Raw genomic sequence first — 72,089 nt, 5'->3', positions numbered from 1 at the left:
GGGAACCCTGTGGACGCTGGCTCAGGGCCCCCGCCGAGAGGCCTCTGGCCCTTTGCCCAGAGAAACAGAAAGGTAACACAGGGAGCCCCAGGCCGGGCCAGGCCACCTCTCCCATGCCACCCGGAAACACTCGGTCCTTTGCCTGTGTGTGTGGATGGGGGTTTCTTGGGGTGTGTCTGCCTCAAGCAAACCGAGGCGGATGTGGGGTCAGAAGTCTGTGGGCCGGTTGTATCCACATCCCAGGGGAAAGCAGGCTGGGTGGGATGAGGACAGGGCAGGCAACACCAGCCGCCCAGGCTGACCTCACACCCTCAGGTGGGTCTCCATTCTCCCGGGTAGGTATCTGAGCAGACACACGTCTCTGTTGGTTCTGGGAGCCAAAGTTTGAGTAGGCAGAAGCAACAGCCATACTGACCAGGCCCAGCTCAGAAAACTCCAAGCAGGGCTGGCTGATGGTCACTGTCATTGCAGAGCTTCCCACTGGATATGGCCGATGAGAGGGACACCCCATCCACCTCCCCGAGGGAGGGGTCGGAGCACCACCCCCCGCCCTTGAGGCCTAGTGCAGCCTCCAGGTGAGCGAGCCCACAGAGGGTTCAGCCCAACTGGGAATGAAGAGGAAGCAGGGAAGGCCTGCTGCCCCTTCACCACCCAAGACACACCCGGTGGCCCAGTCTCAGGCTGCCACGGAGCTCAGCACGCCCGGGTCCGACCCAGAGCCCTGAGAACCTCTGCCTCTGAGGCAGCAGGAGGACCAGGAGCCCAGCACGGTGAGCACAGAGGTGAGGAGGTGCTGGTGCATGTGAGTGTGTGGGGAAGGAGTCCTGAGCTACACAGGAGGAGTCCCCCAAAGCTGGTGCTGGACCTGGAGCAAAGGCTGGCCTCAGACCTTCTGCTTGGTGGACTGCAGGCAGGACGACATCCTATTGTGACTTCCTAAACTGAGAATTGTCTCCACAGCTCAGGGTAGAATTGTCTCCAGAGAGGCAAAGGGCAAAGGCAGGCCTGTGGGTAACCTTTTCTTCTCTCACAGCTCCAGCACCAGCCCCCAGGTTCAACCAGGCTCCACTTCCCAGCCCTGTCTCTACAGAGGTGGTTGCTACCTGTCCAGGACTCAGGGATCCACTGAGAGGAGATCGAGACCTGAGACATGCCTTCCCATAGACACCAGGCCAACTGGGTATTGGCCAGCACACTGGGAAGATCAGATCTCTGTGCAAGCAGGACCCTCAGGCCCAGGCACCAATGCTCCAATCCCCGGGGGAGAACCTCCACCTCCACCTACATGTTCGCTTCTGCCTGCCCGTGCTCGGATTTTGGCAGGAGAACCTGAGTCAGGGGATAAGAGAACACCTCTGAAGGGAGAGCCTGCCCTGGCTTCTGCCCAAGACCCAGATGCCCACGATGATTGACCCACCTCTGCAAGGAGAATGGACCCCTGCTCTGGACAGAGACCCAGAGCCCTTTCCAAATTTCCATTTCTGGAAACACCGTGTCCAGGGGAGGGTTTGCGTTTGCATCCTCCATCCCTCTCTGCCACCCGTGGATGCCATCAACTCACTTTCTACCCAGTGGAGATTGAATTCGCTTCCCCTGAGCTTCTTTTCATTCAGTTTTTCTGTATTTTATTTTCTTGATTTCTATTTTGTTTGTCACAGATTTGTGTATTTTTTCCTTAAATTTTTAATCAATAAAATTGATGTTAGGTGGTACGCTTCTGGAGCATTAAGGACCTTCACGATCCTCTGCAACCATCACCACTTTCTAGTTTGGGACTCTTTCATTCTCCACAACCAACCCTCCCTCACCCCCTGCAAATCCTGTATTCACCTCAAGCACTCCCTGTTCCTCCCTTGCCCCTGACAACCTTTAATTCTCTCATATCTCAGTGTCTTCCCATATTCTGGATGTCTCCAGTTAATGCCTATCAATGAAATCATAGAAAAGGTGGTTTCATTAGACAGCCCACATATTTTAAGACTAGACTTGGGACTTGTTTTTTATTTCCTTTAGGGCAGCCTTTGTGTATCAGAAACGGCAGTGCAGGTGATTTCAAGATGTCATCTGCAAAACGAGGCCCTTTTGGCAACTAATCTCCAGGTGGGCATTACTGTTGTGTGATGTCTCAGGCAGAAGAGAAATGCTGAGCTCTTCCTCAGGCACAAACAAAGTCACAAAAAGAAGCCAGGAAAGAGAATGGGAAAAACAGAGCACAGGAACAACCAGAAACAATGAGGTTGTCTCAACTTCATGAGATAAGGCTAGAGAAAGACCCAACATCCTTGTGGCCCAAACACACTCTTGAAAATCAATGTGCAGTAAAGAAGAGAAGAGAGCTGTGACGTTGCGAGGACAGGCAATGCACTTGGCCGGTGTAGCCTAGTTCTACAAGTTAGACCTGAGAGTTCTAGCCTAGGAGCCCTGGCCTAGAAGTTGCAAGGAGAGGCAGTACACATGGCCTGGCTGCTCAGATGAGGATACACACCAATGAAAACCCTTTGGAGAGAGCAGAGCCGGTCATCACCGTGGTCTGTGTCTGGACTGCTGAGAGCCTGCCCTGGGCAGCCCACGAGGAAACAGAGTTTCCAGCATGTCCACTAAAGAGCTCTCTGTGCAGGACCTTCAAGGGGCCTCAGGTGCATCTCTTTAGGAGCAGTGGCGGATGTCATATGGGTTCTCACTTCACTTGCAGTGCAATGGGTCCTGTCACTGTAAACTCCCACCCGGGGAGACCCAAAGGCAACCTCACAGAGGCTCCTGAGAGACTAACTCCTTTCAGCTGCGAACAGAGCTGGCTACTCACTGGGATGCCTGTGGCCTGGGGCTCCCAGAGGGGAGAGCAACACTCACCACACAGTGTGGTCAGTGCTGGGAGGGCAGGCTGCCCCTCACTCACCCTTTACCGTGTCCCTGCTGGCAGAACTGGGTGAATCTGTTAAAGAGCAGGAATTCAAACTGAAAGGCAACCAAACTTCCCACAACGTCTCCAAAGGAGTTCAGGAGCGATGAATTGAAAACCAGAGGGGATGACATGAATGAGGATGGAAACTTGACACCTTACACCAAATTCGTTTCGAATTTTTCTGAGACATATTTTCCATGCCAAACATCTCACAAATCCAGCAGAAAATCGAGCAGAGGCTAGACATGAGCTTGGAGTCTTCAGAAACAATACAGAAAGGCAATGCACAAAAAGGCAATACTGTGGACTGTGCAAAATCAAAGGTCTCCACTCTGGTAAAGACCTTACGAAAAAACGCAAAGGATACGTCACACACTGGCAGACAAACACTTGCAAACACACAGCTGATAAAGGATGTGTCTCCAAAGAGACAAAGAACACAAGCAAGGTTATTAAAACTAGGGAGAGGTCTGAAGGGACACCAGACCAAGGAAGGTTCATGGAGAGTATAGCGAATGATGCCCAGCACTGAGGGCCTGAGAAACACAGTCTAGCTGCACTCCCTGAGCCCCGTGTGACCCTGACTACGCCTGTTCTACCTGGTGGCTCAGAGAGATGGACAGAGGGGAAGGGGGGAAAATCCTTTGCATTTCCAATGCTCACCACAAACTCTTAGAATGAGAAGGTAAGTATCAACCCCATTGACAATGACATACACTAGGAGGAAATACCCAGGAGTCCATCTAACCCAGGAGGGAAGGACCTGGTCTCAGAAAACTGCAAGAGATGGATGAAAGAAGATGATATCCACATGATCCGATGGAAAATAAGCTGAGCTCATGGATTGGAAGGATTCCTATTGGTAAAATGATGTCACATCCCCGAAGGCAATCCAGAGGGTCCGTGCTATTCCTCTCAAGTTGCCAAGCAATGTTCTCAGGGCACTAAACCAAGGAACTCCAAAATGGGTATGAAAACACAAAGGAGCCTATATTGTCTGTACAGTCTAAGGAAAGAAGGCCTGATATGGGTCTACCAGGATGCCTGATAGCCAACTAGACTGCTACACTAGGATCATCTGGACAGTGTGGTGTTGGGCACACAAACATACACACGCATCCAGATCCGTACAACAGAGTTGAGAGTCCAAGAAATAAACCCAAGCTTCTATGGTCAATTCACCTACTACAAAGGAGGGGAGAATCTGCAAATGGGAACACAAAAGCCTCTTCAAGAAAGGGCCATGGCAAAACTGGATGGCTGCATCTGAAGAATCACATTGCCTTTTGTTCTCATAGCACCACAAAATCAGTGACACACGTCAACCCAAAGCTAGAAGTTCTGAGTGAAAGTGAAAGTCGCTCAGTTTTGTCTGACTTTTTGCAACCCCATGGACTATACAGGCCATTGGATTCTCCAGGCCAGAATACTGGAGCGGGTAGCTTTTCCCTTCTCCAGGGGATTTCCCAACCCGGGAATCGAACCCAGGTCTCCCGCCTTGCAGGTGGACTCTTTACCGGATGAGCCACAAGGGAGGTTTGAAACTCCTTGAAATAAGCACGTGCCTTAGGCTCCTTAACATTTGGTGTGGGAAGCAAAAATGGGTCTCTTCAAGTAAGGGAAACAGGAAACCAAAGAACACCAGGGGCTTCTATGCAATTGAACAGCTTTGCAACAAAAAAGGCTAAGCATTCACAAATTAAAAGGTAGCAACTGAATATGAGAGACTATTTGCAAGTGGTGTCTATGAGGAGGGGTTGATATGAAAAAGAGACTAAGAACTCACATCACTCAGTCAACCAGAAACAAGAGCATCACCCCTATCCCTTCCCCTCACAGCAACTCCAATCCCAATCCTTTATCTCACTGAAAACTAAAACCTAAAACTTAAACCTAGGCTAACAATAGACATGCATACATATATTCATAGGCATGCATACACAAGAGAGACAGAGAGAGAGGGAAAAATTAATAGACTGAATTTAGGAAGGATAAGAAACAGACACATCTAGAGAGAGAGACTGAAAAAGGAGAGAGGAAATGATAAGATTTCACAGAATTTGCATGAATCAATCTCCAGGTTTGAAACAATGAGAGGCCCATTCACACTGCAAGGGGGGAAATGACCCAAGGGGATGAGAGTAAAAGAGAGAAGCCTGGGAGGCATCATAGGGGAAGCCTTGATCTCCCCTAGAGACTGAGGTGGGACACTTGAGCCAGAATCTCAGTGGAACAGGAGGGTGACGAAGGTTGTTCTATATTGGAGGGGAGAGGTCTGAATCTTACCTCAAGATCTCCCACAGTGTGTGTGTGTGTTTCGGGGTGGGATCTTGAAATATCAGGAAGGCGAGACGACTGCCTTTTCCTAGGTCCAGAACCCATCCAGGCCATGTTCTGCCCCATTCGGTGGTATGTCAGCCCTATTTGAATTCTTCTTTTGGAAGTCTCAGTGCACAAGCTCCGAGACATATCAGCCCTAGGTTGAAAGGCACGGAGGTGATCATAGGCCGACAGACCTAGGAGGCAGATGAGAGAGTGATCCACACTCTGCAGATGGAGAGACTGGGGAAACCCTGAGGGGCATATGCTTGTCCAGGGCCACATCACTTATGAGAAAAAGGGGTCTGGTCTGAGAGCAGCGGGGTCCTCCGAGCTCAGGCCCTGGCTGCATCCAGGGCTCCCCAAGGATGCAGGGTGAGCTGTGTGGGCGTCTCTGTGCCTGCACATGGCCTCGGGGGGGGGGGGGGTTCAGCAGTCAGAAACCAAGAGATTTCTTGGGGAGCTTTGGGGAAGGGACCTCAGCACAAACCCCAGGAAATGATGTCACTTCCTGGCAACACAAAACAACAGAACCCGGAACACAGGTATCCAGGCCTCCAGGGTGGAGAGGAGCCCCAGCCAGATCACTTGCTGCCAAGATGTTCTGCTGTTTGCCCCTGCCCAGAGGCCGGGGCCTCAGGAGAGCTCACAGGCAGAGTGTGTGGGAACCCTGTGGACGCTGGCTCAGGGCCCCCGCCGAGAGGCCTCTGGCCCTTTGCCCAGAGAAAGAGAAAGGTAACACAGGGAGCCCCAGGCCGGGCCAGGCCACCTCTCCCATGCCACCCGGAAACACTCGGTCCTTTGCCTGTGTGTGTGGATGGGGGTTTCTTGGGGTGTGTCTGCCTCAAGCAAACCGAGGCGGATGTGGGGTCAGAAGTCTGTGGGCCGGTTGTATCCACATCCCAGGGGAAAGCAGGCTGGGTGGGATGAGGACAGGGCAGGCAACACCAGCCGCCCAGGCTGACCTCACACCCTCAGGTGGGTCTCCATTCTCCCGGGTAGGTATCTGAGCAGACACACGTCTCCGTTGGTTCTGGGAGCAAAAGTTTGAGTAGGCAGAAGCAACAGCCATACTGACCAGGCCCAGCTCAGAAAACTCCAAGCAGGGCTGGCTGATGGTCACTGTCATTGCAGAGCTTCCCACTGGATATGGCCGATGAGAGGGACACCCCATCCACCTCCCCGAGGGAGGGGTCGGAGCACCACCCCCCGCCCTTGAGGCCTAGTGCAGCCTCCAGGTGAGCGAGCCCACAGAGGGTTCAGCCCAACTGGGAATGAAGAGGAAGCAGGGAAGGCCTGCTGCCCCTTCACCACCCAAGACACACCCGGCGGCCCAGTCTCAGGCTGCCACGGAGCTCAGCACGCCCGGGTCCGACCCAGAGCCCTGAGAACCTCTGCCTCTGAGGCAGCAGGAGGACCAGGAGCCCAGCACGGTGAGCACAGAGGTGAGGAGGTGCTGGTGCATGTGAGTGTGTGGGGAAGGAGTCCTGAGCTACACAGGAGGAGTCCCCCAAAGCTGGTGCTGGACCTGGAGCAAAGGCTGGCCTCAGACCTTCTGCTTGGTGGACTGCAGGCAGGACGACATCCTATTGTGACTTCCTAAACTGAGAATTGTCTCCACAGCTCAGGGTAGAATTGTCTCCAGAGAGGCAAAGGGCAAAGGCAGGCCTGTGGGTAACCTTTTCTTCTCTCACAGCTCCAGCACCAGCCCCCAGGTTCAACCAGGCTCCACTTCCCAGCCCTGTCTCTACAGAGGTGGTTGCTACCTGTCCAGGACTCAGGGATCCACTGAGAGGAGATCGAGACCTGAGACATGCCTTCCCATAGACACCAGGCCAACTGGGTATTGGCCAGCACACTGGGAAGATCAGATCTCTGTGCAAGCAGGACCCTCAGGCCCAGGCACCAATGCTCCAATCCCCGGGGGAGAACCTCCACCTCCACCTACATGTTCGCTTCTGCCTGCCCGTGCTCGGATTTTGGCAGGAGAACCTGAGTCAGGGGATAAGAGAACACCTCTGAAGGGAGAGCCTGCCCTGGCTTCTGCCCAAGACCCAGATGCCCACGATGATTGACCCACCTCTGCAAGGAGAATGGACCCCTGCTCTGGACAGAGACCCAGAGCCCTTTCCAAATTTCCATTTCTGGAAACACCGTGTCCAGGGGAGGGTTTGCCTTTGCATCCTCCATCCCTCTCTGCCACCCGTGGATGCCATCAACTCACTTTCTACCCAGTGGAGATTGAATTCGCTTCCCCTGAGCTTCTTTTCATTCAGTTTTTCTGTATTTTATTTTCTTGATTTCTATTTTGTTTGTCACAGATTTGTGTATTTTTTCCTTAAATTTTTAATCAATAAAATTGATGTTAGGTGGTACGCTTCTGGAGCATTAAGGACCTTCACGATCCTCTGCAACCATCACCACTTTCTAGTTTGGGACTCTTTCATTCTCCACAACCAACCCTCCCTCACCCCCTGCAAATCCTGTATTCACCTCAAGCACTCCCTGTTCCTCCCTTGCCCCTGACAACCTTTAATTCTCTCATATCTCAGTGTCTTCCCATATTCTGGATGTCTCCAGTTAATGCCTATCAATGAAATCATAGAAAAGGTGGTTTCATTAGACAGCCCACATATTTTAAGACTAGACTTGGGACTTGCTTTTTATTTCCTTTAGGGCAGCCTTTGTGTATCAGAAACGGCAGTGCAGGTGATTTCAAGATGTCATCTGCAAAACGAGGCCCTTTTGGCAACTAATCTCCAGGTGGGCATTACTGTTGTGTGATGTCTCAGGCAGAAGAGAAATGCTGAGCTCTTCCTCAGGCACAAACAAAGTCACAAAAAGAAGCCAGGAAAGAGAATGGGAAAAACAGAGCACAGGAACAACCAGAAACAATGAGGTTGTCTCAACTTCATGAGATAAGGCTAGAGAAAGACCCAACATCCTTGTGGCCCAAACACACTCTTGAAAATCAATGTGCAGTAAAGAAGAGAAGAGAGCTGTGACATTGCGAGGACAGGCAATGCACTTGGCCGGTGTAGCCTAGTTCTACAAGTTAGACCTGAGAGTTCTAGCCTAGGAGCCCTGGCCTAGAAGTTGCAAGGAGAGGCAGTACACATGGCCTGGCTGCTCAGATGAGGATACACACCAATGAAAACCCTTTGGAGAGAGCAGAGCCGGTCATCACCGTGGTCTGTGTCTGGACTGCTGAGAGCCTGCCCTGGGCAGCCCACGAGGAAACAGAGTTTCCAGCATGTCCACTAAAGAGCTCTCTGTGCAGGACCTTCAAGGGGCCTCAGGTGCATCTCTTTAGGAGCAGTGGCGGATGTCATATGGGTTCTCACTTCACTTGCAGTGCAATGGGTCCTGTCACTGTAAACTCCCACCCGGGGAGACCCAAAGGCAACCTCACAGAGGCTCCTGAGAGACTAACTCCTTTCAGCTGCGAACAGAGCTGGCTACTCACTGGGATGCCTGTGGCCTGGGGCTCCCAGAGGGGAGAGCAACACTCACCACACAGTGTGGTCAGTGCTGGGAGGGCAGGCTGCCCCTCACTCACCCTTTACCGTGTCCCTGCTGGCAGAACTGGGTGAATCTGTTAAAGAGCAGGAATTCAAACTGAAAGGCAACCAAACTTCCCACAACGTCTCCAAAGGAGTTCAGGAGCGATGAATTGAAAACCAGAGGGGATGACATGAATGAGGATGGAAACTTGACACCTTACACCAAATTCGTTTCGAATTTTTCTGAGACATATTTTCCATGCCAAACATCTCACAAATCCAGCAGAAAATCGAGCAGAGGCTAGACATGAGCTTGGAGTCTTCAGAAACAATACAGAAAGGCAATGCACAAAAAGGCAATACTGTGGACTGTGCAAAATCAAAGGTCTCCACTCTGGTAAAGACCTTACGAAAAAACGCAAAGGATACGTCACACACTGGCAGACAAACACTTGCAAACACACAGCTGATAAAGGATGTGTCTCCAAAGAGACAAAGAACACAAGCAAGGTTATTAAAACTAGGGAGAGGTCTGAAGGGACACCAGACCAAGGAAGGTTCATGGAGAGTATAGCGAATGATGCCCAGCACTGAGGGCCTGAGAAACACAGTCTAGCTGCACTCCCTGAGCCCCGTGTGACCCTGACTACGCCTCTTCTACCTGGTGGCTCAGAGAGATGGACAGAGGGGAAGGGGGGAAAATCCTTTGCATTTCCAATGCTCACCACAAACTCTTAGAATGAGAAGGTAAGTATCAACCCCATTGACAATGACATACACTAGGAGGAAATACCCAGGAGTCCATCTAACCCAGGAGGGAAGGACCTGGTCTCAGAAAACTGCAAGAGATGGATGAAAGAAGATGATATCCACATGATCCGATGGAAAATAAGCTGAGCTCATGGATTGGAAGGATTCCTATTGGTAAAATGATGTCACATCCCCGAAGGCAATCCAGAGGGTCCGTGCTATTCCTCTCAAGTTGCCAAGCAATGTTCTCAGGGCACTAAACCAAGGAACTCCAAAATGGGTATGAAAACACAAAGGAGCCTATATTGTCTGTACAGTCTAAGGAAAGAAGGCCTGATATGGGTCTACCAGGATGCCTGATAGCCAACTAGACTGCTACACTAGGATCATCTGGACAGTGTGGTGTTGGGCACACAAACATACACACGCATCCAGATCCGTACAACAGAGTTGAGAGTCCAAGAAATAAACCCAAGCTTCTATGGTCAATTCACCTACTACAAAGGAGGGGAGAATCTGCAAATGGGAACACAAAAGCCTCTTCAAGAAAGGGCCATGGCAAAACTGGATGGCTGCATCTGAAGAATCACATTGCCTTTTGTTCTCATAGCACCACAAAATCAGTGACACACGTCAACCCAAAGCTAGAAGTTCTGAGTGAAAGTGAAAGTCGCTCAGTTTTGTCTGACTTTTTGCAACCCCATGGACTATACAGGCCATTGGATTCTCCAGGCCAGAATACTGGAGCGGGTAGCTTTTCCCTTCTCCAGGGGATTTCCCAACCCGGGAATCGAACCCAGGTCTCCCGCCTTGCAGGTGGACTCTTTACCGGATGAGCCACAAGGGAGGTTTGAAACTCCTTGAAATAAGCACGTGCCTTAGGCTCCTTAACATTTGGTGTGGGAAGCAAAAATGGGTCTCTTCAAGTAAGGGAAACAGGAAACCAAAGAACACCAGGGGCTTCTATGCAATTGAACAGCTTTGCAACAAAAAAGGCTAAGCATTCACAAATTAAAAGGTAGCAAACTGAATATGAGAGACTATTTGCAAGTGGTGTCTATGAGGAGGGGTTGATATGAAAAAGAGACTAAGAACTCACATCACTCAGTCAACCAGAAACAAGAGCATCACCCCTATCCCTTCCCCTCACAGCAACTCCAATCCCAATCCTTTATCTCACTGAAAACTAAAACCTAAAACTTAAACCTAGGCTAACAATAGACATGCATACATATATTCATAGGCATGCATACACAAGAGAGACAGAGAGAGAGGGAAAAATTAATAGACTGAATTTAGGAAGGATAAGAAACAGACACATCTAGAGAGAGAGACTGAAAAAGGAGAGAGGAAATGATAAGATTTCACAGAATTTGCATGAATCAATCTCCAGGTTTGAAACAATGAGAGGCCCATTCACACTGCAAGGGGGGAAATGACCCAAGGGGATGAGAGTAAAAGAGAGAAGCCTGGGAGGCATCATAGGGGAAGCCTTGATCTCCCCTAGAGACTGAGGTGGGACACTTGAGCCAGAATCTCAGTGGAACAGGAGGGTGACGAAGGTTGTTCTATATTGGAGGGGAGAGGTCTGAATCTTACCTCAAGATCTCCCACAGTGTGTGTGTGTGTTTCGGGGTGGGATCTTGAAATATCAGGAAGGCGAGACGACTGCCTTTTCCTAGGTCCAGAACCCATCCAGGCCATGTTCTGCCCCATTCGGTGGTATGTCAGCCCTATTTGAATTCTTCTTTTGGAAGTCTCAGTGCACAAGCTCCGAGACATATCAGCCCAAGGTTGAAAGGCACGGAGGTGATCATAGGCCGACAGACCTAGGAGGCAGATGGGAGAGTGATCCACACTCTGCAGATGGAGAGACTGGGGAAACCCTGAGGGGCATATGCTTGTCCAGGGCCACATCACTTATGAGAAAAAGGGGTCTGGTCTGAGAGCAGCGGGGTCCTCCGAGCTCAGGCCCTGGCTGCATCCAGGGCTCCCCAAGGATGTAGGGTGAGCTGTGTGGGCGTCTCTGTGCCTGCACATGGCCTCGGGGGGGGGGGTTCAGCAGTCAGAAACCAAGAGATTTCTTGGGGAGCTTTGGGGAAGGGACCTCAGCACAAACCCCAGGAAATGATGTCACTTCCTGGCAACATAAAACAACAGAACCCGGAACACAGGTATCCAGGCCTCCAGGGTGGAGAGGAGCCCAAGCCAGATCACTTGCTGCCAAGATGTTCTGCTGTTTGCCCCTGCCCAGAGGCCGGGGCCTCAGGAGAGCTCACAGGCAGAGTGTGTGGGAACCCTGTGGACGCTGGCTCAGGGCCCCCGCCGAGAGGCCTCTGGCCCTTTGCCCAGAGAAACAGAAAGGTAACACAGGGAGCCCCAGGCCGGGCCAGGCCACCTCTCCCATGCCACCCGGAAACACTCGGTCCTTTGCCTGTGTGTGTGGATGGGGGTTTCTTGGGGTGTGTCTGCCTCAAGCAAACCGAGGCGGATGTGGGGTCAGAAGTCTGTGGGCCGGTTGTATCCACATCCCAGGGGAAAGCAGGCTGGGTGGGATGAGGACAGGGCAGGCAACACCAGCCGCCCAGGCTGACCTCACACCCTCAGGTGGGTCTCCATTCTCCCGGGTAGGTATCTGAGCAGACACACGTCTCTGTTGGTTCTGGGAGCCAAAGTTTGAGTAGGCAGAAGCAACAGCCATACTGACCAGGCCCAGCTCAGAAAACTCCAAGCAGGGCTGGCTGATGGTCACTGTCATTGCAGAGCTTCCCACTGGATATGGCCGATGAGAGGGACACCCCATCCACCTCCCCGAGGGAGGGGTCGGAGCACCACCCCCCGCCCTTGAGGCCTAGTGCAGCCTCCAGGTGAGCGAGCCCACAGAGGGTTCAGCCCAACTGGGAATGAAGAGGAAGCAGGGAAGGCCTGCTGCCCCTTCACCACCCAAGACACACCCGGCGGCCCAGTCTCAGGCTGCCACGGAGCTCAGCACGCCCGGGTCCGACCCAGAGCCCTGAGAACCTCTGCCTCTGAGGCAGCAGGAGGACCAGGAGCCCAGCACGGTGAGCACAGAGGTGAGGAGGTGCTGGTGCATGTGAGTGTGTGGGGAAGGAGTCCTGAGCTACACAGGAGGAGTCCCCCAAAGCTGGTGCTGGACCTGGAGCAAAGGCTGGCCTCAGACCTTCTGCTTGGTGGACTGCAGGCAGGACGACATCCTATTGTGACTTCCTAAACTGAGAATTGTCTCCACAGCTCAGGGTAGAATTGTCTCCAGAGAGGCAAAGGGCAAAGGCAGGCCTGTGGGTAACCTTTTCTTCTCTCACAGCTCCAGCACCAGCCCCCAGGTTCAACCAGGCTCCACTTCCCAGCCCTGTCTCTACAGAGGTGGTTGCTACCTGTCCAGGACTCAGGGATCCACTGAGAGGAGATCGAGACCTGAGACATGCCTTCCCATAGACACCAGGCCAACTGGGTATTGGCCAGCACACTGGGAAGATCAGATCTCTGTGCAAGCAGGACCCTCAGGCCCAGGCACCAATGCTCCAATCCCCGGGGGAGAACCTCCACCTCCACCTACATGTTCGCTTCTGCCTGCCCGTGCTCGGATTTTGGCAGGAGAACCTGAGTCAGGGGATAAGAGAACACCTCTGAAGGGAGAGCCTGCCCTGGCTTCTGCCCAAGACCCAGATGCCCACGATGATTGACCCACCTCTGCAAGGAGAATGGACCCCTGCTCTGGACAGAGACCCAGAGCCCTTTCCAAATTTCCATTTCTGGAAACACCGTGTCCAGGGGAGGGTTTGCCTTTGCATCCTCCATCCCTCTCTGCCACCCGTGGATGCCATCAACTCACTTTCTACCCAGTGGAGATTGAATTCGCTTCCCCTGAGCTTCTTTTCATTCAGTTTTTCTGTATTTTATTTTCTTGATTTCTATTTTGTTTGTCACAGATTTGTGTATTTTTTCCTTAAATTTTTAATCAATAAAATTGATGTTAGGTGGTACGCTTCTGGAGCATTAAGGACCTTCACGATCCTCTGCAACCATCACCACTTTCTAGTTTGGGACTCTTTCATTCTCCACAACCAACCCTCCCTCACCCCCTGCAAATCCTGTATTCACCTCAAGCACTCCCTGTTCCTCCCTTGCCCCTGACAACCTTTAATTCTCTCATATCTCAGTGTCTTCCCATATTCTGGATGTCTCCAGTTAATGCCTATCAATGAAATCATAGAAAAGGTGGTTTCATTAGACAGCCCACATATTTTAAGACTAGACTTGGGACTTGTTTTTTATTTCCTTTAGGGCAGCCTTTGTGTATCAGAAACGGCAGTGCAGGTGATTTCAAGATGTCATCTGCAAAACGAGGTCCTTTTGGCAACTAATCTCCAGGTGGGCATTACTGTTGTGTGATGTCTCAGGCAGAAGAGAAATGCTGAGCTCTTCCTCAGGCACAAACAAAGTCACAAAAAGAAGCCAGGAAAGAGAATGGGAAAAACAGAGCTCAGGAACAACCAGAAACAATGAGGTTGTCTCAACTTCATGAGATAAGGCTAGAGAAAGACCCAGCATCCTTGTGGCCCAAACACACTCTTGAAAATCAATGTGCAGTAAAGAAGAGAAGAGAGCTGTGAAGTTGCGAGGACAGGCAATGCACTTGGCCGGTGTAGCCTAGTTCTACAAGTGAGACCTGAGAGTTCTAGCCTAGGAGCCCTGGCCTAGAAGTTGCAAGGAGAGGCAGTACACATGGCCTGACTGCTCAGATGAGGATACACACCAATGAAAACCCTTTGGAGAGAGCAGAGCTGGTCATCACCGTGGTCTGTGTCTGGACTGGTGAGAGCCTGCCCTGGGCAGCCCACGAGGAAACAGAGTTTCCAGCATGTCCACTAAAGAGCTCTCTGTGCAGGACCTTCAAGGGGCCTCAGGTGCATCTCTTTAGGAGCAGTGGCGGATGTCATATGGGTTCTCAATTCACTTGCAGTGCAATGGGTCCTGTCACTGTAAACTCCCACCCTGGGAGACCCAAAGGCAACCTCACAGAGGCTCCTGAGAGACTAACTCCTTTCAGCTGCGAACAGAGCTGGCTACTCACTGGGATGCCTGTGGCCTGGGGCTCCCAGAGGGGAGAGCAACACTCACCACACAGTGTGGTCAGTGCTGGGAGGGCAGGCTGCCCCTCACTCACCCTTTACCGTGTCCCTGCTGGCAGAAATGGGTGAATCTATTCAAGAGCAGAAATTCAAACTGAAAGGCAACCAAACTTCCCACAAGGTCTCCAAAGGAGTTCAGGAGCGATGAATTGAAAACCAGAGGGGATGACATGAATGAGGATGGAAACTTGACACCTTACACCAAATTCGTTTCAAATTTTTCTGAGACATATTTTCCATGCCAAACATCTCACAAATCCAGCAGAAAATCGTGCAGAGGCTAGACATGAGCTTGGAGTCTTCAGAAACAATACAGAAAGGCAATGCCCAAAAAGGCAATACTGTGGACTGAGCAAAATCAAAGGTCTCCACTCTGGTAAAGACCTTACGAAAAAAAGCAAAGGATACGTCACACACTGGCAGACAAATACTTGCAAACACACAGCTGGTAAAGGATGTGTCTCCAAAGAGACAAAGAACACAAGCAAGGTTATTAAAACTAGGGAGAGGTCTGAAGGGACACCAGACCAAGGAAGGTTCATGGAGAGTATACCGAATGATGCCCATCACTGAGGGCCTGAGAAACACAGTCTAGCTGCACTCCCTGAGCCCCGGGTGACCCTGACTACGCCTGTTCTACCTGGTGGCTCAGAGAGATGGACAGAGAGGAAGGGGGGGGAATCGTTTGCATTTCCAATGCTCACCACAAACTCTTAGAATGAGAAGGTAGGTATCAACCCCATTGACAATGACATACACTAGGAGGAAATACCCAGGAGTCCATCTAACCCAGGAGGGAAGGACCTGGTCTCAGAAAACTGCAAGAGATGGATGAAAGAAGATGATATCCACATGATCCGATGGAAAATACGCTGAGCTCATGGATGGAAGGATTCCTATTGGTAAAATGATGTCACATCCCCGAAGGCAATCCAGAGGGTCCGTGCTCTTCCTCTCAAGTTGCCAAGCAATGTTCTCAGGGCACTAAACCAAGGAACTCCAAAATGGGTATGAAAACACAAAGGAGCCTATATTGTCTGTACAGTCTAAGGAAAGAAGGCCTGATATGGGTCTACCAGGATGCCTGATAGCCAACTAGACTGCTACACTAGGATCATCTGGACAGTGTGGTGTTGGGCACACAAACATACATACGCATCCAGATCCATACAACAGAGTTGAGAGTCCAAGAAATAAACCCAAGCTTCTATGGTCAATTCACCTATTACAAAGGAGGAGAGAATATGCAAATGGGAACACAAAAGCCTCTTCAAGAAAGGGCCATGGCAAAACTGGATGGCTGCATCTGAAGAATCACATTGCCTTTTGTTCTCATAGCACCACAAAATCAGTGAAACACGTCAACCCAAAGCTGGAAGTTCTGAGTGAAAGTGAAAGTGAAAGTCGTTCAGTTTTGTCTGACTTTTTGCAACCGCACGGACTATACAGGCCATTGGATTCTCCAGTCCAGAATACTGGAGCGGGTAGCTTTTCCCTTCTCCAGGGGATTTCCCAACCCGGGAATCGAACCCAGGTCTCCCGCCTTGCAGGTGGACTCTTTACCGCATGAGCCACAAGGGAGGTTTGAAACTCCTTGAAATAAGCATGTGCCTTAGGCTCCTTAACATTTGGTGTGGGAAGCAAAAATGGGTCTCTTCAAGTTAGGGAAACAGGAAACCAAAGAACACCAGGGGCTTCTATGCAATTGAACAGCTTTGCAACAAAAAAAAGCTAAGCATTCACAAATTAAAAGGTAGCAAACTGAATATCAGAGACTATTTGCAAGTGGTGTCTATGAGGAGGGGTTCCTATGAAAAAGAGACTAAGAACTCACATCACTCAGTGAACCAGAAACAAGAGCATCACCCCTATCCCTTCCCCTCACAGCAACTCCAATCCCAATCCTTTATCTCACTGAAAACTAAAACCTAAAACTTAAACCTAGGCTACCAAGAGACATGCATACATATATTCATAGGCATGCATACACAAGAGAGACAGAGAGAGAGGGAAAAATTAATAGACTGAATTTAGAAAGGATAAGAAACAGACACATCTAGAGAGAGAGACTGAAAAAGGAGAGAGGAAATGATAAGATTTCACAGAATTTGCATGAATCAATCTCAAGGTTTGAAACAATGAGAGGCCCATTCACACTGCAAGGGGGGAAATGACCCAAGGGGATGAGAGTAAAAGAGAGAAGCCTGGGAGGCATCATAGGGGAAGCCTTGATCTCCCCTAGAGACTGAGGTGGGACACTTGAGCCAGAATCTCAGTGGAACAGGAGGGTGACGAAGGTTGTTCTATATTGGAGGGGAGAGGTCTGAATCTTACCTCAAGATCTCCCACAGTGTGTGTGGGGGGTGGGATCTTGAAATATCAGGAAGGCGAGACGACTGCCTTTTCCTAGGTCCAGAACCCATCCAGGCCATGTTCTGCCCCATTCGGTGATATGTCAGCCCTATATTGAATTCTTCTTTTGGAAGTCTCAGTGCACAAGCTCCAAGACATATCAGCCCAAGGTTGAAAGGCACGGAGGTGATCATAGGCCGACATACCTAGGAGGCAGATGGGAGAGTGATCCACACTGTGCAGATGGAGAGACTGGGGAAACCCTGAGGGGCATATGCTTGTCCAGGGCCACATCACTTATGAGAAAAAGGGGTCTGGTCTGAGAGCAGCGGGGTCCTCCGAGCTCAGGCCCTGGCTGCATCCAGGGCTCCCCAAGGATGTAGGGTGGGCTGTGTGGGCGTCTCTGTGCCTGCACATGGCCTTGGGGGGGGGGTGGGTTCAGCAGTCAGAAACCAAGAGATTCCTTGGGGAGCTTTGGGGAAGGGACCTCAGCACAAACCCCAGGAAATGATGTCACTTCCTGGCAACATAAAACAACAGAACCCGGAACACAGGTATCCAGGCCTCCAGAGTGGAGAGGAGCCCCAGCCAGATCACTTGCTGCCAAGATGTTCTGCTGTTTGCCCCTGCCAAGAGGCCGGGGCCTCAGGAGAGCTCACAGGCAGAGTGTGTGGGAACCCTGTGGACGCTGGCTCAGGGCCCCTGCCGAGAGGCCTCTGGCCCTTTGCCCAGAGAAACAGAAAGGTAACACAGGGAGCCCCAGGCCGGGCCAGGCCACCTCTCCCATGCCACCCGGAAACACTCGGTCCTTTGCCTGTGTGTGCGGATGGGGGTTTCTTGGGGTGTGTCTGCCTCAAGCAAACCGAGGCGGATGTGGGGTCAGAAGTCTGTGGGCCGGTTGTATCCACATCCCAGGGGAAAGCAGGCTGGGTGGGATGAGGACAGGGCAGGCAACAGCAGCCGCCCAGGCTGACCTCACACCCTCAGGTGGGTCTCCATTCTCCCGGGTAGGTATCTGAGCAGACACACGTCTCTGTTGGTTCTGGGAGCAAAAGTTTGAGTAGGCAGAAGCAACAGCCATACTGACCAGGCCCAGCTCAGAAAACTCCAAGCAGGGCTGGCTGATGGTCACTGTCATTGCAGAGCTTCCCACTGGATATGGCCGATGAGAGGGACACCCCATCCACCTCCCCGAGGGAGGGGTCGGAGCACCACCCCCCGCCCTTGAGGCCTAGTGCAGCCTCCAGGTGAGCGAGCCCACAGAGGGTTCAGCCCAACTGGGAATGAAGAGGAAGCAGGGAAGGCCTGCTGCCCCTTCACCACCCAAGACACACCCGGCGGCCCAGTCTCAGGCTGCCACGGAGCTCAGCACACCCGGGTCCGACCCAGAGCACTGAGAACCTCTGCCTCTGAGGCAGCAGGAGGACCAGGAGCCCAGCACGGTGAGCACAGAGGTGAGGAGGTGCTGGTGCATGTGAGTGTGTGGGGAAGGAGTCCTGAGCTACACAGGAGGAGTCCCCCAAAGCTGGTGCTGGACCTGGAGCAAAGGCTGGCCTCAGACCTTCTGCTTGGTGGACTGCAGGCAGGACGACATCCTATTGTGACTTCCTAAACTGAGAATTGTCTCAACAGCTCAGGGTAGAATTGTCTCCAGAGAGGCAAAGGGCAAAGGCAGGCCTGTGGGTAACCTTTTCTTCTCTCACAGCTCCAGCACCAGCCCCCAGGTTCAACCAGGCTCCACTTCCCAGCCCTGTCTCTACAGAGGTGGTTGCTACATGTCCAGGACTCAGGGATCCACTGAGAGGAGATCGAGACCTGAGACATGCCTTCCCATAGACACCAGGCCAACTGGGTATTGGCCAGCACACTGGGAAGATCAGATCTCTGTGCAAGCAGGACCCTCAGGCCCAGGCACCAATGCTCCAATCCCCGGGGGAGAACCTCCACCTCCACCTACATGTTCGCTTCTGCCTGCCCGTGCTCGGATTTTGGCAGGAGAACCTGAGTCAGGGGATAAGAGAACACCTCTGAAGGGAGAGCCTGCCCTGGCTTCTGCCCAAGACCCAGATGCCCACGATGATTGACCCACCTCTGCAAGGAGAATGGACCCCTGCTCTGGACAGAGACCCAGAGCCCTTTCCAAATTTCCATTTCTGGAAACACCGTGTCCAGGGGAGGGGTGGCCTTTGCATCCTCCATCCCTCTCTGCCACCCGTGGATGCCATCAACTCACTTTCTACCCAGTGGAGATTGAATTCGCTTCCCCTGAGCTTCTTTTCATTCAGTTTTTCTGTATTTTATTTTCTTGATTTATATTTTGTTTGTCACAGATTTGTGTATTTTTTTCCTTAAATTTTTAATCAATAAAATTGATGTTAGGTGGTACACTTCTGGAGCATTAAGGACCTTCACAATCCTCTGCAACCATCACCACTTTCTAGTTCGTTACTCTTTCATTCTCCACAACCAACCCTCCCTCACCCCCTGCAAATCCTGTATTCACCTCAAGCACTCCCTGTTCCTCCCTTGCCCCTGACAACCTTTAATTCTCTCATATCTCAGTGTCTTCCCATATTCTGGATGTCTCCAGTTAATGCCTATCAATGAAATCATAGAAAAGGTGGTTTCATTAGACAGCCCACATATTTTAAGACTAGACTTGGGACTTGTTTTTTATTTCCTTTAGGGCAGCCTTTGTGTATCAGAAACGGCAGTGCAGGTGATTTCAAGATGTCATCTGCAAAATGAGGCCCTTTTGGCAACTAATCTCCAGGCGGGCATTACTGTTGTGTGATGTCTCAGGCAGAAGAGAAATGCTGAGCTCTTCCTCAGGCACAAACAAAGTCACAAAAAGAAGCCAGGAAAGAGAATGGGAAAAACAGAGTACAGGAACAACCAGAAAGAATGAGGTTGTCTCAACTTCATGAGATAAGGCTAGAGAAAGACCCAGCATCCTTGTGGCCCAAACACACTCTTGAAAATCAATGTGCAGTAAAGAAGAGAAGAGAGCTGTGAAGTTGCGAGGAAAGGCAATGCACTTGGCCGGTGTAGCCTAGTTCTACAAGTGAGACCTGAGAGTTCTAGCCTAGGAGCCCTGGCCTAGAAGTTGCAAGGAGAGGCAGTACACATGGCCTGACTGCTCAGATGAGGATACACACCAATGAAAACCCTTTGGAGAGAGCAGAGCTGGTCATCACCGTGGTCTGCGTCTGGACTGGTGAGAGCCTGCCCTGGGCAGCCCACGAGGAAACAGAGTTTCCAGCATGTCCACTAAAGAGCTCTCTGTGCAGGACCTTCAAGGGGCCTCAGGTGCATCTCTTTAGGAGCAGTGGTGGATGTCATATGGGTTCTCACTTCACTTGCAGTGCAATGGGTCCTGTCACTGTAAACTCCCACCCTGGGAGACCCAAAGGCAACCTCACAGAGGCTCCTGAGAGACTAACTCCTTTCAGCTGCGAACAGAGCTGGCTACTCACTGGGATGCCTGTGGCCTGGGGCTCCCAGAGGGGAGAGCAACACTCACCACACAGTGTGGTCAGTGCTGGGAGGGCAGGCTGCCCCTCACTCACCCTTTACCGTGTCCCTGCTGGCAGAAATGGGTGAATCTATTCAAGAGCAGAAATTCAAACTGAAAGGCAAACAAACTTCCCACAAGGTCTCCAAAGGAGTTCAGGAGCGATGAATTGAAAACCAGAGGGGATGACATGAATGAGGATGGAAACTTGACACCTTACACCAAATTCGTTTCAAATTTTTCTGAGACATATTTTCCATGCCAAACATCTCACAAATCCAGCAGAAAATCGAGCAGAGGCTAGACATGAGCTTGGAGTCTTCAGAAACAATACAGAAAGGCAATGCCCAAAAAGGCAATACTGTGGACTGAGCAAAATCAAAGGTCTCCACTCTGGTAAAGACCTTACGAAAAAAAGCAAAGGATACGTCACACACTGGCAGACAAATACCTGCAAACACACAGCTGATAAAGGATGTGTCTCCAAAGAGACAAAGAACACAAGCAAGGTTATTAAAACTAGGGAGAGGTCTGAAGGGACACCAGACCAAGGAAGGTTCATGGAGAGTATACCGAATGATGCCCAGGACTCAGGGCCTGAGAAACACAGTCTAGCTGCACTCCCTGAGCCCTGTGTGACCCTGACTACGCCTGTTCTACCTGGTGGCTCAGAGAGATGGACAGAGAGGAAGGGGGGGGGGAATCGTTTCCATTTCCAATGCTCACCACAAACTCTTAGAATGAGAAGGTAGGTATCAACCCATTGACAATGACATACACTAGGAGGAAATACCCAGGAGTCCATCTAACCCAGGAGGGAAGGACCTGGTCTCAGAAAACTGCAAGAGATGGATGAAAGAAGATGATATCCACATGATCCGATGGAAAATAAGCTGAGCTCATGGATTGGAAGGATTCCTATTGGTAAAATGATGTCACATCCCCGAAGGCAATCCAGAGGGTCCGTGCTATTCCTCTCAAGTTGCCAAGCAATGTTCTCAGGGCACTAAACCAAGGAACTCCCAAATGGGTATGAAAACACAAAGGAGCCTATATTGTCTGTACAGTCTAAGGAAAGAAGGCCTGATATGGGTCTACCAGGATGCCTGATAGCCAACTAGACTGCTACGCTAGGATCATCTGGACAGTGTGGTGTTGGGCACACAAACATACACACGCATCCAGATCCATACAACAGAGTTGAGAGTCCAAGAAATAAACCCAAGCTTCTATGGTCAATTCACCTACTACAAAGGAGGGGAGAATATGCAAATGGGAACACAAAAGCCTCTTCAGGAAAGGGCCATGGCAAAACTGGATGGCTGCATCTGAAGAATCACATTGCCTTTTGTTCTCATAGCACCACAAAATCAGTGAAACACGTCAACCAGAAGCTAGAAGTTCTGAGTGAAAGTGAAAGTGAAAGTCGCTCAGTTTTGTCTGACTTTTTGCAACCCCATGGACTATACAGGCCATTGGATTCTCCAGGCCAGAATACTGGAGCCGGTAGCTTTTCTCTTCTCCAGGGGATTTCCCAACCCGGGAATCGAACCCAGGTCTCCCGCCTTGCAGGTGGACTCTTTACCGCATGAGCCACAAGGGAGGTTTGAAACTCCTTGAAATAAGCATGTGCCTTAGGCTCCTTAACGTTTGGTGTGGGAAGCAAAAATGGGTCTCTTCAAGTAAGGGAAACAGGAAACCAAAGAACACCAGGGGCTTCTATGCAATTGAACAGCTTTGCAACAAAAAAAAGCTAAGCATTCACAAATTAAAAGGTAGCAAACTGAATATGAGAGACTATTTGCAAGTGGTGTCTATGAAGAGGGGTTCCCATGAAAAAGAGACTAAGAACTCACATCACTCAGTGAACCAGAAACAAGAGCATCACCCCTATCCCTTCCCCTCACAGCAACTCCAAACCCAATCCTTTATCTCACTGAAAACTAAAACCTAAAACTTAAACCTAGGCTACCAAGAGACATGCATACATATATTCATAGGCATGCATACACAAGAGAGACAGAGAGAGAGGGAAAAATTAATAGACTGAATTTAGAAAGGATAAGAAACAGACACATCTAGAGAGAGAGACTGAAAAAGGAGAGAGGAAATGATAAGATTTCACAGAATTTGCATGAATCAATCTCAAGGTTTGAAACAATGAGAGGCCCATTCACACTGCAAGGGGGGAAATGACCCAAGGGGATGAGAGTAAAAGAGAGAAGCCTGGGAGGCATCATAGGGGAAGCCTTGATCTCCCCTAGAGACTGAGGTGGGACACTTGAGCCAGAATCTCAGTGGAACAGGAGGGTGACGAAGGTTGTTCTATATTGGAGGGGAGAGGTCTGAATCTTACCTCAAGATCTCCCACAGTGTGTGTGGGGGGTGGGATCTTGAAATATCAGGAAGGCGAGACGACTGCCTTTTCCTAGGTCCAGAACCCATCCAGGCCATGTTCTGCCCCATTCGGTGATATGTCAGCCCTATATTGAATTCTTCTTTTGGAAGTCTCAGTGCACAAGCTCCGAGACATATCAGCCCAAGGTTGAAAGGCACGGAGGTGATCATAGGCCGACAGACCTAGGAGGCAGATGGGAGAGTGATCCACACTCTGCAGATGGAGAGACTGGGGAAACCCTGAGGGGCATATGCTTGTCCAGGGCCACATCACTTATGAGAAAAAGGGGTCTGGTCTGAGAGCAGCGGGGTCCTCCGAGCTCAGGCCCTGGCTGCATCCAGGGCTTCCCAAGGATGTAGGGTGGGCTGTGTGGGCGTCTCTGTGCCTGCACATGGCCTCGGGGGGGTGGGGTGGGTTCAGCAGTCAGAAACCAAGAGATTCCTTGGGGAGCTTTGGGGAAGGGACCTCAGCACAAACCCCAGGAAATGATGTCACTTCCTGGCAACATAAAACAACAGAACCCGGAACACAGGTATCCAGGCCTCCAGAGTGGAGAGGAGCCCCAGCCAGATCACTTGCTGCCAAGATGTTCTGCTGTTTGCCCCTGCCCAGAGGCCGGGGCCTCAGGAGAGCTCACAGGCAGAGTGTGTGGGAACCCTGTGGACGCTGGCTCAGGGCCCCTGCCGAGAGGCCTCTGGCCCTTTGCCCAGAGAATCAGAAAGGAAACACAGGGAGCCCCAGGCCGGGACAGGCCACCTCTCCCATGCCACCCGGAAACACTCGGTCCTTTGCCTGTGTGTGCGGATGGGGGTTTCTTGGGGTGTGTCTGCCTCAAGCAAACCGAGGCGGATGTGGGGTCAGAAGTCTGTGGGCCGGTTGTATCCACATCCCAGGGGAAAGCAGGCTGGGTGGGATGAGGACAGGGCAGGCAACAGCAGCCGCCCAGGCTGACCTCACACCCTCAGGTGGGTCTCCATTCTCCCGGGTAGGTATCTGAGCAGACACACGTCTCTGTTGGTTCTGGGAGCAAAAGTTTGAGTAGGCAGAAGCAACAGCCATACTGACCAGGCCCAGCTCAGAAAACTCCAAGCAGGGCTGGCTGATGGTCACTGTCATTGCAGAGCTTCCCACTGGATATGGCCGATGAGAGGGACACCCCATCCACCTCCCCGAGGGAGGGGTCGGAGCACCACCCCCCGCCCTTGAGGCCTAGTGCAGCCTCCAGGTGAGTGAGCCCACAGAGGGTTCAGCCCAACTGGGAATGAAGAGGAAGCAGGGAAGGCCTGCTGCCCCTTCACCACCCAAGACACACCCGGCGGCCCAGTCTCAGGCTGCCACGGAGCTCAGCACACCCGGGTCCGACGCAGAGCACTGAGAACCTCTGCCTCTGAGGCAGCAGGAGGACCAGGAGCCCAGCACGGTGAGCACAGAGGTGAGGAGGTGCTGGTGCATGTGAGTGTGTGGGGAAGGAGTCCTGAGCTACACAGGAGGAGTCCCCCAAAGCTGGTGCTGGACCTGGAGCAAAGGCTGGCCTCAGACCTTCTGCTTGGTGGACTGCAGGCAGGACGACATCCTATTGTGACTTCCTAAACTGAGAATTGTCTCAACAGCTCAGGGTAGAATTGTCTCCAGAGAGGCAAAGGGCAAAGGCAGGCCTGTGGGTAACCTTTTCTTCTCTCACAGCTCCAGCACCAGCCCCCAGGTTCAACCAGGCTCCACTTCCCAGCCCTGTCTCTACAGACGTGGTTGCTACATGTCCAGGACTCAGGGATCCACTGAGAGGAGATCGAGACCTGAGACATGCCTTCCCATAGACACCAGGCCAACTGGGTATTGGCCAGCACACTGGGAAGATCAGATCTCTGTGCAAGCAGGACCCTCAGGCCCAGGCACCAATGCTCCAATCCCCGGGGGAGAACCTCCACCTCCACCTACATGTTCGCTTCTGCCTGCCCGTGCTCGGATTTTGGCAGGAGAACCTGAGTCAGGGGATAAGAGAACACCTCTGAAGGGAGAGCCTGCCCTGGCTTCTGCCCAAGACCCAGATGCCCACGATGATTGACCCACCTCTGCAAGGAGAATGGACCCCTGCTCTGGACAGAGACCCAGAGCCCTTTCCAAATTTCCATTTCTGGAAACACCGTGTCCAGGGGAGGGGTGGCCTTTGCATCCTCCATCCCTCTCTGCCCCCCGTGGATGCCATCAACTCACTTTCTACCCAGTGGAGATTGAATTCGCTTCCCCTGAGCTTCTTTTCATTCAGTTTTTCTGTATTTTATTTTCTTGATTTATATTTTGTTTGTCACAGATTTGTGTATTTTTTTCCTTAAATTTTTAATCAATAAAATTGATGTTAGGTGGTACACTTCTGGAGCATTAAGGACCTTCACAATCCTCTGCAACCATCACCACTTTCTAGTTCGGGACTCTTTCATTCTCCACAACCAACCCTCCCTCAGCCCCTGCAAATCCTGTATTCACCTCAAGCACTCCCTGTTCCTCCCTTGCCCCTGACAACCTTTAATTCTCTCATATCTCAGTGTCTTCCCATATTCTGGATGTCTCCAGTTAATGCCTATCAATGAAATCATAGAAAAGGTGGTTTCATTAGACAGCCCACATATTTTAAGACTAGACTTGGGACTTGTTTTTTATTTCCTTTAGGGCAGCCTTTGTGTATCAGAAACGGCAGTGCAGGTGATTTCAAGATGTCATCTGCAAAATGAGGCCCTTTTGGCAACTAATCTCCAGGCGGGCATTACTGTTGTGTGATGTCTCAGGCAGAAGAGAAATGCTGAGCTCTTCCTCAGGCACAAACAGAGTCACAAAAAGAAGCCAGGAAAGAGAATGGGAAAAACAGAGTACAGGAACAACCAGAAAGAATGAGGTTGTCTCAACTTCATGAGATAAGGCTAGAGAAAGACCCAGCATCCTTGTTGCCCAAACACACTCTTGAAAATCAATGTGCAGTAAAGAAGAGAAGAGAGCTGTGAAGTTGCGAGGACAGGCAATGCACTTGGCCGGTGTAGCCTAGTTCTACAAGTGAGACCTGAGAGTTCTAGCCTAGGAGCCCTGGCCTAGAAGTTGCAAGGAGAGGCAGTACACATGGCCTGACTGCTCAGATGAGGATACACACCAATGAAAACCCTTTGGAGAGAGCAGAGCCGGTCATCACCGTGGTCTGTGTCTGGACTGCTGAGAGCCTGCCCTGGGCAGCCCACGAGGAAACAGAGTTTCCAGCATGTCCACTAAAGAGCTCTCTGTGCAGGACCCTCAAGGGGCCTCAGGTGCATCTCTTTAGGAGGGAGCAGTGGCGGATGTCATATGGGTTCTCACTTCACTTGCAGTGCAATGGGTCCTGTCACTGTAAACTCCCACCCTGGGAGACCCAAAGGCAGCCTCACAGAGGCTCCTGAGAGACTAACTCCTTTCAGCTGCGAACAGAGCTGGCTACTCACTGGGATGCCTGTGGCCTGGGGCTCCCAGAGGGGAGAGCAACACTCACCACACAGTGTGGTCAGTGCTGGGAGGGCAGGCTGCCCCTCACTCACCCTTTACCGTGTCCCTGCTGGCAGAACTGGGTGAATCTATTCAAGAGCAGAAATTCAAACTGAAAGGCAACCAAACTTCCCACAATGTCTCCAAAGGAGTTCAGGAGCGATGAATTGAAAACCAGAGGGGATGACATGAATGAGGATGGAAACTTGACACCTTACACCAAATTCGTTTCAAATTTTTCTGAGACATATTTTCCATGCCAAACATCTCACAAATCCAGCAGAAAATCGAGCAGAGGCTAGACATGAGCTTGGAGTCTTCAGAAACAATACAGAAAGGCAATGCACAAAAAGGCAATCCTGTGGACTGTGCAAAATCAAAGGTCTCCACTCTGGTAAAGACCTTACGAAAAAAAGCAAAGGATACGTCACACACTGGCAGACAAATACTTGTAAACACACAGCTGATAAAGGATGTGTCTCCAAAGAGACAAAGAACACAAGCAAGGTTATTAAAACTAGGGAGAGGTCTGAAGGGACACCAGACCAAGGAAGGTTCATGGAGAGTATAGCGAATGATGCCCAGCACTGAGGGCCTGAGAAACACAGTCTAGCTGCACTCCCTGAGCCCCGTGTGACCCTGACTGCGCCTCTTCTACCTGGTGGGTCAGAGAGATGGACAGAGAGGAAGGGGGGAAAATCGTTTGCATTTCCAATGCTCACCACAAACTCTTAGAATGAGAAGGTAGGTATCAACCCCATTGACAATGACATACACTAGGAGGAAATACCCAGGAGTCCATCTAACCCAGGAGGGAAGGACCTGGTCTCAGAAAACTGCAAGAGATGGATGAAAGAAGATGATATCCACATGATCCGATGGAAAATAAGCTGAGCTCATGGATTGGAGGGATTCCTTTTGGTAAAATGATGTCACATCCCCGAAGGCAATCCAGAGGGTCCGTGCTATTCCTCTCAAGTTGCCAAGCAATGTTCTCAGGGCACTAAACCAAGGAACTCCCAAATGGGTATGAAAACACAAAGGAGCCTATATTGTCTGTACAGTCTAAGGAAAGAAGGCCTGATATGGGTCTACCAGGATGCCTGATAGCCAACTAGACTGCTACACTAGGATCATCTGGACAGTGTGGTGTTGGGCACACAAACATACACACGCATCCAGATCCATACAACAGAGTTGAGAGTCCAAGAAATAAACCCAAGCTTCTATGGTCAATTCACCTACTACAAAGGAGGGGAGAATCTGCAAATGGGAACACAAAAGCCTCTTCAAGAAAGGGCCATGGCAAAAGTGGATGGCTGCATCTGAAGAATCACACTGCCTTTTGTTCTCATAGCACCACAAAATCAGTGAAACACGTCAACCCAAAGCTAGAAGTTCTGAGTGAAAGTGAAAGTCGCTCAGTTTTGTCTGACTTTTTGCAACCCCATGGACTATACAGGCCATTGGATTCTCCAGGCCAGAATACTGGTGCGGGTAGCTTTTCCCTTCTCCAGGGGATTTCCCAACCCGGGAATCGAACCCAGGTCTCCCGCCTTGCAGGTGGACTCTTTACCGGATGAGCCACAAGGGAGGTTTGAAACTCCTTGAAATAAGCATGTGCCTTAGGCTCCTTAACATTTGGTGTGGGAAGCAAAAATGGGTCTCTTCAAGTAAGGGAAACAGGAAACCAAAGAACACCAGGGGCTTCTATGCAATTGAACAGCTTTGCAACAAAAAAAAAGCTAAGCATTCACAAATTAAAAGGTAGCAAACTGAATATGAGAGACTATTTGCAAGTGGTGTCTATGAGGAGGGGTTCCTATGAAAAAGAGACTAAGAACTCACATCACTCAGTGAACCAGAAACAAGAGCATCACCCCTATCCCTTCCCCTCGCAGCAACTCCTTTATCTCACTGAAAACTAAAACCTAAAACTTAAACCTATGCTAACAATAGACATGCATACATATATTCATAGGCATGCATACACAAGAGAGACAGAGAGAGAGGGAAAAATTAATAGACTGAATTTAGAAAGGATAAGAAACAGACACATCTAGAGAGAGAGACTGAAAAAGGAGAGAGGAAATGATAAGATTTCACAGAATTTGCATGAATCAATCTCAAGGTTTGAAACAATGAGAGGCTCATTCACACTGCAAGGGGGGAAATGACCCAAGGGGATGAGAGTAAAAGAGAGAAGCCTGGGAGGCATCATAGGGGAAGCCTTGATCTCCCCTAGAGACTGAGGTGGGACACTTGAGCCAGAATCTCAGTGGAACAGGAGGGTGATGAAGGTTGTTCTATGTTGGAGGGGAGAGGTCTGAAACTTACCTCAAGATCTCCCACAGTGTGTGTGTGTGGGGGGTGGGATCTTGAAATATCAGGAAGGCGAGACGACTGCCTTTTCCTAGGTCCAGAACCCATCCAGGCCATGTTCTGCCCCATTCGGTGGTATGTCAGCCCTATATTGAATTCTTCTTTTGGAAGTCTCAGTGCACAAGCTCCGAGACATATCAGCCCAAGGTTGAAAGGCACGGAGGTGATCATAGGCCGACAGACCTAGGAGGCAGATGGGAGAGTGATCCACACTCTGCAGATGGAGAGACTGGGGAAACCCTGAGGGGCATATGCTTGTCCAGGGCCACATCACTTATGAGAAAAAGGGGTCTGGTCTGAGAGCAGCGGGGTCCTCCGAGCTCAGGCCCTGGCTGCATCCAGGGCTCCCCAAGGATGTAGGGTGGGCTGTGTGGGCGTCTCTGTGCCTGCACATGGCCTCGGGGGGGGGGGGCGGTTCAGCAGTCAGAAACCAAGAGATTTCTTGGGGAGCTTTGGGGAAGGGACCTCAGCACAAACCCCAGGAAATGATGTCACTTCCTGGCAACATAAAACAACAGAACCCGGAACACAGGTATCCAGGCCTCCAGAGTGGAGAGGAGCCCCAGCCAGATCACTTGCTGCCAAGAAGGTCTGCTGTTTGCCCCTGCCCAGAGGCCGGGGCCTCAGGAGAGCTCACAGGCAGAGTGTGTGGGAACCCTGTGGACGCTGGCTCAGGGCCCCCGCCGAGAGGCCTCTGACCCTTTGCCCAGAGAAACAGAAAGGTAACACAGGGAGCCCCAGGCCGGGCCAGGCCACCTCTCCCATGCCACCCGGAAACACTCGGTCCTTTGCCTGTGTGTGTGGATGGGGGTTTCTTGGGGTGTGTCTGCCTCAAGCAAACCGAGGCGGATGTGGGGTCAGAAGTCTGTGGGCCGGTTGTATTCACATCCCAGGGGAAAGCAGGCTGGGTGGGATGAGGACAGGGCAGGCAACAGCAGCCGCCCAGGCTGACCTCACACCCTCAGGTGGGTCTCCATTCTCCCGGGTAGGTATCTGAGCAGACACACGTCTCTGTTGGTTCTGGGAGCAAAAGTTTGAGTAGGCAGAAGCAACAGCCATACTGACCAGGCCCAGCTCAGAAAACTCCAAGCAGGGCTGGCTGATGGTCACTGTCATTGCAGAGCTTCCCACTGGATATGGCCGATGAGAGGGACACCCCATCCACCTCCCCGAGGGAGGGGTCGGAGCACCACCCCCCGCCCTTGAGGCCTAGTGCAGCCTCCAGGTGAGCGAGCCCACAGAGGGTTCAGCCCAACTGGGAATGAAGAGGAAGCAGGGAAGGCCTGCTGCCCCTTCACCACCCAAGACACTCCCGGCGGCCCAGTCTCAGGCTGCCACCGAGGTCAGCACACCTGGGTCCGACCCAGAGCACTGAGAACCTCTGCCTCTGAGGCAGCAGGAGGACCAGGAGCCCAGCACGGTGAGCACAGAGGTGAGGAGGTGCTGGTGCATGTGAGTGTGTGGGGAAGGAGTCCTGAGCTACACAGGAGGAGTCCCCCAAAGCTGGTGCTGGACCTGGAGCAAAGGCTGGCCTCAGACCTTCTGCTTGGTGGACTGCAGTCAGGACGACATCCTATAGTGACTTCCTAAACTGAGAATTGTCTCAACAGCTCAGGGTAGAATTGTCTCCAGAGAGGCAAAGGGCAAAGGCAGGCCTGTGGGTAACCTTTTCTTCTCTCACAGCTCCAGCACCAGCCCCCAGGTTCAACCAGGCTCCACTTCCCAGCCCTGTCTCTACAGAGGTGGTTGCTACATGTCCAGGACTCAGGGATCCACTGAGAGGAGATCGAGACCTGAGACATGCCTTCCCATAGACACCAGGCCAACTGGGTATTGGCCAGCACATTGGGAAGATCAGATCTCTGTGCAAGCAGGACCCTCAGGCCCAGGCACCAATGCTCCAATCCCCGGGGGAGAACCTCCACCTCCACCTACATGTTCGGTTCTGCCGGCCCGTGCTCGGATTTTGGCAGGAGAACCTGAGTCAGGGGATAAGAGAACACCTCTGAAGGGAGAGCCTGCCCTGGCTTCTGCCCAAGACGCAGATGCCCACGATGATTGACCCACCTCTGCAAGGAGAATGGACCTCTGCTCTGGACAGAGACCCAGAGCCCTTTCCAAATTTCCATTTCTGGAAACACCGTGTCCAGGGGAGGGTTTGGCTTTGCATCCTCCATCCCTCTCTGCCACCCGTGGATGCCATCAACTCGCTTTCTACCCAGTGGAGATTGAATTCGCTTCCCCTGAGCTTCTTTTCATTCAGTTTTTCTGTATTTTATTTTCATGATTTGTATTTTGTTTGTCACAGATTTGTGTATTTTTTCCTTAAATTTTTAATCAATAAAATTGATGTTAGGTGGTACACTTCTGGAGCATTAAGGACCTTCACAATCCTCTGCAACCATCACCACTTTCTAGTTTGGGACTCTTTCATTCTCCACAACCAACCCTCCCTCAGCCCCTGCAAATCCTGTATTCACCTCAAGCACTCCCTGTTCCTCCCTTGCCCCTGACAACCTTTAATTCTCTCATATCTCAGTGTCTTCCCATATTCTGGATGTCTCCAGTTAATGCCTATCAATGAAATCATAGAAAAGGTGGTTTCATTAGACAGCCCACATATTTTAAGACTAGACTTGGGACTTGTTTTTTATTTCCTTTAGGGCAGCCTTTGTGTATCAGAAACGGCAGTGCAGGTGATTTCAAGATGTCATCTGCAAAACGAGGCCCTTTTGGCAACTAATCTCCAGGTGGGCATTACTGTTGTGTGATGTCTCAGGCAGAAGAGAAATGCTGAGCTCTTCCTCAGGCACAAACAAAGTCACCAAAAGAAGCCAGGAAAGAGAATGGGGAAAACAGAACACAGGAACAACCAGAAACAATGAGGTTGTCTCAACTTCATGAGATAAGGCTAGAGAAAGACCCAACATCCTTGTGGCCCAAACACACTCTTGAAAATCAATGTGCAGTAAAGAAGAGAAGAAAGCTGTGAAGTTGCGAGGACAGGCAATGCACTTGGCCGGTGTAGCCTAGTTCTACAAGTTAGACCTGAGAGTTCTAGCCTAGGAGCCCTGGCCTAGAAGTTGCAAGGAGAGGCAGTACACATGGCCTGACTGCTCAGATGAGGATACACACCAATGAAAACCCTTTGGAGAGAGCAGAGCCGGTCATCACCGTGGTCTGTGTCTGGACTGCTGAGAGCCTGCCCTGGGCAGCCCACGAGGAAACAGAGTTTCCAGCATGTCCACTAAAGAGCTCTCTGTGCAGGACCCTCAAGGGGCCTCAGGTGCATCTCTTTAGGAGGGAGCAGTGGCGGATGTCATATGGGTTCTCACTTCACTTGCAGTGCAATGGGTCCTGTCACTGTAAACTCCCACCCTGGGAGACCCAAAGGCAGCCTCACAGAGGCTCCTGAGAGACTAACTCCTTTCAGCTGCGAACAGAGCTGGCTACTCACTGGGATGCCTGTGGCCTGGGGCTCCCAGAGGGGAGAGCAACACTCACCACACAGTGTGGTCAGTGCTGGGAGGGCAGGCTGCCCCTCACTCACCCTTTACCGTGTCCCTGCTGGCAGAACTGGGTGAATCTATTCAAGAGCAGAAATTCAAACTGAAAGGCAACCAAACTTCCCACAAGGTCTCCAAAGGAGTTCAGGAGCGATGAATTGAAAACCAGAGGGGATGACATGAATGAGGATGGAAACTTGACACCTTACACCAAATTCGTTTCAAATTTTTCTGAGACATATTTTCCATGCCAAACATCTCACAAATCCAGCAGAAAATCGAGCAGAGGCTAGACATGAGCTTGGAGTCTTCAGAAACAATACAGAAAGGCAATGCACAAAAAGGCAATCCTGTGGACTGTGCAAAATCAAAGGTCTCCACTCTGGTAAAGACCTTACGAAAAAAAGCAAAGGATACGTCACACACTGGCAGACAAATACTTGTAAACACACAGCTGATAAAGGATGTGTCTCCAAAGAGACAAAGAACACAAGCAAGGTTATTAAAACTAGGGAGAGGTCTGAAGGGACACCAGACCAAGGAAGGTTCATGGAGAGTATAGCGAATGATGCCCAGCACTGAGGGCCTGAGAAACACAGTCTAGCTGCACTCCCTGAGCCCCGTGTGACCCTGACTGCGCCTCTTCTACCTGGTGGCTCAGAGAGATGGACAGAGAGGAAGGGGGGAAAATCGTTTGCATTTCCAATGCTCACCACAAACTCTTAGAATGAGAAGGTAGGTATCAACCCCATTGACAATGACATACACTAGGAGGAAATACCCAGGAGTCCATCTAACCCAGGAGGGAAGGACCTGGTCTCAGAAAACTGCAAGAGATGGATGAAAGAAGATGATATCCACATGATCCGATGGAAAATAAGCTGAGCTCATGGATTGGAGGGATTCCTATTGGTAAAATGATGTCACATCCCCGAAGGCAATCCAGAGGGTCCGTGCTATTCCTCTCAAGTTGCCAAGCAATGTTCTCAGGGCACTAAACCAAGGAACTCCCAAATGGGTATGAAAACACAAAGGAGCCTATATTGTCTGTACAGTCTAAGGAAAGAAGGCCTGATATGGGTCTACCAGGATGCCTGATAGCCAACTAGACTGCTACACTAGGATCATCTGGACAGTGTGGTGTTGGGCACACAAACATACACACGCATCCAGATCCATACAACAGAGTTGAGAGTCCAAGAAATAAACCCAAGCTTCTATGGTCAATTCACCTACTACAAAGGAGGGGAGAATCTGCAAATGGGAACACAAAAGCCTCTTCAAGAAAGGGCCATGGCAAAAGTGGATGGCTGCATCTGAAGAATCACACTGCCTTTTGTTCTCATAGCACCACAAAATCAGTGAAACACGTCAACCCAAAGCTAGAAGTTCTGAGTGAAAGTGAAAGTCGCTCAGTTTTGTCTGACTTTTTGCAACCCCATGGACTATACAGGCCATTGGATTCTCCAGGCCAGAATACTGGTGCGGGTAGCTTTTCCCTTCTCCAGGGGATTTCCCAACCCGGGAATCGAACCCAGGTCTCCCGCCTTGCAGGTGGACTCTTTACCGGATGAGCCACAAGGGAGGTTTGAAACTCCTTGAAATAAGCACGTGCCTTAGGCTCCTTAACATTTGGTGTGGGAAGCAAAAATGGGTCTCTTCAAGTAAGGGAAACAGGAAACCAAAGAACACCAGGGGCTTCTATGCAATTGAACAGCTTTGCAACAAAAAAAAGCTAAGCATTCACAAATTAAAAGGTAGCAAACTGAATATGAGAGACTATTTGCAAATGGTGTCTATGAGGAGGGGTTGAGATGAAAAAGAGACTAAGAACTCACATCACTCAGTCAACCAGAAACAAGAGCATCACCCCTATCCCTTCCCCTCACAGCAACTCCAATCCCAATCCTTTATCTCACTGAAAACTAAAACCTAAAACTTAAACCTAGGCTAACAATAGACATGCATACATATATTCATAGGCATGCATACACAAGAGAGACAGAGAGAGAGGGAAAAATTAATAGACTGAATTTAGGAAGGATAAGAAACAGACACATCTAGAGAGAGAGACTGAAAAAGGAGAGAGGAAATGATAAGATTTCACAGAATTTGCATGAATCAATCTCCAGGTTTGAAACAATGAGAGGCCCATTCACACTGCAAGGGGGGAAATGACCCAAGGGGATGAGAGTAAAAGAGAGAAGCCTGGGAGGCATCATAGGGGAAGCCTTGATCTCCCCTAGAGACTGAGGTGGGACACTTGAGCCAGAATCTCAGTGGAACAGGAGGGTGACGAAGGTTGTTCTATATTGGAGGGGAGAGGTCTGAATCTTACCTCAAGATCTCCCACAGTGTGTGTGTGTGTTTCGGGGTGGGATCTTGAAATATCAGGAAGGCGAGACGACTGCCTTTTCCTAGGTCCAGAACCCATCCAGGCCATGTTCTGCCCCATTCGGTGGTATGTCAGCCCTATTTGAATTCTTCTTTTGGAAGTCTCAGTGCACAAGCTCCGAGACATATCAGCCCAAGGTTGAAAGGCACGGAGGTGATCATAGGCCGACAGACCTAGGAGGCAGATGGGAGAGTGATCCACACTCTGCAGATGGAGAGACTGGGGAAACCCTGAGGGGCATATGCTTGTCCAGGGCCACATCACTTATGAGAAAAAGGGGTCTGGTCTGAGAGCAGCGGGGTCCTCCGAGCTCAGGCCCTGGCTGCATCCAGGGCTCCCCAAGGATGTAGGGTGAGCTGTGTGGGCGTCTCTGTGCCTGCACATGGCCTCGGGGGGGGGGGTTCAGCAGTCAGAAACCAAGAGATTTCTTGGGGAGCTTTGGGGAAGGGACCTCAGCACAAACCCCAGGAAATGATGTCACTTCCTGGCAACATAAAACAACAGAACCCGGAACACAGGTATCCAGGCCTCCAGAGTGGAGAGGAGCCCCAGCCAGATCACTTGCTGCCAAGAAGGTCTGCTGTTTGCCCCTGCCCAGAGGCCGGGGCCTCAGGAGAGCTCACAGGCAGAGTGTGTGGGAACCCTGTGGACGCTGGCTCAGGGCCCCCGCCGAGAGGCCTCTGGCCCTTTGCCCAGAGAAACAGAAAGGTAACACAGGGAGCCCCAGGCCGGGCCAGGCCACCTCTCCCATGCCACCCGGAAACACTCGGTCCTTTGCCTGTGTGTGTGGATGGGGGTTTCTTGGGGTGTGTCTGCCTCAAGCAAACCGAGGCGGATGTGGGGTCAGAAGTCTGTGGGCCGGTTGTATTCACATCCCAGGGGAAAGCAGGCTGGGTGGGATGAGGACAGGGCAGGCAACAGCAGCCGCCCAGGCTGACCTCACACCCTCAGGTGGGTCTCCATTCTCCCGGGTAGGTATCTGAGCAGACACACGTCTCTGTTGGTTCTGGGAGCCAAAGTTTGAGTAGGCAGAAGCAACAGCCATACTGACCAGGCCCAGCTCAGAAAACTCCAAGCAGGGCTGGCTGATGGTCACTGTCATTGCAGAGCTTCCCACTGGATATGGCCGATGAGAGGGACACCCCATCCACCTCCCCGAGGGAGGGGTCGGAGCACCACCCCCCGCCCTTGAGGCCTAGTGCACCCTCCAGGTGAGCGAGCCCACAGAGGGTTCAGCCCAACTGGGAATGAAGAGGAAGCAGGGAAGGCCTGCTGCCCCTTCACCACCCAAGACACACCCGGCGGCCCAGTCTCAGGCTGCCACCGAGGTCAGCACACCTGGGTCCGACCCAGAGCACTGAGAACCTCTGCCTCTGAGGCAGCAGGAGGACCAGGAGCCCAGCACGGTGAGCACAGAGGTGAGGAGGTGCTGGTGCATGTGAGTGTGTGGGGAAGGAGTCCTGAGCTACACAGGAGGAGTCCCCCAAAGCTGGTGCTGGACCTGGAGCAAAGGCTGGCCTCAGACCTTCTGCTTGGTGGACTGCAGTCAGGACGACATCCTATTGTGACTTCCTAAACTGAGAATTGTCTCAACAGCTCAGGGTAGAATTGTCTCCAGAGAGGCAAAGGGCAAAGGCAGGCCTGTGGGTAACCTTTTCTTCTCTCACAGCTCCAGCACCAGCCCCCAGGTTCAACCAGGCTCCACTTCCCAGCCCTGTCTCTACAGAGGTGGTTGCTACATGTCCAGGACTCAGGGATCCACTGAGAGGAGATCGAGACCTGAGACATGCCTTCCCATAGACACCAGGCCAACTGGGTATTGGCCAGCACATTGGGAAGATCAGATCTCTGTGCAAGCAGGACCCTCAGGCCCAGGCACCAATGCTCCAATCCCCGGGGGAGAACCTCCACCTCCACCTACATGTTCGGTTCTGCCGGCCCGTGCTCGGATTTTGGCAGGAGAACCTGAGTCAGGGGATAAGAGAACACCTCTGAAGGGAGAGCCTGCCCTGGCTTCTGCCCAAGACGCAGATGCCCACGATGATTGACCCACCTCTGCAAGGAGAATGGACCTCTGCTCTGGACAGAGACCCAGAGCCCTTTCCAAATTTCCATTTCTGGAAACACCGTGTCCAGGGGAGGGTTTGGCTTTGCATCCTCCATCCCTCTCTGCCACCCGTGGATGCCATCAACTCGCTTTCTACCCAGTGGAGATTGAATTCGCTTCCCCTGAGCTTCTTTTCATTCAGTTTTTCTGTATTTTATTTTCATGATTTGTATTTTGTTTGTCACAGATTTGTGTATTTTTTCCTTAAATTTTTAATCAATAAAATTGATGTTAGGTGGTACACTTCTGGAGCATTAAGGACCTTCACAATCCTCTGCAACCATCACCACTTTCTAGTTTGGGACTCTTTCATTCTCCACAACCAACCCTCCCTCAGCCCCTGCAAATCCTGTATTCACCTCAAGCACTCCCTGTTCCTCCCTTGCCCCTGACAACCTTTAATTCTCTCATATCTCAGTGTCTTCCCATATTCTGGATGTCTCCAGTTAATGCCTATCAATGAAATCATAGAAAAGGTGGTTTCATTAGACAGCCCACATATTTTAAGACTAGACTTGGGACTTGTTTTTTATTTCCTTTAGGGCAGCCTTTGTGTATCAGAAACGGCAGTGCAGGTGATTTCAAGATGTCATCTGCAAAACGAGGCCCTTTTGGCAACTAATCTCCAGGTGGGCATTACTGTTGTGTGATGTCTCAGGCAGAAGAGAAATGCTGAGCTCTTCCTCAGGCACAAACAAAGTCACCAAAAGAAGCCAGGAAAGAGAATGGGGAAAACAGAGCACAGGAACAACCAGAAACAATGAGGTTGTCTCAACTTCATGAGATAAGGCTAGAGAAAGACCCAACATCCTTGTGGCCCAAACACACTCTTGAAAATCAATGTGCAGTAAAGAAGAGAAGAAAGCTGTGAAGTTGCGAGGACAGGCAATGCACTTGGCCGGTGTAGCCTAGTTCTACAAGTTAGACCTGAGAGTTCTAGCCTAGGAGCCCTGGCCTAGAAGTTGCAAGGAGAGGCAGTACACATGGCCTGACTGCTCAGATGAGGATACACACCAATGAAAACCCTTTGGAGAGAGCAGAGCCGGTCATCACCGTGGTCTGTGTCTGGACTGCTGAGAGCCTGCCCTGGGCAGCCCACGAGGAAACAGAGTTTCCAGCATGTCCACTAAAGAGCTCTCTGTGCAGGACCCTCAAGGGGCCTCAGGTGCATCTCTTTAGGAGGGAGCAGTGGCGGATGTCATATGGGTTCTCACTTCACTTGCAGTGCAATGGGTCCTGTCACTGTAAACTCCCACCCTGGGAGACCCAAAGGCAGCCTCACAGAGGCTCCTGAGAGACTAACTCCTTTCAGCTGCGAACAGAGCTGGCTACTCACTGGGATGCCTGTGGCCTGGGGCTCCCAGAGGGGAGAGCAACACTCACCACACAGTGTGGTCAGTGCTGGGAGGGCAGGCTGCCCCTCACTCACCCTTTACCGTGTCCCTGCTGGCAGAACTGGGTGAATCTATTCAAGAGCAGAAATTCAAACTGAAAGGCAACCAAACTTCCCACAAGGTCTCCAAAGGAGTTCAGGAGCGATGAATTGAAAACCAGAGGGGATGACATGAATGAGGATGGAAACTTGACACCTTACACCAAATTCGTTTCAAATTTTTCTGAGACATATTTTCCATGCCAAACATCTCACAAATCCAGCAGAAAATCGAGCAGAGGCTAGACATGAGCTTGGAGTCTTCAGAAACAATACAGAAAGGCAATGCACAAAAAGGCAATCCTGTGGACTGTGCAAAATCAAAGGTCTCCACTCTGGTAAAGACCTTACGAAAAAAAGCAAAGGATACGTCACACACTGGCAGACAAATACTTGTAAACACACAGCTGATAAAGGATGTGTCTCCAAAGAGACAAAGAACACAAGCAAGGTTATTAAAACTAGGGAGAGGTCTGAAGGGACACCAGACCAAGGAAGGTTCATGGAGAGTATAGCGAATGATGCCCAGCACTGAGGGCCTGAGAAACACAGTCTAGCTGCACTCCCTGAGCCCCGTGTGACCCTGACTGCGCCTCTTCTACCTGGTGGCTCAGAGAGATGGACAGAGAGGAAGGGGGGAAAATCGTTTGCATTTCCAATGCTCACCACAAACTCTTAGAATGAGAAGGTAGGTATCAACCCCATTGACAATGACATACACTAGGAGGAAATACCCAGGAGTCCATCTAACCCAGGAGGGAAGGACCTGGTCTCAGAAAACTGCAAGAGATGGATGAAAGAAGATGATATCCACATGATCCGATGGAAAATAAGCTGAGCTCATGGATTGGAGGGATTCCTATTGGTAAAATGATGTCACATCCCCGAAGGCAATCCAGAGGGTCCGTGCTATTCCTCTCAAGTTGCCAAGCAATGTTCTCAGGGCACTAAACCAAGGAACTCCCAAATGGGTATGAAAACACAAAGGAGCCTATATTGTCTGTACAGTCTAAGGAAAGAAGGCCTGATATGGGTCTACCAGGATGCCTGATAGCCAACTAGACTGCTACACTAGGATCATCTGGACAGTGTGGTGTTGGGCACACAAACATACACACGCATCCAGATCCATACAACAGAGTTGAGAGTCCAAGAAATAAACCCAAGCTTCTATGGTCAATTCACCTACTACAAAGGAGGGGAGAATCTGCAAATGGGAACACAAAAGCCTCTTCAAGAAAGGGCCATGGCAAAAGTGGATGGCTGCATCTGAAGAATCACACTGCCTTTTGTTCTCATAGCACCACAAAATCAGTGAAACACGTCAACCCAAAGCTAGAAGTTCTGAGTGAAAGTGAAAGTCGCTCAGTTTTGTCTGACTTTTTGCAACCCCATGGACTATACAGGCCATTGGATTCTCCAGGCCAGAATACTGGTGCGGGTAGCTTTTCCCTTCTCCAGGGGATTTCCCAACCCGGGAATCGAACCCAGGTCTCCCGCCTTGCAGGTGGACTCTTTACCGGATGAGCCACAAGGGAGGTTTGAAACTCCTTGAAATAAGCATGTGCCTTAGGCTCCTTAACATTTGGTGTGGGAAGCAAAAATGGGTCTCTTCAAGTAAGGGAAACAGGAAACCAAAGAACACCAGGGGCTTCTATGCAATTGAACAGCTTTGCAACAAAAAAAAAGCTAAGCATTCACAAATTAAAAGGTAGCAAACTGAATATGAGAGACTATTTGCAAGTGGTGTCTATGAGGAGGGGTTCCTATGAAAAAGAGACTAAGAACTCACATCACTCAGTGAACCAGAAACAAGAGCATCACCCCTATCCCTTCCCCTCGCAGCAACTCCTTTATCTCACTGAAAACTAAAACCTAAAACTTAAACCTATGCTAACAATAGACATGCATACATATATTCATAGGCATGCATACACAAGAGAGACAGAGAGAGAGGGAAAAATTAATAGACTGAATTTAGAAAGGATAAGAAACAGACACATCTAGAGAGAGAGACTGAAAAAGGAGAGAGGAAATGATAAGATTTCACAGAATTTGCATGAATCAATCTCAAGGTTTGAAACAATGAGAGGCTCATTCACACTGCAAGGGGGGAAATGACCCAAGGGGATGAGAGTAAAAGAGAGAAGCCTGGGAGGCATCATAGGGGAAGCCTTGATCTCCCCTAGAGACTGAGGTGGGACACTTGAGCCAGAATCTCAGTGGAACAGGAGGGTGACGAAGGTTGTTCTATGTTGGAGGGGAGAGGTCTGAAACTTACCTCAAGATCTCCCACAGTGTGTGTGTGGGGGGGGTGGGATCTTGAAATATCAGGAAGGCGAGACGACTGCCTTTTCCTAGGTCCAGAACCCATCCAGGCCATGTTCTGCCCCATTCGGTGGTATGTCAGCCCTATATTGAATTCTTCTTTTGGAAGTCTCAGTGCACAAGCTCCGAGACATATCAGCCCAAGGTTGAAAGGCACGGAGGTGATCATAGGCCGACAGACCTAGGAGGCAGACGGGAGAGTGATCCACACTCTGCAGATGGAGAGACTGGGGAAACCCTGAGGGGCATATGCTTGTCCAGGGCCACATCACTTATGAGAAAAAGGGGTCTGGTCTGAGAGCAGCGGGGTCCTCCGAGCTCAGGCCCTGGCTGCATCCAGGGCTCCCCAAGGATGTAGGGTGGGCTGTGTGGGCGTCTCTGTGCCTGCACATGGCCTCGGGGGGGGGGGCGGTTCAGCAGTCAGAAACCAAGAGATTTCTTGGGGAGCTTTGGGGAAGGGACCTCAGCACAAACCCCAGGAAATGATGTCACTTCCTGGCAACATAAAACAACAGAACCCGGAACACAGGTATCCAGGCCTCCAGAGTGGAGAGGAGCCCCAGCCAGATCACTTGCTGCCAAGAAGGTCTGCTGTTTGCCCCTGCCCAGAGGCCGGGGCCTCAGGAGAGCTCACAGGCAGAGTGTGTGGGAACCCTGTGGACGCTGGCTCAGGGCCCCCGCCGAGAGGCCTCTGACCCTTTGCCCAGAGAAACAGAAAGGTAACACAGGGAGCCCCAGGCCGGGCCAGGCCACCTCTCCCATGCCACCCGGAAACACTCGGTCCTTTGCCTGTGTGTGTGGATGGGGGTTTCTTGGGGTGTGTCTGCCTCAAGCAAACCGAGGCGGATGTGGGGTCAGAAGTCTGTGGGCCGGTTGTATTCACATCCCAGGGGAAAGCAGGCTGGGTGGGATGAGGACAGGGCAGGCAACACCAGCCGCCCAGGCTGACCTCACACCCTCAGGTGGGTCTCCATTCTCCCGGGTAGGTATCTGAGCAGACACACGTCTCTGTTGGTTCTGGGAGCAAAAGTTTGAGTAGGCAGAAGCAACAGCCATACTGACCAGGCCCAGCTCAGAAAACTCCAAGCAGGGCTGGCTGATGGTCACTGTCATTGCAGAGCTTCCCACTGGATATGGCCGATGAGAGGGACACCCCATCCACCTCCCCGAGGGAGGGGTCGGAGCACCACCCCCCGCCCTTGAGGCCTAGTGCAGCCTCCAGGTGAGCGAGCCCACAGAGGGTTCAGCCCAACTGGGAATGAAGAGGAAGCAGGGAAGGCCTGCTGCCCCTTCACCACCCAAGACACACCCGGCGGCCCAGTCTCAGGCTGCCACCGAGGTCAGCACACCTGGGTCCGACCCAGAGCACTGAGAACCTCTGCCTCTGAGGCAGCAGGAGGACCAGGAGCCCAGCACGGTGAGCACAGAGGTGAGGAGGTGCTGGTGCATGTGAGTGTGTGGGGAAGGAGTCCTGAGCTACACAGGAGGAGTCCCCCAAAGCTGGTGCTGGACCTGGAGCAAAGGCTGGCCTCAGACCTTCTGCTTGGTGGACTGCAGTCAGGACGACATCCTATTGTGACTTCCTAAACTGAGAATTGTCTCAACAGCTCAGGGTAGAATTGTCTCCAGAGAGGCAAAGGGCAAAGGCAGGCCTGTGGGTAACCTTTTCTTCTCTCACAGCTCCAGCACCAGCCCCCAGGTTCAACCAGGCTCCACTTCCCAGCCCTGTCTCTACAGAGGTGGTTGCTACATGTCCAGGACTCAGGGATCCACTGAGAGGAGATCGAGACCTGAGACATGCCTTCCCATAGACACCAGGCCAACTGGGTATTGGCCAGCACATTGGGAAGATCAGATCTCTGTGCAAGCAGGACCCTCAGGCCCAGGCACCAATGCTCCAATCCCCGGGGGAGAACCTCCACCTCCACCTACATGTTCGGTTCTGCCGGCCCGTGCTCGGATTTTGGCAGGAGAACCTGAGTCAGGGGATAAGAGAACACCTCTGAAGGGAGAGCCTGCCCTGGCTTCTGCCCAAGACGCAGATGCCCACGATGATTGACCCACCTCTGCAAGGAGAATGGACCTCTGCTCTGGACAGAGACCCAGAGCCCTTTCCAAATTTCCATTTCTGGAAACACCGTGTCCAGGGGAGGGTTTGGCTTTGCATCCTCCATCCCTCTCTGCCACCCGTGGATGCCATCAACTCGCTTTCTACCCAGTGGAGATTGAATTCGCTTCCCCTGAGCTTCTTTTCATTCAGTTTTTCTGTATTTTATTTTCATGATTTGTATTTTGTTTGTCACAGATTTGTGTATTTTTTCCTTAAATTTTTAATCAATAAAATTGATGTTAGGTGGTACACTTCTGGAGCATTAAGGACCTTCACAATCCTCTGCAACCATCACCACTTTCTAGTTTGGGACTCTTTCATTCTCCACAACCAACCCTCCCTCAGCCCCTGCAAATCCTGTATTCACCTCAAGCACTCCCTGTTCCTCCCTTGCCCCTGACAACCTTTAATTCTCTCATATCTCAGTGTCTTCCCATATTCTGGATGTCTCCAGTTAATGCCTATCAATGAAATCATAGAAAAGGTGGTTTCATTAGACAGCCCACATATTTTAAGACTAGACTTGGGACTTGTTTTTTATTTCCTTTAGGGCAGCCTTTGTGTATCAGAAACGGCAGTGCAGGTGATTTCAAGATGTCATCTGCAAAACGAGGCCCTTTTGGCAACTAATCTCCAGGTGGGCATTACTGTTGTGTGATGTCTCAGGCAGAAGAGAAATGCTGAGCTCTTCCTCAGGCACAAACAAAGTCACCAAAAGAAGCCAGGAAAGAGAATGGGGAAAACAGAGCACAGGAACAACCAGAAACAATGAGGTTGTCTCAACTTCATGAGATAAGGCTAGAGAAAGACCCAACATCCTTGTGGCCCAAACACACTCTTGAAAATCAATGTGCAGTAAAGAAGAGAAGAAAGCTGTGAAGTTGCGAGGACAGGCAATGCACTTGGCCGGTGTAGCCTAGTTCTACAAGTTAGACCTGAGAGTTCTAGCCTAGGAGCCCTGGCCTAGAAGTTGCAAGGAGAGGCAGTACACATGGCCTGACTGCTCAGATGAGGATACACACCAATGAAAACCCTTTGGAGAGAGCAGAGCCGGTCATCACCGTGGTCTGTGTCTGGACTGCTGAGAGCCTGCCCTGGGCAGCCCACGAGGAAACAGAGTTTCCAGCATGTCCCCTAAAGAGCTCTCTGTGCAGGACCCTCAAGGGGCCTCAGGTGCATCTCTTTAGGAGGGAGCAGTGGCGGATGTCATATGGGTTCTCACTTCACTTGCAGTGCAATGGGTCCTGTCACTGTAAACTCCCACCCTGGGAGACCCAAAGGCAGCCTCACAGAGGCTCCTGAGAGACTAACTCCTTTCAGCTGCGAACAGAGCTGGCTACTCACTGGGATGCCTGTGGCCTGGGGCTCCCAGAGGGGAGAGCAACACTCACCACACAGTGTGGTCAGTGCTGGGAGGGCAGGCTGCCCCTCACTCACCCTTTACCGTGTCCCTGCTGGCAGAACTGGGTGAATCTATTCAAGAGCAGAAATTCAAACTGAAAGGCAACCAAACTTCCCACAAGGTCTCCAAAGGAGTTCAGGAGCGATGAATTGAAAACCAGAGGGGATGACATGAATGAGGATGGAAACTTGACACCTTACACCAAATTCGTTTCAAATTTTTCTGAGACATATTTTCCATGCCAAACATCTCACAAATCCAGCAGAAAATCGAGCAGAGGCTAGACATGAGCTTGGAGTCTTCAGAAACAATACAGAAAGGCAATGCACAAAAAGGCAATCCTGTGGACTGTGCAAAATCAAAGGTCTCCACTCTGGTAAAGACCTTACGAAAAAAAGCAAAGGATACGTCACACACTGGCAGACAAATACTTGTAAACACACAGCTGATAAAGGATGTGTCTCCAAAGAGACAAAGAACACAAGCAAGGTTATTAAAACTAGGGAGAGGTCTGAAGGGACACCAGACCAAGGAAGGTTCATGGAGAGTATAGCGAATGATGCCCAGCACTGAGGGCCTGAGAAACACAGTCTAGCTGCACTCCCTGAGCCCCGTGTGACCCTGACTGCGCCTCTTCTACCTGGTGGCTCAGAGAGATGGACAGAGAGGAAGGGGGGAAAATCGTTTGCATTTCCAATGCTCACCACAAACTCTTAGAATGAGAAGGTAGGTATCAACCCCATTGACAATGACATACACTAGGAGGAAATACCCAGGAGTCCATCTAACCCAGGAGGGAAGGACCTGGTCTCAGAAAACTGCAAGAGATGGATGAAAGAAGATGATATCCACATGATCCGATGGAAAATAAGCTGAGCTCATGGATTGGAGGGATTCCTATTGGTAAAATGATGTCACATCCCCGAAGGCAATCCAGAGGGTCCGTGCTATTCCTCTCAAGTTGCCAAGCAATGTTCTCAGGGCACTAAACCAAGGAACTCCCAAATGGGTATGAAAACACAAAGGAGCCTATATTGTCTGTACAGTCTAAGGAAAGAAGGCCTGATATGGGTCTACCAGGATGCCTGATAGCCAACTAGACTGCTACACTAGGATCATCTGGACAGTGTGGTGTTGGGCACACAAACATACACACGCATCCAGATCCATACAACAGAGTTGAGAGTCCAAGAAATAAACCCAAGCTTCTATGGTCAATTCACCTACTACAAAGGAGGGGAGAATCTGCAAATGGGAACACAAAAGCCTCTTCAAGAAAGGGCCATGGCAAAAGTGGATGGCTGCATCTGAAGAATCACACTGCCTTTTGTTCTCATAGCACCACAAAATCAGTGAAACACGTCAACCCAAAGCTAGAAGTTCTGAGTGAAAGTGAAAGTCGCTCAGTTTTGTCTGACTTTTTGCAACCCCATGGACTATACAGGCCATTGGATTCTCCAGGCCAGAATACTGGTGCGGGTAGCTTTTCCCTTCTCCAGGGGATTTCCCAACCCGGGAATCGAACCCAGGTCTCCCGCCTTGCAGGTGGACTCTTTACCGGATGAGCCACAAGGGAGGTTTGAAACTCCTTGAAATAAGCATGTGCCTTAGGCTCCTTAACATTTGGTGTGGGAAGCAAAAATGGGTCTCTTCAAGTAAGGGAAACAGGAAACCAAAGAACACCAGGGGCTTCTATGCAATTGAACAGCTTTGCAACAAAAAAAAAGCTAAGCATTCACAAATTAAAAGGTAGCAAACTGAATATGAGAGACTATTTGCAAGTGGTGTCTATGAGGAGGGGTTCCTATGAAAAAGAGACTAAGAACTCACATCACTCAGTGAACCAGAAACAAGAGCATCACCCCTATCCCTTCCCCTCGCAGCAACTCCTTTATCTCACTGAAAACTAAAACCTAAAACTTAAACCTATGCTAACAATAGACATGCATACATATATTCATAGGCATGCATACACAAGAGAGACAGAGAGAGAGGGAAAAATTAATAGACTGAATTTAGAAAGGATAAGAAACAGACACATCTAGAGAGAGAGACTGAAAAAGGAGAGAGGAAATGATAAGATTTCACAGAATTTGCATGAATCAATCTCAAGGTTTGAAACAATGAGAGGCTCATTCACACTGCAAGGGGGGAAATGACCCAAGGGGATGAGAGTAAAAGAGAGAAGCCTGGGAGGCATCATAGGGGAAGCCTTGATCTCCCCTAGAGACTGAGGTGGGACACTTGAGCCAGAATCTCAGTGGAACAGGAGGGTGACGAAGGTTGTTCTATGTTGGAGGGGAGAGGTCTGAAACTTACCTCAAGATCTCCCACAGTGTGTGTGTGGGGGGGGTGGGATCTTGAAATATCAGGAAGGCGAGACGACTGCCTTTTCCTAGGTCCAGAACCCATCCAGGCCATGTTCTGCCCCATTCGGTGGTATGTCAGCCCTATATTGAATTCTTCTTTTGGAAGTCTCAGTGCACAAGCTCCGAGACATATCAGCCCAAGGTTGAAAGGCACGGAGGTGATCATAGGCCGACAGACCTAGGAGGCAGACGGGAGAGTGATCCACACTCTGCAGATGGAGAGACTGGGGAAACCCTGAGGGGCATATGCTTGTCCAGGGCCACATCACTTATGAGAAAAAGGGGTCTGGTCTGAGAGCAGCGGGGTCCTCCGAGCTCAGGCCCTGGCTGCATCCAGGGCTCCCCAAGGATGTAGGGTGGGCTGTGTGGGCGTCTCTGTGCCTGCACATGGCCTCGGGGGGGGGGGCGGTTCAGCAGTCAGAAACCAAGAGATTTCTTGGGGAGCTTTGGGGAAGGGACCTCAGCACAAACCCCAGGAAATGATGTCACTTCCTGGCAACATAAAACAACAGAACCCGGAACACAGGTATCCAGGCCTCCAGAGTGGAGAGGAGCCCCAGCCAGATCACTTGCTGCCAAGAAGGTCTGCTGTTTGCCCCTGCCCAGAGGCCGGGGCCTCAGGAGAGCTCACAGGCAGAGTGTGTGGGAACCCTGTGGACGCTGGCTCAGGGCCCCCGCCGAGAGGCCTCTGACCCTTTGCCCAGAGAAACAGAAAGGTAACACAGGGAGCCCCAGGCCGGGCCAGGCCACCTCTCCCATGCCACCCGGAAACACTCGGTCCTTTGCCTGTGTGTGTGGATGGGGGTTTCTTGGGGTGTGTCTGCCTCAAGCAAACCGAGGCGGATGTGGGGTCAGAAGTCTGTGGGCCGGTTGTATTCACATCCCAGGGGAAAGCAGGCTGGGTGGGATGAGGACAGGGCAGGCAACACCAGCCGCCCAGGCTGACCTCACACCCTCAGGTGGGTCTCCATTCTCCCGGGTAGGTATCTGAGCAGACACACGTCTCTGTTGGTTCTGGGAGCAAAAGTTTGAGTAGGCAGAAGCAACAGCCATACTGACCAGGCCCAGCTCAGAAAACTCCAAGCAGGGCTGGCTGATGGTCACTGTCATTGCAGAGCTTCCCACTGGATATGGCCGATGAGAGGGACACCCCATCCACCTCCCCGAGGGAGGGGTCGGAGCACCACCCCCCGCCCTTGAGGCCTAGTGCAGCCTCCAGGTGAGCGAGCCCACAGAGGGTTCAGCCCAACTGGGAATGAAGAGGAAGCAGGGAAGGCCTGCTGCCCCTTCACCACCCAAGACACACCCGGCGGCCCAGTCTCAGGCTGCCACCGAGGTCAGCACACCTGGGTCCGACCCAGAGCACTGAGAACCTCTGCCTCTGAGGCAGCAGGAGGACCAGGAGCCCAGCACGGTGAGCACAGAGGTGAGGAGGTGCTGGTGCATGTGAGTGTGTGGGGAAGGAGTCCTGAGCTACACAGGAGGAGTCCCCCAAAGCTGGTGCTGGACCTGGAGCAAAGGCTGGCCTCAGACCTTCTGCTTGGTGGACTGCAGTCAGGACGACATCCTATTGTGACTTCCTAAACTGAGAATTGTCTCAACAGCTCAGGGTAGAATTGTCTCCAGAGAGGCAAAGGGCAAAGGCAGGCCTGTGGGTAACCTTTTCTTCTCTCACAGCTCCAGCACCAGCCCCCAGGTTCAACCAGGCTCCACTTCCCAGCCCTGTCTCTACAGAGGTGGTTGCTACATGTCCAGGACTCAGGGATCCACTGAGAGGAGATCGAGACCTGAGACATGCCTTCCCATAGACACCAGGCCAACTGGGTATTGGCCAGCACATTGGGAAGATCAGATCTCTGTGCAAGCAGGACCCTCAGGCCCAGGCACCAATGCTCCAATCCCCGGGGGAGAACCTCCACCTCCACCTACATGTTCGGTTCTGCCGGCCCGTGCTCGGATTTTGGCAGGAGAACCTGAGTCAGGGGATAAGAGAACACCTCTGAAGGGAGAGCCTGCCCTGGCTTCTGCCCAAGACGCAGATGCCCACGATGATTGACCCACCTCTGCAAGGAGAATGGACCTCTGCTCTGGACAGAGACCCAGAGCCCTTTCCAAATTTCCATTTCTGGAAACACCGTGTCCAGGGGAGGGTTTGGCTTTGCATCCTCCATCCCTCTCTGCCACCCGTGGATGCCATCAACTCGCTTTCTACCCAGTGGAGATTGAATTCGCTTCCCCTGAGCTTCTTTTCATTCAGTTTTTCTGTATTTTATTTTCATGATTTGTATTTTGTTTGTCACAGATTTGTGTATTTTTTCCTTAAATTTTTAATCAATAAAATTGATGTTAGGTGGTACACTTCTGGAGCATTAAGGACCTTCACAATCCTCTGCAACCATCACCACTTTCTAGTTTGGGACTCTTTCATTCTCCACAACCAACCCTCCCTCAGCCCCTGCAAATCCTGTATTCACCTCAAGCACTCCCTGTTCCTCCCTTGCCCCTGACAACCTTTAATTCTCTCATATCTCAGTGTCTTCCCATATTCTGGATGTCTCCAGTTAATGCCTATCAATGAAATCATAGAAAAGGTGGTTTCATTAGACAGCCCACATATTTTAAGACTAGACTTGGGACTTGTTTTTTATTTCCTTTAGGGCAGCCTTTGTGTATCAGAAACGGCAGTGCAGGTGATTTCAAGATGTCATCTGCAAAACGAGGCCCTTTTGGCAACTAATCTCCAGGTGGGCATTACTGTTGTGTGATGTCTCAGGCAGAAGAGAAATGCTGAGCTCTTCCTCAGGCACAAACAAAGTCACCAAAAGAAGCCAGGAAAGAGAATGGGGAAAACAGAGCACAGGAACAACCAGAAACAATGAGGTTGTCTCAACTTCATGAGATAAGGCTAGAGAAAGACCCAACATCCTTGTGGCCCAAACACACTCTTGAAAATCAATGTGCAGTAAAGAAGAGAAGAAAGCTGTGAAGTTGCGAGGACAGGCAATGCACTTGGCCGGTGTAGCCTAGTTCTACAAGTTAGACCTGAGAGTTCTAGCCTAGGAGCCCTGGCCTAGAAGTTGCAAGGAGAGGCAGTACACATGGCCTGACTGCTCAGATGAGGATACACACCAATGAAAACCCTTTGGAGAGAGCAGAGCCGGTCATCACCGTGGTCTGTGTCTGGACTGCTGAGAGCCTGCCCTGGGCAGCCCACGAGGAAACAGAGTTTCCAGCATGTCCCCTAAAGAGCTCTCTGTGCAGGACCCTCAAGGGGCCTCAGGTGCATCTCTTTAGGAGGGAGCAGTGGCGGATGTCATATGGGTTCTCACTTCACTTGCAGTGCAATGGGTCCTGTCACTGTAAACTCCCACCCTGGGAGACCCAAAGGCAGCCTCACAGAGGCTCCTGAGAGACTAACTCCTTTCAGCTGCGAACAGAGCTGGCTACTCACTGGGATGCCTGTGGCCTGGGGCTCCCAGAGGGGAGAGCAACACTCACCACACAGTGTGGTCAGTGCTGGGAGGGCAGGCTGCCCCTCACTCACCCTTTACCGTGTCCCTGCTGGCAGAACTGGGTGAATCTATTCAAGAGCAGAAATTCAAACTGAAAGGCAACCAAACTTCCCACAAGGTCTCCAAAGGAGTTCAGGAGCGATGAATTGAAAACCAGAGGGGATGACATGAATGAGGATGGAAACTTGACACCTTACACCAAATTCGTTTCAAATTTTTCTGAGACATATTTTCCATGCCAAACATCTCACAAATCCAGCAGAAAATCGAGCAGAGGCTAGACATGAGCTTGGAGTCTTCAGAAACAATACAGAAAGGCAATGCACAAAAAGGCAATCCTGTGGACTGTGCAAAATCAAAGGTCTCCACTCTGGTAAAGACCTTACGAAAAAAAGCAAAGGATACGTCACACACTGGCAGACAAATACTTGTAAACACACAGCTGATAAAGGATGTGTCTCCAAAGAGACAAAGAACACAAGCAAGGTTATTAAAACTAGGGAGAGGTCTGAAGGGACACCAGACCAAGGAAGGTTCATGGAGAGTATAGCGAATGATGCCCAGCACTGAGGGCCTGAGAAACACAGTCTAGCTGCACTCCCTGAGCCCCGTGTGACCCTGACTGCGCCTCTTCTACCTGGTGGCTCAGAGAGATGGACAGAGAGGAAGGGGGGAAAATCCTTTGCATTTCCAATGCTCACCACAAACTCTTAGAATGAGAAGGTAGGTATCAACCCCATTGACAATGACATACACTAGGAGGAAATACCCAGGAGTCCATCTAACCCAGGAGGGAAGGACCTGGTCTCAGAAAACTGCAAGAGATGGATGAAAGAAGATGATATCCACATGATCCGATGGAAAATAAGCTGAGCTCATGGATTGGAGGGATTCCTATTGGTAAAATGATGTCACATCCCCGAAGGCAATCCAGAGGGTCCGTGCTATTCCTCTCAAGTTGCCAAGCAATGTTCTCAGGGCACTAAACCAAGGAACTCCCAAATGGGTATGAAAACACAAAGGAGCCTATATTGTCTGTACAGTCTAAGGAAAGAAGGCCTGATATGGGTCTACCAGGATGCCTGATAGCCAACTAGACTGCTACACTAGGATCATCTGGACAGTGTGGTGTTGGGCACACAAACATACACACGCATCCAGATCCATACAACAGAGTTGAGAGTCCAAGAAATAAACCCAAGCTTCTATGGTCAATTCACCTACTACAAAGGAGGGGAGAATCTGCAAATGGGAACACAAAAGCCTCTTCAAGAAAGGGCCATGGCAAAAGTGGATGGCTGCATCTGAAGAATCACACTGCCTTTTCTTCTCATAGCACCACAAAATCAGTGAAACACGTCAACCCAAAGCTAGAAGTTCTGAGTGAAAGTGAAAGTCGCTCAGTTTTGTCTGACTTTTTGCAACCCCATGGACTATACAGGCCATTGGATTCTCCAGGCCAGAATACTGGTGCGGGTAGCTTTTCCCTTCTCCAGGGGATTTCCCAACCCGGGAATCGAACCCAGGTCTCCCGCCTTGCAGGTGGACTCTTTACCGGATGAGCCACAAGGGAGGTTTGAAACTCCTTGAAATAAGCACGTGCCTTAGGCTCCTTAACATTTGGTGTGGGAAGCAAAAATGGGTCTCTTCAAGTAAGGGAAACAGGAAACCAAAGAACACCAGGGGCTTCTATGCAATTGAACAGCTTTGCAACAAAAAAAAGCTAAGCATTCACAAATTAAAAGGTAGCAAACTGAATATGAGAGACTATTTGCAAATGGTGTCTATGAGGAGGGGTTGAGATGAAAAAGAGACTAAGAACTCACATCACTCAGTCAACCAGAAACAAGAGCATCACCCCTATCCCTTCCCCTCACAGCAACTCCAATCCCAATCCTTTATCTCACTGAAAACTAAAACCTAAAACTTAAACCTAGGCTAACAATAGACATGCATACATATATTCATAGGCATGCATACACAAGAGAGACAGAGAGAGAGGGAAAAATTAATAGACTGAATTTAGGAAGGATAAGAAACAGACACATCTAGAGAGAGAGACTGAAAAAGGAGAGAGGAAATGATAAGATTTCACAGAATTTGCATGAATCAATCTCCAGGTTTGAAACAATGAGAGGCCCATTCACACTGCAAGGGGGGAAATGACCCAAGGGGATGAGAGTAAAAGAGAGAAGCCTGGGAGGCATCATAGGGGAAGCCTTGATCTCCCCTAGAGACTGAGGTGGGACACTTGAGCCAGAATCTCAGTGGAACAGGAGGGTGACGAAGGTTGTTCTATATTGGAGGGGAGAGGTCTGAATCTTACCTCAAGATCTCCCACAGTGTGTGTGTGTGTTTCGGGGTGGGATCTTGAAATATCAGGAAGGCGAGACGACTGCCTTTTCCTAGGTCCAGAACCCATCCAGGCCATGTTCTGCCCCATTCGGTGGTATGTCAGCCCTATTTGAATTCTTCTTTTGGAAGTCTCAGTGCACAAGCTCCGAGACATATCAGCCCAAGGTTGAAAGGCACGGAGGTGATCATAGGCCGACAGACCTAGGAGGCAGATGGGAGAGTGATCCACACTCTGCAGATGGAGAGACTGGGGAAACCCTGAGGGGCATATGCTTGTCCAGGGCCACATCACTTATGAGAAAAAGGGGTCTGGTCTGAGAGCAGCGGGGTCCTCCGAGCTCAGGCCCTGGCTGCATCCAGGGCTCCCCAAGGATGTAGGGTGAGCTGTGTGGGCGTCTCTGTGCCTGCACATGGCCTCGGGGGGGGGGGGGGTTCAGCAGTCAGAAACCAAGAGATTTCTTGGGGAGCTTTGGGGAAGGGACCTCAGCACAAACCCCAGGAAATGATGTCACTTCCTGGCAACATAAAACAACAGAACCCGGAACACAGGTATCCAGGCCTCCATAGTGGAGAGGAGCCCCAGCCAGATCACTTGCTGCCAAGAAGGTCTGCTGTTTGCCCCTGCCCAGAGGCCGGGGCCTCAGGAGAGCTCACAGGCAGAGTGTGTGGGAACCCTGTGGACGCTGGCTCAGGGCCCCCGCCGAGAGGCCTCTGGCCCTTTGCCCAGAGAAACAGAAAGGTAACACAGGGAGCCCCAGGCCGGGCCAGGCCACCTCTCCCATGCCACCCGGAAACACTCGGTCCTTTGCCTGTGTGTGTGGATGGGGGTTTCTTGGGGTGTGTCTGCCTCAAGCAAACCGAGGCGGATGTGGGGTCAGAAGTCTGTGGGCCGGTTGTATTCACATCCCAGGGGAAAGCAGGCTGGGTGGGATGAGGACAGGGCAGGCAACAGCAGCCGCCCAGGCTGACCTCACACCCTCAGGTGGGTCTCCATTCTCCCGGGTAGGTATCTGAGCAGACACACGTCTCTGTTGGTTCTGGGAGCCAAAGTTTGAGTAGGCAGAAGCAACAGCCATACTGACCAGGCCCAGCTCAGAAAACTCCAAGCAGGGCTGGCTGATGGTCACTGTCATTGCAGAGCTTCCCACTGGATATGGCCGATGAGAGGGACACCCCATCCACCTCCCCGAGGGAGGGGTCGGAGCACCACCCCCCGCCCTTGAGGCCTAGTGCAGCCTCCAGGTGAGCGAGCCCACAGAGGGTTCAGCCCAACTGGGAATGAAGAGGAAGCAGGGAAGGCCTGCTGCCCCTTCACCACCCAAGACACACCCGGCGGCCCAGTCTCAGGCTGCCACCGAGGTCAGCACACCTGGGTCCGACCCAGAGCACTGAGAACCTCTGCCTCTGAGGCAGCAGGAGGACCAGGAGCCCAGCACGGTGAGCACAGAGGTGAGGAGGTGCTGGTGCATGTGAGTGTGTGGGGAAGGAGTCCTGAGCTACACAGGAGGAGTCCCCCAAAGCTGGTGCTGGACCTGGAGCAAAGGCTGGCCTCAGACCTTCTGCTTGGTGGACTGCAGGCAGGACGACATCCTATTGTGACTTCCTAAACTGAGAATTGTCTCAACAGCTCAGGGTAGAATTGTCTCCAGAGAGGCAAAGGGCAAAGGCAGGCCTGTGGGTAACCTTTTCTTCTCTCACAGCTCCAGCACCAGCCCCCAGGTTCAACCAGGCTCCACTTCCCAGCCCTGTCTCTACAGAGGTGGTTGCTACATGTCCAGGACTCAGGGATCCACTGAGAGGAGATCGAGACCTGAGACATGCCTTCCCATAGACACCAGGCCAACTGGGTATTGGCCAGCACATTGGGAAGATCAGATCTCTGTGCAAGCAGGACCCTCAGGCCCAGGCACCAATGCTCCAATCCCCGGGGGAGAACCTCCACCTCCACCTACATGTTCGGTTCTGCCTGCCCGTGCTCGGATTTTGGCAGGAGAACCTGAGTCAGGGGATAAGAGAACACCTCTGAAGAGAGAGCCTGCCCTGGCTTCTGCCCAAGACGCAGATGCCCACGATGATTGACCCACCTCTGCAAGGAGAATGGACCTCTGCTCTGGACAGAGACCCAGAGCCCTTTCCAAATTTCCATTTCTGGAAACACCGTGTCCAGGGGAGGGTTTGCCTTTGCATCCTCCATCCCTCTCTGCCACCCGTGGATGCCATCAACTCGCTTTCTACCCAGTGGAGATTGAATTCGCTTCCCCTGAGCTTCTTTTCATTCAGTTTTTCTGTATTTTATTTTCATGATTTGTATTTTGTTTGTCACAGATTTGTGTATTTTTTCCTTAAATTTTTAATCAATAAAATTGATGTTAGGTGGTACACTTCTGGAGCATTAAGGACCTTCACAATCCTCTGCAACCATCACCACTTTCTAGTTTGGGACTCTTTCATTCTCCACAACCAACCCTCCCTCAGCCCCTGCAAACCCTGTATTCACCTCAAGCACTCCCTGTTCCTCCCTTGCCCCTGACAACCTTTAATTCTCTCATATCTCAGTGTCTTCCCATATTCTGGATGTCTCCAGTTAATGCCTATCAATGAAATCATAGAAAAGGTGGTTTCATTAGACAGCCCACATATTTTAAGACTAGACTTGGGACTTGTTTTTTATTTCCTTTAGGGCAGCCTTTGTGTATCAGAAACGGCAGTGCAGGTGATTTCAAGATGTCATCTGCAAAACGAGGCCCTTTTGGCAACTAATCTCCAGGTGGGCATTACTGTTGTGTGATGTCTCAGGCAGAAGAGAAATGCTGAGCTCTTCCTCAGGCACAAACAAAGTCACCAAAAGAAGCCAGGAAAGAGAATGGGGAAAACAGAGCACAGGAACAACCAGAAACAATGAGGTTGTCTCAACTTCATGAGATAAGGCTAGAGAAAGACCCAACATCCTTGTGGCCCAAACACACTCTTGAAAATCAATGTGCAGTAAAGAAGAGAAGAAAGCTGTGAAGTTGCGAGGACAGGCAATGCACTTGGCCGGTGTAGCCTAGTTCTACAAGTTAGACCTGAGAGTTCTAGCCTAGGAGCCCTGGCCTAGAAGTTGCAAGGAGAGGCAGTACACATGGCCTGACTGCTCAGATGAGGATACACACCAATGAAAACCCTTTGGAGAGAGCAGAGCCGGTCATCACCGTGGTCTGTGTCTGGACTGCTGAGAGCCTGCCCTGGGCAGCCCACGAGGAAACAGAGTTTCCAGCATGTCCACTAAAGAGCTCTCTGTGCAGGACCCTCAAGGGGCCTCAGGTGCATCTCTTTAGGAGGGAGCAGTGGCGGATGTCATATGGGTTCTCACTTCACTTGCAGTGCAATGGGTCCTGTCACTGTAAACTCCCACCCTGGGAGACCCAAAGGCAGCCTCACAGAGGCTCCTGAGAGACTAACTCCTTTCAGCTGCGAACAGAGCTGGCTACTCACTGGGATGCCTGTGGCCTGGGGCTCCCAGAGGGGAGAGCAACACTCACCACACAGTGTGGTCAGTGCTGGGAGGGCAGGCTGCCCCTCACTCACCCTTTACCGTGTCCCTGCTGGCAGAACTGGGTGAATCTATTCAAGAGCAGAAATTCAAACTGAAAGGCAACCAAACTTCCCACAAGGTCTCCAAAGGAGTTCAGGAGCGATGAATTGAAAACCAGAGGGGATGACATGAATGAGGATGGAAACTTGACACCTTACACCAAATTCGTTTCAAATTTTTCTGAGACATATTTTCCATGCCAAACATCTCACAAATCCAGCAGAAAATCGAGCAGAGGCTAGACATGAGCTTGGAGTCTTCAGAAACAATACAGAAAGGCAATGCACAAAAAGGCAATCCTGTGGACTGTGCAAAATCAAAGGTCTCCACTCTGGTAAAGACCTTACGAAAAAAAGCAAAGGATACGTCACACACTGGCAGACAAATACTTGTAAACACACAGCTGATAAAGGATGTGTCTCCAAAGAGACAAAGAACACAAGCAAGGTTATTAAAACTAGGGAGAGGTCTGAAGGGACACCAGACCAAGGAAGGTTCATGGAGAGTATAGCGAATGATGCCCAGCACTGAGGGCCTGAGAAACACAGTCAAGCTGCACTCCCTGAGCCCCGTGTGACCCTGACTGCGCCTCTTCTACCTGGTGGCTCAGAGAGATGGACAGAGAGGAAGGGGGGAAAATCGTTTGCATTTCCAATGCTCACCACAAACTCTTAGAATGAGAAGGTAGGTATCAACCCCATTGACAATGACATACACTAGGAGGAAATACCCAGGAGTCCATCTAACCCAGGAGGGAAGGACCTGGTCTCAGAAAACTGCAAGAGATGGATGAAAGAAGATGATATCCACATGATCCGATGGAAAATAAGCTGAGCTCATGGATTGGAGGGATTCCTATTGGTAAAATGATGTCACATCCCCGAAGGCAATCCAGAGGGTCCGTGCTATTCCTCTCAAGTTGCCAAGCAATGTTCTCAGGGCACTAAACCAAGGAACTCCCAAATGGGTATGAAAACACAAAGGAGCCTATATTGTCTGTACAGTCTAAGGAAAGAAGGCCTGATATGGGTCTACCAGGATGCCTGATAGCCAACTAGACTGCTACACTAGGATCATCTGGACAGTGTGGTGTTGGGCACACAAACATACACACGCATCCAGATCCATACAACAGAGTTGAGAGTCCAAGAAATAAACCCAAGCTTCTATGGTCAATTCACCTACTACAAAGGAGGGGAGAATCTGCAAATGGGAACACAAAAGCCTCTTCAAGAAAGGGCCATGGCAAAAGTGGATGGCTGCATCTGAAGAATCACACTGCCTTTTGTTCTCATAGCACCACAAAATCAGTGAAACACGTCAACCCAAAGCTAGAAGTTCTGAGTGAAAGTGAAAGTCGCTCAGTTTTGTCTGACTTTTTGCAACCCCATGGACTATACAGGCCATTGGATTCTCCAGGCCAGAATACTGGTGCGGGTAGCTTTTCCCTTCTCCAGGGGATTTCCCAACCCAGGAATCGAACCCAGGTCTCCCGCCTTGCAGGTGGACTCTTTACCGGATGAGCCACAAGGGAGGTTTGAAACTCCTTGAAATAAGCATGTGCCTTAGGCTCCTTAACATTTGGTGTGGGAAGCAAAAATGGCTCTCTTCAAGTAAGGGAAACAGGAAACCAAAGAACACCAGGGGCTTCTATGCAATTGAACAGCTTTGCAACAAAAAAAAAGCTAAGCATTCACAAATTAAAAGGTAGCAAACTGAATATGAGAGACTATTTGCAAGTGGTGTCTATGAGGAGGGGTTCCTATGAAAAAGAGACTAAGAACTCACATCACTCAGTGAACCAGAAACAAGAGCATCACCCCTATCCCTTCCCCTCGCAGCAACTCCTTTATCTCACTGAAAACTAAAACCTAAAACTTAAACCTATGCTAACAATAGACATGCATACATATATTCATAGGCATGCATACACAAGAGAGACAGAGAGAGAGGGAAAAATTAATAGACTGAATTTAGAAAGGATAAGAAACAGACACATCTAGAGAGAGAGACTGAAAAAGGAGAGAGGAAATGATAAGATTTCACAGAATTTGCATGAATCAATCTCAAGGTTTGAAACAATGAGAGGCTCATTCACACTGCAAGGGGGGAAATGACCCAAGGGGATGAGAGTAAAAGAGAGAAGCCTGGGAGGCATCATAGGGGAAGCCTTGATCTCCCCTAGAGACTGAGGTGGGACACTTGAGCCAGAATCTCAGTGGAACAGGAGGGTGACGAAGGTTGTTCTATGTTGGAGGGGAGAGGTCTGAAACTTACCTCAAGATCTCCCACAGTGTGTGTTTGGGGGGGGTGGGATCTTGAAATATCAGGAAGGCGAGACGACTGCCTTTTCCTAGGTCCAGAACCCATCCAGGCCATGTTCTGCCCCATTCGGTGGTATGTCAGCCCTATATTGAATTCTTCTTTTGGAAGTCTCAGTGCACAAGCTCCGAGACATATCAGCCCAAGGTTGAAAGGCACGGAGGTGATCATAGGCCGACAGACCTAGGAGGCAGATGGGAGAGTGATCCACACTCTGCAGATGGAGAGACTGGGGAAACCCTGAGGGGCATATGCTTGTCCAGGGCCACATCACTTATGAGAAAAAGGGGTCTGGTCTGAGAGCAGCGGGGTCCTCCGAGCTCAGGCCCTGGCTGCATCCAGGGCTCCCCAAGGATGTAGGGTGGGCTGTGTGGGCGTCTCTGTGCCTGCACATGGCCTCGGGGGGGGGGGCGGTTCAGCAGTCAGAAACCAAGAGATTTCTTGGGGAGCTTTGGGGAAGGGACCTCAGCACAAACCCCAGGAAATGATGTCACTTCCTGGCAACATAAAACAACAGAACCCGGAACACAGGTATCCAGGCCTCCAGAGTGGAGAGGAGCCCCAGCCAGATCACTTGCTGCCAAGAAGGTCTGCTGTTTGCCCCTGCACAGAGGCCGGGGCCTCAGGAGAGCTCACAGGCAGAGTGTGTGGGAACCCTGTGGACGCTGGCTCAGGGCCCCCGCCGAGAGGCCTCTGACCCTTTGCCCAGAGAAACAGAAAGGTAACACAGGGAGCCCCAGGCCGGGCCAGGCCACCTCTCCCATGCCACCCGGAAACACTCGGTCCTTTGCCTGTGTGTGTGGATGGGGGTTTCTTGGGGTGTGTCTGCCTCAAGCAAACCGAGGCGGATGTGGGGTCAGAAGTCTGTGGGCCGGTTGTATTCACATCCCAGGGGAAAGCAGGCTGGGTGGGATGAGGACAGGGCAGGCAACAGCAGCCGCCCAGGCTGACCTCACACCCTCAGGTGGGTCTCCATTCTCCCGGGTAGGTATCTGAGCAGACACACGTCTCTGTTGGTTCTGGGAGCAAAAGTTTGAGTAGGCAGAAGCAACAGCCATACTGACCAGGCCCAGCTCAGAAAACTCCAAGCAGGGCTGGCTGATGGTCACTGTCATTGCAGAGCTTCCCACTGGATACGGCCGATGAGAGGGACACCCCATCCACCTCCCCGAGGGAGGGGTCGGAGCACCACCCCCCGCCCTTGAGGCCTAGTGCAGCCTCCAGGTGAGCGAGCCCACAGAGGGTTCAGCCCAACTGGGAATGAAGAGGAAGCAGGGAAGGCCTGCTGCCCCTTCACCACCCAAGACACACCCGGCGGCCCAGTCTCAGGCTGCCACCGAGGTCAGCACACCTGGGTCCGACCCAGAGCACTGAGAACCTCTGCCTCTGAGGCAGCAGGAGGACCAGGAGCCCAGCACGGTGAGCACAGAGGTGAGGAGGTGCTGGTGCATGTGAGTGTGTGGGGAAGGAGTCCTGAGCTACACAGGAGGAGTCCCCCAAAGCTGGTGCTGGACCTGGAGCAAAGGCTGGCCTCAGACCTTCTGCTTGGTGGACTGCAGTCAGGACGACATCCTATTGTGACTTCCTAAACTGAGAATTGTCTCAACAGCTCAGGGTAGAATTGTCTCCAGAGAGGCAAAGGGCAAAGGCAGGCCTGTGGGTAACCTTTTCTTCTCTCACAGCTCCAGCACCAGCCCCCAGGTTCAACCAGGCTCCACTTCCCAGCCCTGTCTCTACAGAGGTGGTTGCTACATGTCCAGGACTCAGGGATCCACTGAGAGGAGATCGAGACCTGAGACATGCCTTCCCATAGACACCAGGCCAACTGGGTATTGGCCAGCACATTGGGAAGATCAGATCTCTGTGCAAGCAGGACCCTCAGGCCCAGGCACCAATGCTCCAATCCCCGGGGGAGAACCTCCACCTCCACCTACATGTTCGGTTCTGCCGGCCCGTGCTCGGATTTTGGCAGGAGAACCTGAGTCAGGGGATAAGAGAACACCTCTGAAGGGAGAGCCTGCCCTGGCTTCTGCCCAAGACGCAGATGCCCACGATGATTGACCCACCTCTGCAAGGAGAATGGACCTCTGCTCTGGACAGAGACCCAGAGCCCTTTCCAAATTTCCATTTCTGGAAACACCGTGTCCAGGGGAGGGTTTGGCTTTGCATCCTCCATCCCTCTCTGCCACCCGTGGATGCCATCAACTCGCTTTCTACCCAGTGGAGATTGAATTCGCTTCCCCTGAGCTTCTTTTCATTCAGTTTTTCTGTATTTTATTTTCATGATTTGTATTTTGTTTGTCACAGATTTGTGTATTTTTTCCTTAAATTTTTAATCAATAAAATTGATGTTAGGTGGTACACTTCTGGAGCATTAAGGACCTTCACAATCCTCTGCAACCATCACCACTTTCTAGTTTGGGACTCTTTCATTCTCCACAACCAACCCTCCCTCAGCCCCTGCAAATCCTGTATTCACCTCAAGCACTCCCTGTTCCTCCCTTGCCCCTGACAACCTTTAATTCTCTCATATCTCAGTGTCTTCCCATATTCTGGATGTCTCCAGTTAATGCCTATCAATGAAATCATAGAAAAGGTGGTTTCATTAGACAGCCCACATATTTTAAGACTAGACTTGGGACTTGTTTTTTATTTCCTTTAGGGCAGCCTTTGTGTATCAGAAACGGCAGTGCAGGTGATTTCAAGATGTCATCTGCAAAACGAGGCCCTTTTGGCAACTAATCTCCAGGTGGGCATTACTGTTGTGTGATGTCTCAGGCAGAAGAGAAATGCTGAGCTCTTCCTCAGGCACAAACAAAGTCACCAAAAGAAGCCAGGAAAGAGAATGGGGAAAACAGAGCACAGGAACAACCAGAAACAATGAGGTTGTCTCAACTTCATGAGATAAGGCTAGAGAAAGACCCAACATCCTTGTGGCCCAAACACACTCTTGAAAATCAATGTGCAGTAAAGAAGAGAAGAAAGCTGTGAAGTTGCGAGGACAGGCAATGCACTTGGCCGGTGTAGCCTAGTTCTACAAGTTAGACCTGAGAGTTCTAGCCTAGGAGCCCTGGCCTAGAAGTTGCAAGGAGAGGCAGTACACATGGCCTGACTGCTCAGATGAGGATACACACCAATGAAAACCCTTTGGAGAGAGCAGAGCCGGTCATCACCGTGGTCTGTGTCTGGACTGCTGAGAGCCTGCCCTGGGCAGCCCACGAGGAAACAGAGTTTCCAGCATGTCCACTAAAGAGCTCTCTGTGCAGGACCCTCAAGGGGCCTCAGGTGCATCTCTTTAGGAGGGAGCAGTGGCGGATGTCATATGGGTTCTCACTTCACTTGCAGTGCAATGGGTCCTGTCACTGTAAACTCCCACCCTGGGAGACCCAAAGGCAGCCTCACAGAGGCTCCTGAGAGACTAACTCCTTTCAGCTGCGAACAGAGCTGGCTACTCACTGGGATGCCTGTGGCCTGGGGCTCCCAGAGGGGAGAGCAACACTCACCACACAGTGTGGTCAGTGCTGGGAGGGCAGGCTGCCCCTCACTCACCCTTTACCGTGTCCCTGCTGGCAGAACTGGGTGAATCTATTCAAGAGCAGAAATTCAAACTGAAAGGCAACCAAACTTCCCACAAGGTCTCCAAAGGAGTTCAGGAGCGATGAATTGAAAACCAGAGGGGATGACATGAATGAGGATGGAAACTTGACACCTTACACCAAATTCGTTTCAAATTTTTCTGAGACATATTTTCCATGCCAAACATCTCACAAATCCAGCAGAAAATCGAGCAGAGGCTAGACATGAGCTTGGAGTCTTCAGAAACAATACAGAAAGGCAATGCACAAAAAGGCAATCCTGTGGACTGTGCAAAATCAAAGGTCTCCACTCTGGTAAAGACCTTACGAAAAAAAGCAAAGGATACGTCACACACTGGCAGACAAATACTTGTAAACACACAGCTGATAAAGGATGTGTCTCCAAAGAGACAAAGAACACAAGCAAGGTTATTAAAACTAGGGAGAGGTCTGAAGGGACACCAGACCAAGGAAGGTTCATGGAGAGTATAGCGAATGATGCCCAGCACTGAGGGCCTGAGAAACACAGTCTAGCTGCACTCCCTGAGCCCCGTGTGACCCTGACTGCGCCTCTTCTACCTGGTGGCTCAGAGAGATGGACAGAGAGGAAGGGGGGAAAATCGTTTGCATTTCCAATGCTCACCACAAACTCTTAGAATGAGAAGGTAGGTATCAACCCCATTGACAATGACATACACTAGGAGGAAATACCCAGGAGTCCATCTAACCCAGGAGGGAAGGACCTGGTCTCAGAAAACTGCAAGAGATGGATGAAAGAAGATGATATCCACATGATCCGATGGAAAATAAGCTGAGCTCATGGATTGGAGGGATTCCTATTGGTAAAATGATGTCACATCCCCGAAGGCAATCCAGAGGGTCCGTGCTATTCCTCTCAAGTTGCCAAGCAATGTTCTCAGGGCACTAAACCAAGGAACTCCCAAATGGGTATGAAAACACAAAGGAGCCTATATTGTCTGTACAGTCTAAGGAAAGAAGGCCTGATATGGGTCTACCAGGATGCCTGATAGCCAACTAGACTGCTACACTAGGATCATCTGGACAGTGTGGTGTTGGGCACACAAACATACACACGCATCCAGATCCATACAACAGAGTTGAGAGTCCAAGAAATAAACCCAAGCTTCTATGGTCAATTCACCTACTACAAAGGAGGGGAGAATCTGCAAATGGGAACACAAAAGCCTCTTCAAGAAAGGGCCATGGCAAAAGTGGATGGCTGCATCTGAAGAATCACACTGCCTTTTGTTCTCATAGCACCACAAAATCAGTGAAACACGTCAACCCAAAGCTAGAAGTTCTGAGTGAAAGTGAAAGTCGCTCAGTTTTGTCTGACTTTTTGCAACCCCATGGACTATACAGGCCATTGGATTCTCCAGGCCAGAATACTGGTGCGGGTAGCTTTTCCCTTCTCCAGGGGATTTCCCAACCCGGGAATCGAACCCAGGTCTCCCGCCTTGCAGGTGGACTCTTTACCGGATGAGCCACAAGGGAGGTTTGAAACTCCTTGAAATAAGCATGTGCCTTAGGCTCCTTAACATTTGGTGTGGGAAGCAAAAATGGGTCTCTTCAAGTAAGGGAAACAGGAAACCAAAGAACACCAGGGGCTTCTATGCAATTGAACAGCTTTGCAACAAAAAAAAGCTAAGCATTCACAAATTAAAAGGTAGCAAACTGAATATGAGAGACTATTTGCAAATGGTGTCTATGAGGACGGGTTGAGATGAAAAAGAGACTAAGAACTCACATCACTCAGTCAACCAGAAACAAGAGCATCACCCCTATCCCTTCCCCTCACAGCAACTCCAATCCCAATCCTTTATCTCACTGAAAACTAAAACCTAAAACTTAAACCTAGGCTAACAATAGACATGCATACATATATTCATAGGCATGCATACACAAGAGAGACAGAGAGAGAGGGAAAAATTAATAGACTGAATTTAGGAAGGATAAGAAACAGACACATCTAGAGAGAGAGACTGAAAAAGGAGAGAGGAAATGATAAGATTTCACAGAATTTGCATGAATCAATCTCCAGGTTTGAAACAATGAGAGGCCCATTCACACTGCAAGGGGGGAAATGACCCAAGGGGATGAGAGTAAAAGAGAGAAGCCTGGGAGGCATCATAGGGGAAGCCTTGATCTCCCCTAGAGACTGAGGTGGGACACTTGAGCCAGAATCTCAGTGGAACAGGAGGGTGACGAAGGTTGTTCTATATTGGAGGGGAGAGGTCTGAATCTTACCTCAAGATCTCCCACAGTGTGTGTGTGTGTTTCGGGGTGGGATCTTGAAATATCAGGAAGGCGAGACGACTGCCTTTTCCTAGGTCCAGAACCCATCCAGGCCATGTTCTGCCCCATTCGGTGGTATGTCAGCCCTATTTGAATTCTTCTTTTGGAAGTCTCAGTGCACAAGCTCCGAGACATATCAGCCCAAGGTTGAAAGGCACAGAGGTGATCATAGGCCGACAGACCTAGGAGGCAGATGGGAGAGTGATCCACACTCTGCAGATGGAGAGACTGGGGAAACCCTGAGGGGCATATGCTTGTCCAGGGCCACATCACTTATGAGAAAAAGGGGTCTGGTCTGAGAGCAGCGGGGTCCTCCGAGCTCAGGCCCTGGCTGCATCCAGGGCTCCCCAAGGATGTAGGGTGAGCTGTGTGGGCGTCTCTGTGCCTGCACATGGCCTCGGGGGGGGGGGGGGCTCAGCAGTCAGAAACCAAGAGATTTCTTGGGGAGCTTTGGGGAAGGGACCTCAGCACAAACCCCAGGAAATGATGTCACTTCCTGGCAACATAAAACAACAGAACCCGGAACACAGGTATCCAGGCCTCCAGGGTGGAGAGGAGCCCCAGCCAGATCACTTGCTGCCAAGATGTTCTGCTGTTTGCCCCTGCCCAGAGGCCGGGGCCTCAGGAGAGCTCACAGGCAGAGTGTGTGGGAACCCTGTGGACGCTGGCTCAGGGCCCCCGCCGAGAGGCCTCTGGCCCTTTGCCCAGAGAAACAGAAAGGTAACACAGGGAGCCCCAGGCCGGGCCAGGCCACCTCTCCCATGCCACCCGGAAACACTCGGTCCTTTGCCTGTGTGTGTGGATGGGGGTTTCTTGGGGTGTGTCTGCCTCAAGCAAACCGAGGCGGATGTGGGCTCAGAAGTCTGTGGGCCGGTTGTATCCACATCCCAGGGGAAAGCAGGCTGGGTGGGATGAGGACAGGTCAGGCAACACCAGCCGCCCAGGCTGACCTCACACCCTCAGGTGGGTCTCCATTCTCCCGGGTAGGTATCTGAGCAGACACACGTCTCTGTTGGTTCTGGGAGCCAAAGTTTGAGTAGGCAGAAGCAACAGCCATACTGACCAGGCCCAGCTCAGAAAACTCCAAGCAGGGCTGGCTGATGGTCACTGTCATTGCAGAGCTTCCCACTGGATATGGCCGATGAGAGGGACACCCCATCCACCTCCCCGAGGGAGGGGTCGGAGCACCACCCCCCGCCCTTGAGGCCTAGTGCAGCCTCCAGGTGAGCGAGCCCACAGAGGGTTCAGCCCAACTGGGAATGAAGAGGAAGCAGGGAAGGCCTGCTGCCCCTTCACCACCCAAGACACACCCGGCGGCCCAGTCTCAGGCTGCCACGGAGCTCAGCACGCCCGGGTCCGACCCAGAGCCCTGAGAACCTCTGCCTCTGAGGCAGCAGGAGGACCAGGAGCCCAGCACGGTGAGCACAGAGGTGAGGAGGTGCTGGTGCATGTGAGTGTGTGGGGAAGGAGTCCTGAGCTACACAGGAGGAGTCCCCCAAAGCTGGTGCTGGACCTGGAGCAAAGGCTGGCCTCAGACCTTCTGCTTGGTGGACTGCAGGCAGGACGACATCCTATTGTGACTTCCTAAACTGAGAATTGTCTCCACAGCTCAGGGTAGAATTGTCTCCAGAGAGGCAAAGGGCAAAGGCAGGCCTGTGGGTAACCTTTTCTTCTCTCACAGCTCCAGCACCAGCCCCCAGGTTCAACCAGGCTCCACTTCCCAGCCCTGTCTCTACAGAGGTGGTTGCTACCTGTCCAGGACTCAGGGATCCACTGAGAGGAGATCGAGACCTGAGACATGCCTTCCCATAGACACCAGGCCAACTGGGTATTGGCCAGCACACTGGGAAGATCAGATCTCTGTGCAAGCAGGACCCTCAGGCCCAGGCACCAATGCTCCAATCCCCGGGGGAGAACCTCCACCTCCACCTACATGTTCGCTTCTGCCTGCCCGTGCTCGGATTTTGGCAGGAGAACCTGAGTCAGGGGATAAGAGAACACCTCTGAAGGGAGAGCCTGCCCTGGCTTCTGCCCAAGACCCAGATGCCCACGATGATTGACCCACCTCTGCAAGGAGAATGGACCCCTGCTCTGGACAGAGACCCAGAGCCCTTTCCAAATTTCCATTTCTGGAAACACCGTGTCCAGGGGAGGGTTTGCCTTTGCATCCTCCATCCCTCTCTGCCACCCGTGGATGCCATCAACTCACTTTCTACCCAGTGGAGATTGAATTCGCTTCCCCTGAGCTTCTTTTCATTCAGTTTTTCTGTATTTTATTTTCTTGATTTCTATTTTGTTTGTCACAGATTTGTGTATTTTTTCCTTAAATTTTTAATCAATAAAATTGATGTTAGGTGGTACGCTTCTGGAGCATTAAGGACCTTCACGATCCTCTGCAACCATCACCACTTTCTAGTTTGGGACTCTTTCATTCTCCACAACCAACCCTCCCTCACCCCCTGCAAATCCTGTATTCACCTCAAGCACTCCCTGTTCCTCCCTTGCCCCTGACAACCTTTAATTCTCTCATATCTCAGTGTCTTCCCATATTCTGGATGTCTCCAGTTAATGCCTATCAATGAAATCATAGAAAAGGTGGTTTCATTAGACAGCCCACATATTTTAAGACTAGACTTGGGACTTGTTTTTTATTTCCTTTAGGGCAGCCTTTGTGTATCAGAAACGGCAGTGCAGGTGATTTCAAGATGTCATCTGCAAAACGAGGTCCTTTTGGCAACTAATCTCCAGGTGGGCATTACTGTTGTGTGATGTCTCAGGCAGAAGAGAAATGCTGAGCTCTTCCTCAGGCACAAACAAAGTCACAAAAAGAAGCCAGGAAAGAGAATGGGAAAAACAGAGCACAGGAACAACCAGAAACAATGAGGTTGTCTCAACTTCATGAGATAAGGCTAGAGAAAGACCCAACATCCTTGTGGCCCAAACACACTCTTGAAAATCAATGTGCAGTAAAGAAGAGAAGAGAGCTGTGACGTTGCGAGGACAGGCAATGCACTTGGCCGGTGTAGCCTAGTTCTACAAGTTAGACCTGAGAGTTCTAGCCTAGGAGCCCTGGCCTAGAAGTTGCAAGGAGAGGCAGTACACATGGCCTGGCTGCTCAGATGAGGATACACACCAATGAAAACCCTTTGGAGAGAGCAGAGCCGGTCATCACCGTGGTCTGTGTCTGGACTGCTGAGAGCCTGCCCTGGGCAGCCCACGAGGAAACAGAGTTTCCAGCATGTCCACTAAAGAGCTCTCTGTGCAGGACCTTCAAGGGGCCTCAGGTGCATCTCTTTAGGAGCAGTGGCGGATGTCATATGGGTTCTCACTTCATTTGCAGTGCAATGGGTCCTGTCACTGTAAACTCCCACCCGGGGAGACCCAAAGGCAACCTCACAGAGGCTCCTGAGAGACTAACTCCTTTCAGCTGCGAACAGAGCTGGCTACTCACTGGGATGCCTGTGGCCTGGAGCTCCCAGAGGGGAGAGCAACACTCACCACACAGTGTGGTCAGTGCTGGGAGGGCAGGCTGCCCCTCACTCACCCTTTACCGTGTCCCTGCTGGCAGAACTGGGTGAATCTGTTAAAGAGCAGGAATTCAAACTGAAAGGCAACCAAACTTCCCACAAGGTCTCCAAAGGAGTTCAGGAGCGATGAATTGAAAACCAGAGGGGATGACATGAATGAGGATGGAAACTTGACACCTTACACCAAATTCGTTTCGAATTTTTCTGAGACATATTTTCCATGCCAAACATCTCACAAATCCAGCAGAAAATCGAGCAGAGGCTAGACATGAGCTTGGAGTCTTCAGAAACAATACAGAAAGGCAATGCACAAAAAGGCAATACTGTGGACTGTGCAAAATCAAAGGTCTCCACTCTGGTAAAGACCTTACGAAAAAACGCAAAGGATACGTCACACACTGGCAGACAAACACTTGCAAACACACAGCTGATAAAGGATGTGTCTCCAAAGAGACAAAGAACACAAGCAAGGTTATTAAAACTAGGGAGAGGTCTGAAGGGACACCAGACCAAGGAAGGTTCATGGAGAGTATAGCGAATGATGCCCAGCACTGAGGGCCTGAGAAACACAGTCTAGCTGCACTCCCTGAGCCCCGTGTGACCCTGACTACGCCTGTTCTACCTGGTGGCTCAGAGAGATGGACAGAGGGGAAGGGGGGAAAATCCTTTGCATTTCCAATGCTCACCACAAACTCTTAGAATGAGAAGGTAAGTATCAACCCCATTGACAATGACATACACTAGGAGGAAATACCCAGGAGTCCATCTAACCCAGGAGGGAAGGACCTGGTCTCAGAAAACTGCAAGAGATGTATGAAAGAAGATGATATCCACATGATCTGATGGAAAATAAGCTGAGCTCATGGATTGGAAGGATTCCTATTGGTAAAATGATGTCACATCCCCGAAGGCAATCCAGAGGGTCCGTGCTATTCCTCTCAAGTTGCCAAGCAATGTTCTCAGGGCACTAAACCAAGGAACTCCAAAATGGGTATGAAAACACAAAGGAGCCTATATTGTCTGTACAGTCTAAGGAAAGAAGGCCTGATATGGGTCTACCAGGATGCCTGATAGCCAACTAGACTGCTACACTAGGATCATCTGGACAGTGTGGTGTTGGGCACACAAACATACACACGCATCCAGATCCATACAACAGAGTTGAGAGTCCAAGAAATAAACCCAAGCTTCTATGGTCAATTCACCTACTACAAAGGAGGGGAGAATCTGCAAATGGGAACACAAAAGCCTCTTCAAGAAAGGGCCATGGCAAAACTGGATGGCTGCATCTGAAGAATCACATTGCCTTTTGTTCTCATAGCACCACAAAATCAGTGACACACGTCAACCCAAAGCTAGAAGTTCTGAGTGAAAGTGAAAGTCGCTCAGTTTTGTCTGACTTTTAGCAACCCCATGGACTATACAGGCCATTGGATTCTCCAGGCCAGAATACTGGAGCGGGTAGCTTTTCCCTTCTCCAGGGGATTTCCCAACCCGGGAATCGAACCCAGGTCTCCCGCCTTGCAGGTGGACTCTTTACCGGATGAGCCACAAGGGAGGTTTGAAACTCCTTGAAATAAGCACGTGCCTTAGGCTCCTTAACATTTGGTGTGGGAAGCAAAAATGGGTCTCTTCAAGTAAGGGAAACAGGAAACCAAAGAACACCAGGGGCTTCTATGCAATTGAACAGCTTTGCAACAAAAAAGGCTAAGCATTCACAAATTAAAAGGTAGCAAACTGAATATGAGAGACTATTTGCAAGTGGTGTCTATGAGGAGGGGTTGATATGAAAAAGAGACTAAGAACTCACATCACTCAGTCAACCAGAAACAAGAGCATCACCCCTATCCCTTCCCCTCACAGCAACTCCAATCCCAATCCTTTATCTCACTGAAAACTAAAACCTAAAACTTAAACCTAGGCTAACAATAGACATGCATACATATATTCAAAGGCATGCATACACAAGAGAGACAGAGAGAGAGGGAAAAATTAATAGACTGAATTTAGGAAGGATAAGAAACAGACACATCTAGAGAGAGAGACTGAAAAAGGAGAGAGGAAATGATAAGATTTCACAGAATTTGCATGAATCAATCTCCAGGTTTGAAACAATGAGAGGCCCATTCACACTGCAAGGGGGGAAATGACCCAAGGGGATGAGAGTAAAAGAGAGAAGCCTGGGAGGCATCATAGGGGAAGCCTTGATCTCCCCTAGAGACTGAGGTGGGACACTTGAGCCAGAATCTCAGTGGAACAGGAGGGTGACGAAGGTTGTTCTATATTGGAGGGGAGAGGTCTGAATCTTACCTCAAGATCTCCCACAGTGTGTGTGTGTGTTTCGGGGTGGGATCTTGAAATATCAGGAAGGCGAGACGACTGCCTTTTCCTAGGTCCAGAACCCATCCAGGCCATGTTCTGCCCCATTCGGTGGTATGTCAGCCCTATTTGAATTCTTCTTTTGGAAGTCTCAGTGCACAAGCTCCGAGACATATCAGCCCAAGGTTGAAAGGCACAGAGGTGATCATAGGCCGACAGACCTAGGAGGCAGATGGGAGAGTGATCCACACTCTGCAGATGGAGAGACTGGGGAAACCCTGAGGGGCATATGCTTGTCCAGGGCCACATCACTTATGAGAAAAAGGGGTCTGGTCTGAGAGCAGCGGGGTCCTCCGAGCTCAGGCCCTGGCTGCATCCAGGGCTCCCCAAGGATGTAGGGTGAGCTGTGTGGGCGTCTCTGTGCCTGCACATGGCCTCGGGGGGGGGGGGGCTCAGCAGTCAGAAACCAAGAGATTTCTTGGGGAGCTTTGGGGAAGGGACCTCAGCACAAACCCCAGGAAATGATGTCACTTCCTGGCAACATAAAACAACAGAACCCGGAACACAGGTATCCAGGCCTCCAGGGTGGAGAGGAGCCCCAGCCAGATCACTTGCTGCCAAGATGTTCTGCTGTTTGCCCCTGCCCAGAGGCCGGGGCCTCAGGAGAGCTCACAGGCAGAGTGTGTGGGAACCCTGTGGACGCTGGCTCAGGGCCCCCGCCGAGAGGCCTCTGGCCCTTTGCCCAGAGAAACAGAAAGGTAACACAGGGAGCCCCAGGCCGGGCCAGGCCACCTCTCCCATGCCACCCGGAAACACTCGGTCCTTTGCCTGTGTGTGTGGATGGGGGTTTCTTGGGGTGTGTCTGCCTCAAGCAAACCGAGGCGGATGTGGGCTCAGAAGTCTGTGGGCCGGTTGTATCCACATCCCAGGGGAAAGCAGGCTGGGTGGGATGAGGACAGGTCAGGCAACACCAGCCGCCCAGGCTGACCTCACACCCTCAGGTGGGTCTCCATTCTCCCGGGTAGGTATCTGAGCAGACACACGTCTCTGTTGGTTCTGGGAGCCAAAGTTTGAGTAGGCAGAAGCAACAGCCATACTGACCAGGCCCAGCTCAGAAAACTCCAAGCAGGGCTGGCTGATGGTCACTGTCATTGCAGAGCTTCCCACTGGATATGGCCGATGAGAGGGACACCCCATCCACCTCCCCGAGGGAGGGGTCGGAGCACCACCCCCCGCCCTTGAGGCCTAGTGCAGCCTCCAGGTGAGCGAGCCCACAGAGGGTTCAGCCCAACTGGGAATGAAGAGGAAGCAGGGAAGGCCTGCTGCCCCTTCACCACCCAAGACACACCCGGCGGCCCAGTCTCAGGCTGCCACGGAGCTCAGCACGCCCGGGTCCGACCCAGAGCCCTGAGAACCTCTGCCTCTGAGGCAGCAGGAGGACCAGGAGCCCAGCACGGTGAGCACAGAGGTGAGGAGGTGCTGGTGCATGTGAGTGTGTGGGGAAGGAGTCCTGAGCTACACAGGAGGAGTCCCCCAAAGCTGGTGCTGGACCTGGAGCAAAGGCTGGCCTCAGACCTTCTGCTTGGTGGACTGCAGGCAGGACGACATCCTATTGTGACTTCCTAAACTGAGAATTGTCTCCACAGCTCAGGGTAGAATTGTCTCCAGAGAGGCAAAGGGCAAAGGCAGGCCTGTGGGTAACCTTTTCTTCTCTCACAGCTCCAGCACCAGCCCCCAGGTTCAACCAGGCTCCACTTCCCAGCCCTGTCTCTACAGAGGTGGTTGCTACCTGTCCAGGACTCAGGGATCCACTGAGAGGAGATCGAGACCTGAGACATGCCTTCCCATAGACACCAGGCCAACTGGGTATTGGCCAGCACACTGGGAAGATCAGATCTCTGTGCAAGCAGGACCCTCAGGCCCAGGCACCAATGCTCCAATCCCCGGGGGAGAACCTCCACCTCCACCTACATGTTCGCTTCTGCCTGCCCGTGCTCGGATTTTGGCAGGAGAACCTGAGTCAGGGGATAAGAGAACACCTCTGAAGGGAGAGCCTGCCCTGGCTTCTGCCCAAGACCCAGATGCCCACGATGATTGACCCACCTCTGCAAGGAGAATCGACCCCTGCTCTGGACAGAGACCCAGAGCCCTTTCCAAATTTCCATTTCT

The sequence above is a fragment of the Giraffa tippelskirchi genome, chromosome 9 (genome assembly GCF_054371585.1).
Source record: "Giraffa tippelskirchi isolate mGirTip1 chromosome 9, T2T-mGirTip1v1.2.pri, whole genome shotgun sequence".
Taxonomy (NCBI): domain Eukaryota; kingdom Metazoa; phylum Chordata; class Mammalia; order Artiodactyla; family Giraffidae; genus Giraffa; species Giraffa tippelskirchi.
Note: the sequence above shows the minus strand (reverse complement) of the source record.